Here is a 72,089-nt window from a genome sequence, read left to right on the forward strand (position 1 = left end):
GACAGTGGGAAGGAAAAACTCCCTTTTAACAGGAAGAAACCTCCGGCAGAACCAGGCTCAGGGAGGGGCGGGGCCATGTGATCGGTTGGGGTGAGAGAAGGAAGACAGGATAAAAGACATGCTGTGGAAAAGAGACAGAGGTTAATAACAGATATGATTCAATGCAGAGAGGTCTATTAACACATAGTGAGTGAGAAAGGTGACTGGAAAGGAAAAACTCAAAGCATCATGGGAATCCCCCGGCAGCCTTCGTCTATTGCAGCATAACTAAGGGAGGATTCAGGGTCTCCTGGTCCAGCCCTAACTATATGCTTTAGCAAAAAGGAAAGTTTTAAGCCTAATCTTAAAAGTAGAGACAGTGTCTGTCTCCTGAATCCAAACTGGAAGCTGGTTCCACAGACGAGGGGCCTGAAAACTGAAGGCTCTCCCTCCCATTCTACTTTTAAATACTCTAGGAACAACAAGTAGGCCTGCAGAGCGAGAGCGAAGTGCTCTAATAGAGTGATATGGTACTACAAGGTCATTAAGATAAGATGGGGCCTGATTATTTAAGACCTTGTATGTGAGGAGCAGGATTTTGAATTCAATTCTGGATTTAACAGGGAGCCAATGAAGGGAAGCCAAAACAGGAGAAATATGCTCTCTCTTTCTAGTCCCTGTCAGGACTCTTGCTGCAACATTTTGGATTAGCTGAAGGCTTTTGAGTGAGTTTTTTGGACATCCTGATAATAATGAATTACAGTAGTCCAGCCTGGAAGTAATAAAAGGAAGAACGCACTCTTACATATTTAATATGTGCGTTGAAGGACATATCCTGGTCAAAAATGACTCCAAGGTTCCTCACAGCGTTACTGGAGGCCAAGGTAATGTCATCCAGGGTAAGAATCTGGTTAGATACCATATTTCTAAGCTTTTCAGGGCCGAGTACAATAACCTCAGTTTTATCTGAATGAAGAAGCAGAAAGTTAGCGGCCATCCAGGTCTTTGTCTTTAAGACATTCCTGCAGTTTAACTAATTGGTGAGTGTTATCTGGCTTCATGGACAGATAGAGCTGGGTGTCATCTGCATATCAGTGAAAATGTATGCTATGTCTTCTAATGATGTTGCCTAAGGGAAGCATGTATAATGTAAACAGAATTGGTCCTAGCACTGAACCCTGTGGAACTCCATAATTAACCTCAGTGTGTGAAGAGGACTCTCCATTTACATGTACAAATTTGAGTCTATTAGATAGATATGATACAAACCACTGCAGTGCAGTACCTGTAATACCTACAGCATGTTCTAATCGCTCTAATAGGATATTATGGTCGACGGTATCGAACGCTGCACTGAGGTCTAGCAGGACAAGCACAGAGATGAGTCCACTGTCAGAGGTCATAAGAAGATCATTTGTAACCTTCACTAAAGCTGTTTCTGTGCTGTGATGAGCTCTGAAACCTGACTGAAACTCTTCAAATAAGCCATTCCTCTGCAGATGATCTGTTAGCTGTTTGACAACTACTCTTTCAAGGATTTTTGATATGAAAGGAAGGTTGGAGATTGGCCTATAATTAGCTAAGACAGCTGGGTCTAGAGATGCTTTTTGTTCTTATTTTCTTCAATCAGTGACGAATAGTAAGATGTTCTGGCTTTCCGGAGGGTTTTCTTATAGAGCAGCAAACTATTTATCCAGGCTAAATGATGATCCTCTAAATTTGTGACACGCCATTTCCTCTCCAGATTACGAGTCATCTGCTTTAGGGTACGTGTTTGAGAATTATACCACGGAGTCAGGTACTTCTGATTAGAGACCTTGGTTTTCACAGGAGCTACAGTATCCAGAGTCGTACGTAGTGAGGAGGTGAAATTATTAACAAGATAATCGACCTCTGTTGGGGTAGCGTTCAGATAGCTGCTCTGCTCAGTGTTGGTACAGGGCATTGAAGATAATAACAGTGGGTGGATTATATTCTTTTCTTTTGTTTTTTTTTTTTTTTGAAAATATTTTTATTGAAAAAAGAAAACAGTACTTGCAGTTACCGAAATACAATCAACCTTTCTTCATTTTCCTAAGTAAATAAACACATATATATATCTCTGCCTTTAACTCCAGGGACACTGATGCATGTAAAGCAGCCAGGTATGACCTCCGAAAGTCCATAAAAAAGGCCAGAAAGGACTACAGGGACAAAATGGAGTCCAGCTACCACAGCTTTGACACCAAGCGACTGCGTTACAGTCAGTGCGGGAGCAGCTTTTTGAGAGTAAAAGCGATACCCGCTTTCACATCAAAAAGTCGTCATAAATAAGTCTCCAATAACACCAGAAAAAGTCGCCAGATTTGTTGCTAGTCGCTTTTTAGAAAAAAAAAGTCTCCAAGGGAGTCTGAAAACTCGCTAAATATAGCAACAAAGTCACTAAGTTGGCAACACTGGGTCTGTCCTATGCAGAGGTAAGTAGTCAGTGATGTGAGCACCACACCCATAGATACACATACACAAATAGAAAGACAGAAGACAGAGGGGAGGAGCATAAACACCAAATACATGTTAATATAAGGAGGAGAGCTTGATGTACATAGCAGTCAGAACTTGACATCAGCAACAGAGACATCCTTTTTGTGCAGACTGAAGTTCATCACCATGGCCAAGGTAATTAACACACACTTAAACAGTAACATAAGTCATGATATTATGAAGCAGGTGCTGGGTTGGGGGGACTCATATAAGAATTATTTTTTAAATTTTATATTTTATTTGTTTTCATATTTCTATATTGTATATAGTTTTTTGTTCAAGATGAGTTTGCTAAAGCCTTTTAACTACACTTCAGTCGGATTAGTGACGGTTAATTTTCCACAAAAAACTCGATATATTGAAATATGTTTTTGTATTTGAGTTTTCTGTCCAAGTACCCCATTTTGTACTTGCTTCATTTTCCAAGAAAAGGAATCCAAAATATTTATGTGAATGGATATTTTTTGGACACCAAATGCGCTTAGGTGGATGAATTTGGTTATTTTCAGATCTGACCAATCAGACCACTGGATTTGGCAACAAGTTTGTTCGTAGCTCAAAACATGCAGTGGTACTGAATATACAATGATATGTAAATAGTAAAATAACTATTTACCTTGGAGACACAGCTAGATGCTGCTTCAGGTCATTTAGCTCATTAAATGTGGTCCCAATTTTGGCAACAAGAGCTCAAAGTGCCCTACTAACATCCTGAAATCCTGAATCATCAGCATTTGCATTTTCTGTTGTACAGTTCATTTGCTGTTATAGTGTTCTTTTTATGGATAAAAAGTGTCTTTTTTGTTTCAAAATAGCTGATAACTATTCGCTTATAGCTGCCAACATCTGCGAACAACTATAGTTCTATAAAGTTGTTCTATATAGTGTGTAACTGTTAATATAGAGCGTTATTAAATTTATTGCTAATGCAATCATATGTCACATTGACATCCCTGGAAATTTTAGATGGTACTTGTTGACCCCTGATTTAAACCGTTTTTAACTCTCAGTGATGCTGCAGTGTTCGTTTGACTTTGGGATATGAAGCCGGCGGTGTTTTGGACCCAGATTACAAGACATTTATACAGCCGTATTTCGCGCATGACTATGAAAGGCGGAAGAGGAAGTAGTTCCTTTGAATGAAGACAATCCGAATGTTATAGTTTCTTTCCACTGTGTTCCTATTAATGACAAACTACAAATTTACCCTAAATTACTAAAAATATCGATATTTTAATGTGAGAATCTATTCTAGAACATAAATGACTGGTATTGGAGGAATCGATATTTCAGGATCGAGCCACACATCACTAGTGTTTTGTACGTGTTTTGGAGTTTATACGTGCTTCTGAGTTTGTATGTGCTTCTGAGTTTTTACGTGTTTTGGAGTTTTTATGCATTTTGGTGTTTTTGCATGCTTCGGAGTTTGAATGTGCTTTGGAGTTTTTATGTGCTTTGTCTCTAGGGGCCACTGTAAATATACTTTTATTTATTTACTCCACATAAAATGTAATAAATAAATCTTATAATACAAAAAACAACTATTTACATTTCAACTTTTAACTATTTAAATTTTCAGCTTTTTCCTTTTAAACAAATTTAAACTGAAACAACACAAAACACTGCAAACCACTACACTGTCCATGTAAAATAAAATATCCTTTAAATTTCCTCTTGGGAAAATACCTTATTTTTATTTAAACAAGTTGCCATTGCCTTTTCAATTAACCGTGGTGAAATCAAAACGTCTGGTGCTTGAGAGCATTTGTGAACGTTACAATATTGTCCAATTAAAAAAAATTACATTTATTAATCATAAATTGGCCTGCACCTGTCATAGATGTCTACATGACATCCAAAAAAATTACCCATTCCAAAGTTGAAATGTTGAACGTCTTATTGACATCCAGGTTGGGGCGTGGTTGAATGCCCAAATTGTAGACCAAGTTTGGGCGTCATACAGATGTCCAGAATTGGTCATGGAATGACAAACCTAATATACAGTGGGGCAAAAAAGTATTTAGTCAGCCACCGATTGCGCAAGTTCCCCCACTTAAAATGATGACAGAGGTCAGTAATTTGCACCAGAGGTACACTTCAACTGTGAGAGACAGAATGTGAAAAAAAAAATCCATGAATTCACATGGTAGGATTTGTAAAGAATTTATTCGTAAATCAGGGTGGAAAATAAGTATAGGAATAGCAGAATCTGCCTGCAGCACTAAAGGACTCCATGAGAGCATCAGCTCTATCAAATATCAAAAATATTCAAAAGGACAAGGATAAAATATCAGTTAGATTTCCTCGTGGGAAAATACATTCTTTCATTTAAAATTTTCATTTGGGATGAAAGACACGAACGTCATTCAAAGTAAATCATTTGTTAATCGCAAGAAAAACCCTAAGAAATTAATTCCAATCTCCCACTCAAAGATGATAACACAGTATCACTTTCCATGCACTGTTTGTTCTTCTTTTATGCATCTCCATAAGACAACTTTGGCTGTCTAATATGTCATTTTTGTGCTGTTGTCCCTGGTGTGCCTGGTGTCCAAGTAGGGCTGAACGATATATCGCATTTGCGATAATATCGCGACATGATCAAGTGCAATTTTCTAACCGCAAAGGCTGCGATTATACTGCGATTATAAGGCTGTCGAAATTACTACCATATCCCAGAATTCATAGCGCGGCCCAGCCAAACTCCAGTTTCCAGCAATGGCGGCCGCTACTAAGTTTTAAAATTACTCATACTAATCTTTCTGGGTCACAAAATAAACTTTTAACATATTTTCAGGCGAGAAAGTAGTTGTGTAAACATCAAATATCTGCTCGGTTTATCAAGATATCCCATATTTGCAAAAGTGCTTCGACGTTTTCAGAGGCGTCTGCTACCCACCAGCTCGACAGCTAGCCGGGAGCTCGAGGGTTACTGATGCGGCCGAGAACGGCACAACTCCCGGCACATCATTTTCAGATCACCGCGGAGTTTCGCTGCTCGGGTTAAACGTAATATATAAGTCACTTAGACAACCTAAAAATGTTATTGTTGGGCTTTTTTCAGTGTTTTGTTTGTTCGTGAGTAAATCGGTTTGGCTGAGATTAAAGTTATTAGATTAGATAAAATAAAACTTTATTAATCCCCCGGGTGGGTTCCTCCTTGGTTTTCACACAGCTGACTAAACGTCAAACAGAAAACTTATTAAACAGAAGTATGAGACAGTCGAGAATTTACACCAGTGTCTGGTTATATTTTAGATAGCAAGAAGCAGACGGCCGAGTTTATTAAACTCCACCGAGACAGCGGTGACGCTAATCAGAACTAGACCGTCCAATTTCACGCCTTTAAACTTTAAAGGCGTGTTTGTGTGTGTGTTTATACAATTGCTATTATGTTTGCACTTTATGTGTAATGTTACTGACTGCAGAGATCAGTAAGATGTGTGTATTTTTTATTTATTAGTTTTATTTATTTAATATTATTTTTTAATTGAATGACTGTCTAGTAGTTCACAGATGTCGAAAAACTGAGTGTGGTAAAGCCACTGATTTTTTTTTAAGTATATTTCTGCAATCTGCACATTGCACTGACTTTCATTTTAATGTTTACACCAGGGTTCCTTGTCAGCACTTTATGCTCAGATGTTTGTAAGCTAAAAATAAACTATTGTGTATGTTCAAATATACTGTTGTGATTGAAGAAGTTAAATAAAAATGTCAGTCATCAATTCATGCATCACCTCATGTCATCATAACAGAGGTCTGTCTTCCAGGAAAGAACAGTTTAAAATTAATGTAATATAGTATTGGCCATACTATATGATGTATTGCTTGTCTTTGTTTAATAATACAGAAGACAAAGACCTTAAAAAATAATCGCATATCGCATCGCAATCGCAATATTGGGGCAAAAAAAAAATCGCAATTAGATTATTTTCCATAATCGTTCAGCCCTATGTCCAAGATGAATAAAGTCAACCAAAAGCCGTGCAAAACACCACCCTTTGAGGTACTACTTTATTTCATTGTAGTAGATATAGAGATTACTATGTAAAAAGTAATATGATAGAAGTTGCAATTAAACATTATATATATTGTATATATAACTCTGTCATTTTGGTTTTGTACCTGGTTGTTGTCTTGGTTTTACTAATCAACTTTGTGTAGATAAACCAACCTGACAAGGATGACGATGACACCAACCCTGGCACTTGCAAAATTGCAGTCCAGGAGAACAGCAAAGATTTAAGAAAGGTGATTTAACTTGACTCTTGGTGTTTATCTCACAATAACCGGTTAATTGAAAAAAAATATTCTTATAATCTGGTACAGTATTGAAAATATTCAAAAGGACTGTAACTGTCCATGTAAAATAAAATATCCTTTAAATTTCCTCTTGGGAAAATACCTTATTTTTATTTAAACAAGTTGCCATTGCCACAGTAAAAGGCATGATACTAGAAGATCCTTAGCCTAGCATCAGCCTCAATGCTTACATACCACTGTTTGAAAAACATTAAGTTATATATAAAAGGACTGAGACCTGCTACCTGTTCTTGGGTAAGAGCTGGAAATCGTTTAATTCTTTTTAGTCTTCTTTTGATTGTCGTCTTGTTCTTTTTCTTCACAAAGGTGTTTAATGATCCCATCCATGGCCACATTGAGTTACACCCAGTTCTTGTCAAAATTATAAACACCCCTGAGTTCCAGAGACTACGAAACATCAAGCAACTTGGTGGGGTGTATTTTGTTTATCCAGGAGCATCCCACAACCGCTTTGAACACTCAATTGGGTATGTCCATGGGTTTGCACACATGTAACAAAATTCCAAAACAAGGGACAGACTGGTTTATTGATTGATTGATTGACTGATAATATTTTATATAGCCCAAAGGAGATTTTTTTGATATACTTTAGATCTGATGTGTTTTCAAAGTATTACTTTTTTTTTTTTTTTTTTTTACTATTTTTAGCAGTGTAGCAATGTACCAACTGAAAACAATTAATCCAATGCACTAAAGAGTATGTGTATGTGTGTGTGTTCTACCTTTATTCTTTAAAGGGTGGCACATTTAGCAGGTGAGCTTGCAAAAGCTCTGAGGGTAAAGCAGTTGGAGCAGATCAAGGCACTGGAGGAGTTGAAGAAGTTGGAGCAGATCAAGGCACTGGAGGAGTTGAAGGGGTTGAAGGAGTTGGAGAAGTTGACGTCTGAGGAGTTGGAGAAGTTGACGTCTGAGGAGTTGGAGAAGTTGAAGGAGAGGTTAGATGAGTTGAATGAATCACTCATCAGTGAACAAGATGTCCTCTGTGTGCAGATTGCCGGTCTTTGTCATGACCTAGGTAAGTAATACAAATATTTTATGTATCACAAGTATTATGTTGCAGATGGTCATCATAAGGTGTGATTAAACATGAAACTAAAATGAAACTATCCCCATGTCAAGTATTATGTTGACCTTGACCACTGATGTGACTAGGAATAAAGTCTAAACAGGATGAACATTTAATAGGATAAAATATGATATACACTATACAACAGATGTTTCTCATCTTAATAAAATAAATGCTATCTACGTTTCAGTGTTATACAATATTTCCTTTTAACTAGAAGCTGTTCACTGCACTGCATTCCCATCTATACAAGTACCTGTCTATACTAGTCAGTGTGCAATGACTAATAATAAGTTATCACAAATCACCCTATTGTTCAAATAATTTATATATTTATTTTTTCATATAAAGGGCACGGGCCCTTTTCTCATCTTTTTGATCGGATGTTTATGCCTGAAGCAGACAAAAAAGACAATGGGAAATGGGAGGTAAGTAAATAATAATTGAAAAGGCATAAATAAATTAAACTACAGTAAAAAGTGATCCAAACTTTAGGGGCAATTGATTTTAAACTTTGTAGGAGTACCTGTTCCCCAGTCTTATGGTTCTTATGTTTCTGTTTGACCTGTTAGTTAATATAATGTCTGAGATTCTCTTTAGCTTTTACCTGCTACTCAGTGTTTAACCCTTTAAGACCTACCATCGAACCACGACTGCCAGAGCTTTTAGTCAAGTCAGTCAAGTCAAGTTTATTTATAAAGCACATTTAACAACAACCAAGGCTGACCAAAGTGCTGTACAATACACAAGTACATAAAACACCTCACTGATAAAACAATAAGTTAAAACAGTAAGTTAAACCTTGCTAAAAGCCAATGAGAAGAGGTGAGTTTTAAGAGCAGTTTTAAAAGTTCCTAGGCTTGTGGAGAATCTGATGTGAGGAGGTAAACTGTTCCACAGTCTGGGTGCAGCCACAGCAAAAGCCCTCTCTCCCCTAGTCTTTAATCTGTACCTGGGAACATCTAAAAGCATCAGGTCTGCTGACCTCAAAGATCTCCTGGGGCGATAAATGCTAAGAAGCTCTGCCAGGTAAGGAGGTGCAGTACCGTTAAGAACCTTAAAAACCAGCAGTAAAATTTTAAAATCAATCCTAAAAGCAACTGGGAGCCGGTGGAAAGAGCAGAGGACCGGAGTGATGTGGTCTCTCTTTTTGGAACCAGTCAGCATGTGAGCAGCAGCGTTCTGCACCAGTTGGAGGCGATGCAGACAGGAACGATCTAAACCAGCATAAAGGGAGTTACAGTAGTCCAGCCGTGATGTAATAAAAGCATGGACCACCCTTTCTAGATTGTTCCTGCACAGGTAGGACTTGACTTTAGCTAAAATCCGTAGATGATAAAAAGATCCCTTGACTACAGAGCTGATTTGTTTATCAAATTTAAAAGCACTGTCAAAAGTAACACCGAGGCTCTTAATGGAGGAAGTACATTTGGAAGTTAGGGGTCCCATAAAATCAAAGGAAAGGTTGGGGTCTTTAGGAAGCCCAAACACAATGACTTCAGTTTTACTTTCATTTAGATGTAGGAACTTAAGAGCCATCCAAGTCTTAATGTCAGACAGACAGAAGAATAACGGCTGCAGAGAGTCCTTACAGTCTAACCTCAGAGGGAGGTAGATCTGAATGTCATCAGCAAAGGTGTGGAAGGACACATTATGTTTGCGCAGCACATCGCCCAGAGGGAGCAAATACAGAGTAAACAGCAGGGGGCCTAGAATGGACCCCTGAGGTACACCACAAGTTAAAGGAGCTCTGGGAGATGACAGTTCACCGAGGTGAACAGAAAAACTCCTGTTATCCAGGTAGGACTAGAAAAACTTTAAGACAGTACCTTTCAAACCGACACAGTGTTATATATTATATTATATTTTTTACATACTGTAGTGCCATTTTTGGGAGCATTTCAAGTTGCTGTACACCAAAACAACCATTATAGCCCAAATTTTAATAATATGTATGCATTAAGTGCATAGTAATTACATAAATTGCAAAAAAGTGCAATAAACTACAAAAAAATTGAAAATCGTTTTGGTTTTTTTAACATATATTTCTAGTTAGAGAATTTTAAGAGGCTTATCCCTCAAAACTGTAAATACAAAAAAGTTGCACAAAATAGTTTCCCACCACAGGAAATTTATTTTGAGTGTCTTCATAGTTTTATTTTTGAAATTCACCAATTTTTATATACTGCAGGAAAAACGAAAATAAATATTAAAATGCAAATTTGCAAAAAGAAAATAGTATATGCATCAAAATAAACTATTTCCAGCAGTGGAATTTGACTTCTAAGCATCCCAGAAACGACACAGAAAGTCATAAAGTCAAACATAACTTTTAAAAACACCAGTATAGGCTCATGAGGCCCTGATGGTAAAAAAAAAAAAAACTACATTTCCGCAAAATGACATCACTTCCGGTTTCGGCCAGGTCATGGCGGATATGCGATAGTTCGCGCTGATGGACATAGGAAGTGTTACGAACAGCCGATCAGATCAGCAAAGCTTGTTTCTGTAATATTATGTTTTTGTTGCTGCAAGTGCTTTTTATGTAGTTTTTTCAAAGCTATATGTGGAAGGAAACCGTTACCTAGGACAAACTGATGGCATAAGATATAAGTAAAATTTCTCCGGTTTCATATACAAAAAAAATTATTGCTAGCTTACATGGTTGCAGTGCTACCGGGATTTAAAAATAGTTAAGCAAAACGCAGCGTGCCCGCTCTGACTGGCTTTAAAGGGTTAAGGCTTCGATTTTGGTTTTGGTTTTTTTATTGCATTCTTAGATTCTTGTTTGAAACCTTTATCACTTTACTATGGTAGAGTCTATTTTCTCATTATTATGGTGAGTTTCAGTTTTGTCTTCACTTTGTTATTCCTGCCTCCCCAGTGTTCTTCTTTTACCTTGTTAAGTGTGTGTCTTTTCTCTATTATTTCCTGTTTTACTATGATAGTTAGATAGATGGGTGATAGTATCTCTTGTGCGTTGCTTTGAGTTTAACTTCCCCTATGAGTGTCTTGATTGTCTGTTTTGCCAAGCTTTCTCTACTTCCCTAATCTCCCTTCTTCTATAAACTAAGAGATGATGCAGGGTCTCCTGATCAAACGCTAACTATATGCTCTACAGTCGTGGCCAAAAGTTTTGAGAATCACATAAATATTGGAAATTTGCACTGAAGCACCGCAGCAATTTCCTAATGTTGTAAACCTGCTCAACATTTGGCAATAAAACCCTTTCTGATTCTGATTCTGAATTGAAAAAGTTGCTTCTTAAGTTTTTATAATAGCAATTTGCATATACTCCAGAATGTTATGAAGAGTGATCAGATGAATTGCATAGTCCTTCTTTGCCATGAAAATTAACTTAATCCCAAAAATACCTTTCCATTGCATTTCATTGCTGTCATTCAAGGACCTGCTGAGATCATTCCAGTAATCGTCTTGTTAACTCAGGTGAGAATGTTGAGGAGCACAAGGCTGGAGATCATTATGTCAGACTGATTGGGTTAGAATGGCAGACTTGATATGTTAAAAGGAGGGTGATGCTTGAAATCATTGTTCTTCCATTGTTAAACATGGTGACCTGCAAAGAAAAGCGTGCAGCCATCGTTGCGTTGCATAAAAATGGCTTCACACGCAAGGATATTGTGGCTACTAGTGATGGCCCGCTTGAAGCTGACGCTACGGTGCGTGTGTCAAAAAAATTAACACACTGCTTTAGAAGCACTGTGTTGAAGCTTGATTCGTTTGGCCAGAGTCACGTGATCAGTGACGTCCGAAGCTTCATTTAGAGCCTAACTGCTTCGGCGTCTGATTCAATGGTTTATAAGGAAATGAATCATTCGTGGGATTTGTGGTGTTTTGATGGTGACAGATAGCGAACCACTGATCATTCCACTGAGAGATTTGAAGCCAGCGAGGAATAGACAGGGAAGAAGTCTCATCATGATGAGTAAAGTTTATCTTGCCTGGCTGGGCAGCTCTCTGAGTGCTCAGCACCCCCATATCTCTGATCCTAGAATTGCCCCTGCTGTAGCGTGAGCAATCATAATGAAGCAGTTGGTTTTATTTTGGGGATTCAAGCTGCTCTTCATATTTTTGGCCACCAGATGTCACCAGAGAGGACTGTGTTGAAAAGCTTTGAGTAATGAACCGTTTTTCAATACAAGCTTCAGTGCTTCAGAAAGCTTCATTTGGCCATCACTAGTGGCTACTAAGATTGCACCTAAATCAACAATTTATAGGATCATCAAGAACTTCAAGGAAAGAGGTTCAATTCTTGTTAAAAAGGCTTCAGGGCGTCCAAGAAAGTCCAGCAAGCGCCAGGATCATCTCCTAAAGAGGATTCAGCTGCGGGATCGGAGTGCCACCAGTGCAGAGCTTGCTCACAAATGGCAGCAGGCAGGTGTGAGCGCATCTGCATGCACAGTGAGGCGAAGACTTTTGGAAGATGGCCTCTTGTCAAGAAGGGCAGCAAAGAAGCCACTTCTCTCCCAAAAAAACATCAGGGACAGATTGATCTTCTGCAGAAAGTATGTTGAATGGACTGCTGAGGACTGGGGCAAAGTCATAGTCTCCAATGAAGCCTCTTTACGATTGTTTGGGGCATCTGGAAAAAGGCTTGTCCAGAGAAGAAAAGGTGAGCGCTACCATCAGTCCTGTGTCATGACAACAGTAAAGCATCCTGAGACCATTCATGTGTGGGGTTGCTTTTCATCCAAGGAAGTGGGCTCACTCACAATTTTGCCCCAAAAAACATCCATGAATAAAGAATGGTACCAAAGCACCCTCCAACAACAACTTCTTTCAACAATCCAACAACAGTTTGGTGAAGAACAATGCATTTTCCAGCACGATGGAGCACCGTGCCATGAGGCAAAGGTGATAACTAAGTGGCTCGGGGACCAAAACCAAAACGTTGAAATTTTTGGTCCATGTCCTGGAAACTTCCCAGATCTTAATCCCATTGAGAACTTGTGGTCAATCCTCAAGAGGCAGGTGGACAAACAAAAACCCATTACTTCTGACAAACTCCAAGAAGTGATTATGAAAGAATGGGTTGCGATCAGTTAGGATTTGGCCCAGAAGTTAATTGAGAGGTTGCCCAGTCAAATACAGAGGTCCTGAAAAAGAAGGGCCAACACTGCAAATACTGACTCTTTGCGTAAATGTCATGTAATTGTCGATAAAAGCCTTTGAAGTATGAAGTGCTTGTAATTATATTTCAGTACATCACAGAAACAACTGAAACAAAGATCTAAAAGCAGTTTAGCAGCAAACTTTGTGAAAACTAATATTTGTGTCATTCTCAAAACTTTTGGCCACGACTGTATAGTTAGGGCTGGATCAGGTGACCCTACACCCTCGCTGAATCTGGTACAATGCAGCTAGGCTAGTGGTGGCTTCCCATGATGCACTGAATGTTTCTTCTTCATTCACCTAATTCGCTATGTCTTTATACACCACTCTGCATTTAATCATTGCTATTAATCCCTGGCTCTCTTGCAAAGTGGATCTTTTGCCCTGTCTTCCTCCCCTCACCCCAAAACCGGTTGCAGCAGATGGCTGCCCTATCTGAGCCTGGTTCTGACAGAGATTTCTTCCTATTAATCCCTTAGAGCAGGGGTGTCAAACTCAATTGCACAGGGGGCCAAACCTCAAGGCACACTTTAGGTCGCGGGCCAAACAAGATAAACATTTATTGAACACACTAAAATGATTATTTTTAAACATAAATATGAATTAAAAATAGACAGGAATATTATTCCAGAATAAATAAACTTAAAAAAAATAAACTGTAAATATTTTGCTCTTCATAAATATATATCCTGTCAAAATTATGCTAGTTAGAAATATGAACATGCTGCCAAAAAAATGAAAATAAATGAAAGCATACACAAGTTTGGAGCTGCATGTAGACGGAGCTGGGCTTTGCTTCAGGAATGGAACTAATAAACTGTGCGGGCCATTCAGTGTCGTACTTTGCCTTGAGTGTCCCATTACAGTGCAGCTCCATCTGAATCTGCACAGGTGCAGTTTTCACGTAAATGGGTTGTGAAGCAGCGCGAAATTCTCTTTTTGTGCTTCAAAGTCACCAAAGCTCTGAGTAAAATCAGTGCGCTCAGTTTATCAGCAAAGTGCGCATTTGGGAACACTGTTGCGCTGACGTGGTTCAACATTACTTGGCAACAGGGAAAGAGAGGCAAGTTGCACTGGTGCATTTGTGACTGCTTCACTTGAAATGCCTTCACCACATCATACATGCCATGTTCATGAACTGACAGATTTCCCTGCTGAGCTCAAAAACTCAATTGAGAACTTTTCCCCAACTCAGCCAACGGACCTCTGTATGATAAGGAATGTCGGCATTCTCTGAATCTATTTCCTGCATAAAATACTGAAATTGACGGTGATTTAAACCTTTAGTTTGGATAAAATTTACGGTTTGCGTCACGGTGCATGCTCCATTTTTAGCATTTTAATTTTCTTCTATAACTTTTAATTTCTATTGTATTAGCTATATCCTTCTTGTTTTTAATTAATTAAAAATGTTTTCTTGGGAGAAAAAAATAAACTCAATTTAACTGAATTCAAGGAAGCCATGATACAGTGATGTCTCTCCTGTGAGTTGTGTGTTCTTTGCCCCATTTAATTTTTTTTGACTTTGTTTGTTGCACCTTTTGGTGCTTTTTTAAATCCACATTACACAGCAAATCCAGCATGTCCAAATTAACACTGTCGGATTTGATTTCAACACTATTAAAGTGTCTATATGGGTCCACACCAGAGAGTGTTAATTTAACTCTTTTTGGAGAGTTGGTATGTTAACTCTGATTTAGTGTTAAACACCAAATCTGTCTGGAGTTGATAATTTAACACTTTGTGTTAAGAGTTTATATATTAACTCTCAAAGAGTATTTTAGTTTAACTACGTAAGAGTTATCTTCTAATTCATACTAAAAAGTGGGAATTTTACTGTTCTGAACTTCTAGAAATTTATTTTGGAAATAAACATTTACTAAAAAGATGCAACGGTTTTTGAAAAACATTTATTCTGAACTGTGCACCACAATTTCAAAACATTTTCTGAAAGATGTAACAGTATACATGTTCTCACTTTCATTAGAATTTTGTTTATCAAAAGGTCTGACATAGATGAGCTGGTAAATGCAAATAACAGCATTCTCATCACTTATTTCTTCAATACAATATGCATGTCCTTCATTCATCCCTTTGTGGAACTTCAACGCACTTCTGCTCTCCCCCATAATCCATCTTCACAAGCATATCCTGTGCGGAGATTGAATAAAAATTAGTTGACACTAATTAATGGCACAAATAATCCAGTAAACAATTGGAGCACAGTAAAAAAAAAAAAAAAAAAAAAAAAGGAATCCTCTTTGAGCCATTACTTGTGTAAAGTATTTTCCCAAAAGACAAGGACACAGGCAACAGGTAATACTGAACTAAATGTAAAACCTCAAACTTTTTCATTTTTACTTAAACCGTGTGCACGAAACTCTGGAGGGATCTATGCTAACGTAGAATCCAGTCAGGACGTCTGCTACTGCTGTTTGCTCGTTTTTTGTTTTTTTTATGGGCGATCGTTTTCAGGCTTCAAGTAGCACCATTATACCAACATTTCACATTCTAGACATTGTTTTAGGTGTATTTGACCAAAGGTTTGACTGAAAATTCACATGCAAGCTTTTTTCAAGGCTGTGGTATTTGCCCACAAACAATACCTTTCAGCTAGCTAAAACAGAATATTATGCTATGACCAAGCAACATGGCTAATGCCTGATCTGATATCCTCGTGTTGGTGTTGTTCCCAGATCATCATACTAAATGTTGTCCCAGGATCAACATTGCAAGTGACCAATCAGAATGTCGTGACGTCATACTTTTGCGACTTCGGGAAAAACCGCCGTAAAACAAAAAACTGTACTTAAGCTGCGAGAAACCGCCTCTGTCCGCCGATCAACGGACCCTGACCCTAACCGTAACTCTTTAATAAACAGTAAGCAGAATTGATATTGTCCTTGCAACATTGGAATTGCACGAATGCACGAATGGCTTGGCTCGCAAAAGAATAACGTCACAACAATGTGATTGGTCACTTGCAATGTTGAACCTGGAACAACATTTTAATGATGATTTGGGAACAACACCAACACGAGGATATCAGATCATCCCTGTTGGTGTCATAGCCCCTCTAGGAGTTCAGAGTTAAGAGGTCAAGAGTTAATGTTTCCATTGTAACACCTCCAGATTTGACATAGAAACACTCATTTTTAACACTCGATTTTAACTACTATCATTTTACACCTCAGAGTTACATGAAAAGAATGTGACTCTACTTAGAGTAAAATTAACTCTACTTTTGCAAGAAGACTATTAACACCAAAACATTTAACACTTTTGAATTTGCTGTGTACCTTTATAATCAAAGGTACTGGTTTTATTTTGTGTCCAGTCTGTTTTTGGGTCGACTCTTAAACTAAAACATAAAACTCAAGTCCCAGGTCTTACTCTCAGGTTGTTTTATAATAACCCTTTGTCTGGACCCTGTGGTGTAAGGGTGCTTTTAATGCTATTTTGATGCTCTTAAGGGTGCAGGGTTGAGGTTGGGTTTAACACAAATCAAATCTTACCGTATCACTGAAAAAGTAATGGAAATGGACTACAATTTATATTGTGGCTTTTCTGACCCAACAGCACTTCACATTACAAGCTGTTTTTCTGTTCAGTGCAAAAACTCAAATAAGCCCAGGTAGAAATAAATACAGAGTAAATATACCTACAATATGAAATTATAGCTACACTGTAAACCCAAAGAAGTTTGCAGAATTTAAAGAAAATTAAGCCAACTGATTGCCTTAAATTTAAGTTGATGAATTTAAAAGTTGAAGGTTATCAGAACTCTAATATTTTGATTACATTTGAAATGTACCTTTTGACTAAAATGAAAGTAAAATATTTAATAACTATATTCAAAAATATTTAGTAACTAGAACTAAAGTTTTTATTTATTTCTCCAATGGGAACTAGCTGACATAACTTAAAAGGACTGAGTGCAACAGTCACTTTTTCAGTTCAGCAAAACTCAGTATTTATTGTTCACTTTTGTAATCCTATTCAATTAAAGAAAAGTCAAAGATCTGAATATTGAAAACTCAAAAACATGTTACACAAAACGTAAACAATTTGAGGCAACAGACTGCCTCAATCACATTGAGTACTGCTAATTTTAAAAGCTTAAGTACATTTCTCCAGTTCAGTATTTTCTTGACCTCCACCCAAAACACACTGCACTGTTAATATTTAAGAAATAAAATAAGATAAGACTTTATTGATCCCACAACGGGGAAATTTTTGCATCACCTCAGCTCAAGTACAGATATATGAAGGAAATACAAAAATTCAATTAAGTACAATCAATGAAAAAAAGTAAGATAATACACTATATACAATGGTAGCATACACAGTATGTGATTATGGATATAGTTGGAAATATGGAAGACATAAACTATTTAGCTTGGAAGGTCATGGAAGGTCCATTATGCATGAAGTGGTGACCGTGGATGTTCGCAGTGTCCAGTGACTTATGACATCGTGATTGAGGAGTTATAGATTCTAACTGCTGTTGGGATGAATGATCTGCGAAAGCGCTCCTTCCTGCAGCGAGGGTGTTTCAGTCTCTGACTAAAGGAGCTGCTCAGCCCACTCACATACTCATGCAGTGGGTGATGTGGGTTGTTCATGATGGATGTCAGCTTTACTAACATCCTCCCCTCCCCTCACCAACCACCTCCACAGACTCCAGGGGACATCCCAGCACGGAGCTAGACCTCCGCACCAGTTTGTCAATTCTGCTCCTGTCCCTGTCCGTGCATCCACTCCCCCAGCAGGCCACTGCATAGAAAAGGGCAGATGCTACCACAGTGTCATAGAATGTCCTTAACAGAGTCCTGCAGACTCTGAAGGACCTCAGTCTCCTCAGCAGGTGGAGTCGACTCTGGCCCTTCTTATACAGGACGTCTGTAATTGTAGTCTAGTCCAGTTTATTGTTGAGGTGAACACCCAGGTACTTATAAGAGTCCACTATCTCAATGTCTTTCCCTTGGATGTTCACCGGTGTTGTAGGGGGTGACTTCCTCCTGAAGTCTATGATCATCTCCTTTGTCTTGCCGGCGTTGATTTGGAGTACGTTGGTCTCACACCAGCCAACAAAGTCACTGATGACCCCCCTGTATTCCTGATCATTCCCGTCTGATACGCATCCAGTGATGGCTGTATCATCTGAGAACTTCTGTATATGGCAATCAGCCGAATTATAACAGAAGTCTGAAGTGTAAAGGCTGAACAGGAAAGGTGAGAGAACCGTGCCCTGTGGTGCCCCCGTGCTGCAGATTACCACCTCGGACACACAGTCATGGAGCCTCACATACTGTGGTCTGTTGGTAAGGTAGTCGATGGTCCATGCAGTCAGCTTTTTGCCTACTCCGGCTCCCTCCAGCTTCCCTCTCAGTAGTGCAGGTTGGATGGTGTTGAAAGCACTGGAGAAGTCAAAAAACATGATCCTCACAGTGCTCCCCGCCTGCTCTAAGTGAGAGAGGGATCGGTGTACCAGGTAGATGACAGCGTCATCCACCCCAATTCCAGAACGGTAGGCGAACTGCAGGGGGTCCAACACTGAGCCCACCAGTGGCTGAAGGTGGTGCAGGATGAGCCTTTCCATGGTCTTCATCAGATGAGAAGTCAAGGCAACAGGCCTGAAGTGGTTGGGCTCCCTGGAGTGTGCGATTTTTGGCACCGGAACCACACAGGAAGTCTTCCACAGTTCAGGAACCCTCTCCAGACTCAGGCTCAGGTTGAAGATGTACAGGGCCACCTGACAGAGCTGGTCTGCACAGTCCCTGAGCAGTCTGGAGCAGATTCCATCCGGACCTGCTGCCTTCCTTGCCTTCGTCCTCTTGAGCTGATTTCTCACCTGATCAGCTGTGAAGTAGATATGAGGCTGGGCTGGAGTGGGGGGTGGGGGTCGCTTTGTTGTGGATAGGGGTGAAGCAGGGTTGTGGTGAGAGGAGAGCTCAGGTGACAATGGCATTACTAAAATAAGTAATTTTAAAAAGAATATCAGATGCTAAGGACGACATGATGTGTACTTTTGAATGTCTCAATAGCAGATTTGATTAATTACACCATGAACTGTTAAACTCTTAAATGTTAAATTCTAAAATGTACATATACCACTGTCCTTCTTCTAGTCCAGTTATTTCAACAACAAACGAAAACAAATAACAAAAAACAAAACAGATACTGTGCTCTGATACAGTTTACCAGCACCCAGACTACTGTACTCTGAATAAACACAATGTTATGTGCCTTAGTAATAATTGTGATCAAAGGTGTAGTGAATAGATGACTACAAGCAGTATTACTTCTTGGGAGACCTCCAGACACTTTGAAGACATTTACAGGCTGATAATGAACTGGGTCATTCTCATGGATTACTATAACGAGGGCCACAGCATCATCTATGATCTGGTTTATCAGAATTGACGGCTGTCAATTTTGTCATGGACGCTACTGGACATGCTCTGTTTGAACCCCTTGGAGCTCTGAGTACACTTACATTGGAGAAGTAAAAAAATGAAATACAGCAAAACTACTCAGTTAAATTAATTTTGAAACTGACTATGATTAAGTAATTGTTATGGCTCTCTTCTATACAGTTATATTTGTTCCTCCATTTAAATGTAAGGGATACTTCAAGTTTTGTCCAGCCAGTATCTTTGCTCTGGTGAGAACAAGAATCTATGTTGCTCATTAAAGTGACTAAGGTGGCTAGCCCATTTGGATTCTGGTAATTAGACATTCTTGCAAAAGACAAACAAGGATTCTGACTTTGAAAAGGCAGATGTGCAGCAATATCCAAGTGACTTCTTGAGTCTCACCTGACTGCTGGTTTCCCCAACAACAGTACGTTATCATAATTACTGAAAATCGACAAACAATGGGCTGTGAGGACCGTTTCTTGATCATTAATATGGCCAATTGTCATGACTATTGATCAACAACCATGCACTGACAGTCACTGCCGTCTTAACAAAAGTACAGGTAACATTTAAAATCTTAAATACACTTTAGAAATGAAATTTATTCAACAGTGTTTCAAACCACTAACTTCATACTTCCACACCTTTATTAATTTTACTTGCCTGGAGGTGTCTCTCCCCCCCCAACCAAATGAAATATAATTTTATAATTAATTATAAATATAATAGTTGGTGTAATTAAAACATTTAACACTTGAAATAGTTAGATTTAGAATGATTGTCTTATCCACAATAATAGAATGCACTTTAGGATATGATGTTTGAAAGCTAACACTGCTGTATCACTCATACTTGCCAACCTTGAATTAGGGAGACATTCAAAAGTGAAGGGGGTAGGTATACATATACGTATACATACACATATACAAAAAAATTGAATTTTACAGTGTTTATTTATTTAAAATTATTTATTTAAAGTAATGGCCTGTAAATGGCCTGTATTTATATAGCGCTTTACTAGTCCCTAAGGACCCCAAAGCGCTTTACATATCCAGTCATCCACCCATTCACGCACCCATTCACACACTGGTGATGGCAAGCTACATTGTAGCCACAGCCACCCTAGGGCGCACTGACAGAGGCGAGGCTGCTGGACACTGGCGCCACCGGGCCCTCTGACCACCACCAGTAGGCAACGGGTGAAGTGTCCTGCCCAAGGACACAACGACCGAGACTGTCCAAGCCGGGGCTCGAACCGGCAACTTTCCAATTACAAGGTAAACTCCCAACTCTTGAGCCACAATCACCCCAAGTAAGTTAAATGTCACCGTTATTACTGTCCCCCAGCCACGGCTGTCCAAATTCAGAGGTTGCATCCACCTGAGGACCCGGCCTTCGTGGTCTAAGTGGGCCGGTTCCTCTGACAGCCGGGTAGGCCGGAAGTGAGCGACTGTGACGGTGTAGCCTTCAGAATTACGCCACGAGCTCTCTCGGTGGAGTGAAACTGCGTCTGCTCCATGCTATCTAAATATAACCGGATGCTGGCGTAAATTCTCGACCATCTCACACTTCTGTTTAATCACCGGTTGGGGTGAGAGAAGGAAGACAGGATAAAAGACATGCTGTGAAAGAGAGACAGAGGTTAATAACAGATATGATTCAATGCAGCGCGGTCTATTAACACAGTGAGTGAGAAAGGTGACTGGAAAGGAAAAACTAAATGCATCATGGGAATCCCCGGCAGCCTACATCTATTGCAGCATAACTAAGGGAGGATTCAGGGTCACCTGGTCCAGCCCTAACTATATGCTTTAGCAAAAAGGAAAGTTTTAAGCCTCATCTTGAAGGTAGAGATAGTGGCTGTCTCCCGAATCCAAACTGGAAGCTGGTTCCACAGAAGAGGGGCCTGAAAACTGAAGGCTCTCCCTCCCATTCTACTTTTAAATACTCTAGGAAAAACAAGTAAGCCTGCAGTGCGAGAGCGAAGTGCTCTAATAGGGTGACATGGTACTACAAGGTCATTAAGATAAGATGGGGCCTGATTATTTAAGACCTTGTATGTGAGGAGCAGGATTTTGAATTCAATTCTGGATTTAACAGGAAGCCAATGAAGGGAAGCCAAAACAGGAGAAAAATGCTCTCTCTTTCTAGTCCCTATCAGTACTCTTGCTGCAGCGTTTTGGATTAACTGAAGGCTTTTCAGTGAGTTTTTTGGACATCCTAATAATAATGAATTGCAGTAGTCCAGCCTGGAAGTAATAAATGCATGAACTAGTTTTTCAGCGTCACTCTGAGAGAGGATATTTCTAACTTTAGAGATGTTGCGCAAATGGAAGAAAGCAGTCTTACATATTTGTTTAATATGTGCGTTGAAGGACATGTCCTGGTCAAAAATGACTCCAAGGTTCTTCACAGCGTTACTGGAGGCCAAGGTAATGCCATCCAGGGTAAGAATCTGGTTAGATACCATATTTCTAAGATTTTCAGGGCCGAGTACAATAACCTCAGTTTTATCTGAATTAAGAAGCAGAAAGTTAGCGGCCATCCAGGTCTTTATGTCTTTAAGACATTCCTGCAGTTTAACTAGTCGGTGTGTGTTATCTGGCTTCATAGATAGATAGAGCTGGGTGTCATCAGCATAGCAGTGAAAATGTATGCTATGTCTTCTAATGATGCTGCCTAGGGGAAGCATGTATAGTGTAAACAGAATTGGTCCTAGCACCGAACCCTGTGGAACTCCATAATTAACCTCAGTGTGTGAAGAGGACTCTCCATTTACATGTACAAATTGGAGTATGATACAAACCACTGCAGCGCAGTACCTGTAATACCTACAGCATGTTCTAATTGCTGTAATAGGATGTTATGGTCAACAGTATCAAATGCTGCACTGAGGTCTAGCAGGACAAGTACAGAGATGAATCCACTGTCAGAGGCCATGAGAAGATCATTTGTAACCTTCACTAAAGCTGTTTCTGTGCTGTGATGAGCTCTGAAACCTGACTGAAACTCTTCAAATAAACAATTCCTCTGCAGATGATCTGTTAGCTGTTTGACAACTACTTTTTCAAGGATTTTTGATATGAAAGGAAGGATGGAGATTGGCCTATAATTAGATAAGACTGCTGGGTCTAGAGATGGCTTTTTGAGTAAAGGTTTAACTACAGCCAGCTTGAAGGCCTGTGGTACATAGCCGATTATTAGAGATAGGTTGATCATATTTAAGATCAAAGAATTAATTAATGGCAGGACTTTGCAGTTTTGTAGGAATGGGGTCTAAAAGACACGTTGATGGTTTGGAGGAAGTAATTTTTAAAGTTAACTCAGAAAGATCAATTGGTGAAAAAGAGTCTAACTTAACATCAATGGTACTAAAAGTAACTGTAGATAATATTACATCTGTGGGATGATTATTGGTAATTTTTTCTCTAATGATAAAAATTTTATTTGTGAAGAAGTTCATGAAGTCATTACTACTTAATGTTAAAGGGATGGTTGGCTCAATAGAGCTCTGACTTTTTGTCAGCCTGGCTACAGTGCTGAAGAGAAACCTGGGTTTTTTTTTTTATACATCTTTTACATTTTGAGAGAAGCCAATTGAGTCTAATAACAGATCAAATGCCATGTTGAGGCTGTCATTTTTAGCATCTACATGGATGTTAAAATCACCCACAATAATTATTTTATCTGAGCTGAGAACTAAATAAGATAAAAAGGCTGAGAAATCAGACAAACTCTGTGTAAGGCCCAAGTGGACGATAGATGATAACAAGTAAGACTGGTTTCTGAGTTTTACAGCTGGGGTGGACAAGGCTAAGCATCAGGATTTCAAATGAATTAAAAGTCTGTCTTGGTACTTTGTTAATTAATAGGCTGGTGTGAAAAATTGCTGCCACACCGCCCCCTCTGCCTGTGCTTCGAGATTTCTGGTAGTTAGAATGACTCGGGGGTGTTGATTCATTTAAACTAACATAATCATCCTGTTGCAACCAGGTTTCTGTAAGGCAGAGTAAATCGATTTGTTGATCAATTATTAAGTCATGTACTAACAGAGACTTGGAGGAGAGAGACCTAATATTTAATAATCCACATTTCACTGTTTTACTCTTTGGTTCAGATGTGGATACTGTATTGTTCTTTCTTTGTGATTGTTTATGTTTAAGTTGTTTATTGCTGGTTTTTAGTTTGTTTTTTGTCTTTTTGGGAGCTGACACAGTCTCTATGGAGATGGGTTTTTGGGGGGGTAGCAGGAGGAGAGAAGCTGCAGAGAGGCGTGTAAGACTGCAACTCTGCTTCCTGGTCCCAACTCTGGATAGTCATATTTTGGGGGGTTTAATAAATTTGTCCATATTTCCAGAAATGAGAGCTGCTCCATCCTGTCACGGTCCGCTGTGACAGACCGTGTGGAGAGTGCATGGAGGACTCAGGTGCAGACAAAAGTGACACGGGAGTGAACTTTAAACAAAAGCGAGCCTTTTATTGTGGCTGGTAACGCAAGAGAAACAAACCAGAATAAGGGCAGCACAAAAGCAATAACTAAACAGAAACCTAAACTGGGAATGAACTAAGGTAAGGCTATGATTTAGAATACAAAGGTCTGGGCATGGAAACACGGAGGGTGGGAACACAGACGACGCGACACAGACTGTATGAAACACAGAGACTAAATACACATGAGGGATGATCAGGGGAAGTGGATGCACACGGGGAACACAGGTGACACTGATAATCATAACAAGACACGGCAGGAGTGAACGTAACACTGATGGGAGATGGGCAAAGTAAAACAGGAAGTACACAGAGGTTCAAACAGGAGGAGAGAGAGCACGGGGAGAACGCAGACATAACGGGCTGGGGAAAACATAGAATAAAACACAAAGAGAGACGAGGGCTCATAAATACACAGAGGGGCACACAGGGGGTAAGAGTCACGAAGGGAAAACACATAAGGAACAACGTAACAGATCAACCCAGGAAGCATGGCCTAAATAAAGAACAAAATACAAAAATACATGAAAACTAAGAATACTGGGCCCACATGGCCCAGGACCATGACACCATCCAAAGTGGGATGGATGCCGTCTCTCCTAACAAGACCAGGTTTTCTCCAGAAGGTTTGCCAATTATCTATGAAGCCCACATCGTTTCTGGGACACCACTCAGACAGCCAGGAATTTAAGGAGAACATGCGGCTAAACATGTCACTCCTGGTCTGATTGGGGAGGGGACCAGAGAAAACTACAGAGTCCGACATTGTTTTGACAAAGTTGCACACCGATTCAATATTAATTTTAGTGACCTCCGTTTGGCGTAACCGGGTGTCATTACTGCCTACGTGAATTATGATTTTACTGAATTTACATTTACCCTTAGCCAGCAGTTTTGAATTTCCTTCAATGTCTCCTGCTCTGGCCCCTGGAAGACAATTGACTATGGTTGCCGGTGTCTCTAGCTTCACATGTCTGAGAACAGAATCACCAATTACCAGAGTTTGAACCCCGGCGGGTGTGTCGCCGAGTGGGGAAAAACAGTTGGACACATGAAAAGGTTGGTGGTGTACCTGGGGCTTCTGTTTAGGACTATGCTTCCTCCTCACCGTCACCCAGCCACCCTCTTTCCCCAGCTGCTTGGGGTCTGCCGGGGAACAGCTAGTGGGGCCTACGCTTTCTTTGGCTGCACCAGCTACAGGGGCCTGGCTAGCTACGGCTGAATGAAGGGTGCGAAGCCGAGTCTCCAATTCAGTAATCCTGGCCTCCAGAGCTGCAAATATGCTACATTTGTTACAGATATCATTACTGCTAAAGGAGGCCTAGGAGTAACTAAACATCTGACACAATGAGCAAGAAAGTGCAGGAGGGACAGGTGAAGTAGCCATGGTGCTAACGAGTCGGCTATGAGCTAAGCTAAGCTAGCGAAACAGTACAGAGACAGTGAGTGAATTCTTTGGCTATAAATTAGGTGGTGACTACACAGAAAGTGTGCTTCGGATGAAGCACGTGAAGATTGTATTTAATTTAATTAATTAAATTGCTAAGCAGATAAGCTACTCAGAAACACCACTGTGTTTGAGCAGGAACAGGAAGTAATACTCTACCACAGAGCGAGCGAATACCAAGTGACTGTAAACTATACAATACATATTATGCATTTCAGATTGCTCAAATTAAATCATGTACATTACAAATCTCGTTCCCCTGTTGACTGTAGCTAGAACTATTCGTCTTTGTACAATTTAACCATGTTTTTCTCTCCCTTTTCTCCGTTAGCAGTAGTTTACCGTTTTTTTTGCGTCTTTTTTGTACATCAAGCTAGTGGGATGTGAGATGTAGGGATATGGTTTTTTAATTTTGTTGTCTGGGTGGAAATTCAGGAGATTGGTGGCTCCGGGAGATTTTCGGGAGGGGCACTGAAATTCGGGATTCTCCAGGAAAAATCGGGAGGGTTGGCATGTATGGTATCACTTAAGCCATCTTATTTTGTATTGCTTTAAATTCAGCGTTTGTACATCAGCTTTGTAAAGCAAATTGGGACTTTTTTTTTAAATGTGCGATTAAAAACAACATTTGCATGCTTGCTTTTTTTCACTTTGATCCTGTCGCCACTAAAGCACCTGTCTGTGTATTCTTGTAGCATGAGGATGCCTCTATTAATATGCTTGATCGCCTACTGGAACAAGAAAATGGCCTGAAGAAAATGATGAAGGAGTATGGACTGAAAATAGAAGAAAAAAGTTATCCTGACCGGGTGTTCATTGAAGAACTGATTAAAGGACGTCCGAAGAAGGAATCAGATCAGGATGGAAAATCTCAGGAGAAGGAACCAGATCAGGATGAAAAATCTCAGGAAAAGAAACCAGATCAGGATGGAAAATCTCAGGAGAAGGAACCAGATCAGGATGAAAAATCTCAGGAAAAGAAACCAGATCAGGATGGAAAATCTCAGGAGAAGGAACCAGATCAGGATGGAAAATCTCAGGAGAAGGAACCAGATCAGGATGGAAAATCTCAGGAGAAGGAACCAGATCAGGATGGAAAATCTCAGGAGAAGGAACCAGATCAGGATGAAAAATCTCAGGAAAAGAAACCAGATCAGGATGGAAAATCTCAGGAGAAGGAACCAGATCAGGATGAAAAATCTCAGGAAAAGAAACCAGATCAGGATGGAAAATCTCAGGAGAAGGAACAAGATCAGGATGAAAAATCTCAGGAAAAGAAACCAGATCAGGATGGAAAATCTCAGGAGAAGGAACCAGATCAGGATGAAAAATCTCAGGAAAAGAAACCAGATCAGGATGGAAAATCTCAGGAGAAGGAACAAGATGAGGATACGGTACTGATCAGTTGTGTGAATTCACAATCATCGCTGCTGCAGAAGTGAGAATCTAATGCTTCTAGTCTGGCTTTATCTCCACAGTGGGAGTATAAAGGTCGAAAAAAGGAAAAATCCTTTCTCTATGAAATTGTGGCAAACAAGGAAACCGGGATTGATGTTGACAAGTTTGACTACTTTGCCAGGTGAAGCGTGCTTTACAAAAGAAAAATTCAATTTTTGTAGTAGACTTAGTGGTTCTTTGAAGAGTTTACCACAAGCTTTTTTTGTTGGTTTGTTAGTTTGCTTGCTTGTTTGATGTTTGTTTGTTTTTTTAATTCACATTTCCTCTCTCCCATCTCAGGGATTGCCACCACCTGGGCATCCGGAACAACTTTGACCATCAACGCTTCATTATGTTTGCCAGGGTGTGTGATGTGGAGGAGGAGGATGGGAGCAAAAAGAAAACAAAAATTAAGCACATTTGCTCTAGAGACAAGGTATTGACCTCTGCTTTTTTTTTTAAATCAATTTTTAAGGAAAACTATATTTCAGTTCAGTTCAGTTCATTTTTATTTCAAACATTTCAAACATGTGCCTTCACAATCATTACAAAATATCATTCCATTATTTGTTTGAAAAGGAGTAGGCTGAAGTATTTACTTATTTGTCCCTACCCCCTCAAGTTTTACCTCTCATTCATTTAATTTTTTTTTGTCTTAAATTAAACAAACAACATATGAAACATATAAACATATGAAGTAAAACAAAACATAACATACATAAATCAAAAACAAGAAATTAGCAAGCCCCACCACAGTATAGTTTCTTTCATATGAAAAATACAGAATGTGTATATTTGCAGATACACAAGTTACACAAGTTATATATGAGTAGCTATAACTAAACTATGCTGTCAACAGGAAGTGGCAAATCTGTATGACATATTCCAACAAAGGCACTCTATCCACAGAAGAGCCTGCAAGCACAAGATAGCGTTGGCTGTAGAAATTATGTGAGTGTACTCAAAATACTAGCACAAAATTTAGCTTGTTTGCAGTGTGCCACTAAAGTCATATGTTGGGTCATTATTTCCAGGATCAAAGATGCCCTCGTGCTAGCAAATGAGGTTCAAGAAATGCATATTGAAACTTCAAATGCTACGTTTTCTCTCTCTGAAGCCAAAGACAACATGGAGGCATACATGAAGCTGACAGGTAGTGGCTTTGATCTGTGTTGTGTATAAATTACAAATTGTCTTTACATGCATTTTTTTTTTTACCTATAAAAGTTTTTATTTATCTCATTCAGTTTATTTCAGATAAACTAAATACAGATATGAATTGGGAAAGATTATGGACAACACACAAATAGGACTATGTTCCTTTTGACTGACATTTTTGAAACAATTTAACTGTATATTTATTTAACCTCCTAGGACCTGGCGTCCACATATGTGGACATCACATTTTGGGTTATTTAGACCAAAATACTCAATTTTGCTCTAGAGGGGCCTGATATCCACTTACGAGGACATTATACTGCTACTGTTCTATTGAAATTTCAAACGAATATCCTCATATGTGGCTCTCATTTTTCTTAGAAACAAAAATCAGGTTAAAAAATAAATAAATCTGGTAATTCTTTGTTTTTACATTCATCAGGCCCCAATATGCCCAAATATCAAAGAGAAATTAAAACGCATGCCGTGGAAGAGTTCAGGTCTTACGGTGTGTTCACACCGAACGTGATAGACGCGACCAAAACGCGCCAGACGCGTGCAAATTTGCACCTCAACACGTGTGCAACGCGAATTAGACGCACGTCAAATGCGCCAGTCACGCTACTTTGACGCGTGTTTGACGCGTTTTCGCAACGCTAATCTGCTCCTGAATTTTCGCAGGACCCCCAGTCGCAGGTCATCACGCTTCTCCATTGACTTTACATGTAAACCTGACGCTCTGGTCGCGTCTATCACGTTCAGTGTGAACACACCGTTAGGAGGTTAAACTACTGTTCTCTGCAGAGGGGCTTTACTCTATTACACTATATTTAGTAATGTTTGCTATAATAATACAGTTGGTTTTTTGTGATATAAGTTTGTGTAAATAACTTTGTAAGATGAATTTTATTGTTTTATCTTGTTTGAACTGTCTTAACTTCCAATTTATTTCTGTTTACTCTGTAGATCATGTGATAGAAAAAATACTCAACTCTACTTCAGATAAGTTGAAGAAGGCAAGGAAGATTCTAAAGAGGGTCATGGATCGAGACCTGTACTACTGTGTGGGTCAGGCCACGGTAAGCAATTATGTTTTTATGTGCCTGTATTACAAGTCAAGTATTCACACTGAATGGGATCCATTGACAGAGAAAGGGAGGGAGGAAGCACAGAACCTGAGCTTAGAATGCATGCAATACTACTTTCAAAGAGTCAATTTTCCATGCATGTACTAAAATACCAAGCTGTTAATGTATATCTGAAGAAAGAATATATCTGAAGAAAGTTTTGGAACAGCTCATATTTGATGGGTGAGAAATATTGTGTTTGAAGCAGAGAAATTAAGAAACATAGATTCTTTAAACATTTGGTTTGATGTGATCATGCTTGCTGTGTTTTTTCAGTACTGACTAAATCCTTTTCTTCCCCCTCCCACTTTTTCAATACAAGAAAAAAGACCAATTGGACATATCAGAGGTAAGTATGAGAACAGCTTAAAAAAACAATATTAACAAAACAATAATAATAAGACACATGTTTTGACCTCCATCCTTCAGGAGAAGAAGAAAAGTTTAAAAGAACTGTTCAAGGACGTTCCTGGGGTCGATAAGAATGAGTTTGTGATTATTGTGAGTTTTATTAATTTGTGAACCTTTCTTAAAATATTAATTTTTGTTGTTGATTTTTTTAAGATGTTTCCAACCCCCACTGGGCAATTATTTCATGTGAATATGAACATAGTCCTCCCTGTAGCTTTTCATTTTAGGTTGTGCCTTTGGTTTGATGTTATCATGCTTGCTGTGCATTTTCAGTACTGAATAAATCTTTTTCTTCTCCCTCCCACTTCCCCCCTTTCTCAGCTCAAGGAAAAATACAACAAGGAAGGAAAAAAGGAAAAAATGAAGGTAAGAATGAGAGCAGCTCAAAAACAAGATTAACAAAACAATAATAAAAATGCACATTCTGTCCTATTATCTCCTTCATTGTTCAGGAGTTGAAGGCAAATTTGACAAAAGAACTGAATAAAAAGTGTCCTGGGGGAAATTTTGAAGTCATTGTGAGTTTTATTGATTAATAACTTTTCTTAAAATCTGGATTTTTTTCCCCGAATGTATTTAAAATATGTGTGCAACCTCCACTGGGCCAATATTTATATGTGGATATAAACACAGGCTTCTCTGTAAAATTTTATTTTAGCCTGTCACTTTTGACTATGGGATGAACACTGAGGACCCCATCAGTAAAGCATTTTTCTATCGCAAGGATAACCCTGACAAAGGAATCCCAATCTCCAAATCAAAGGTGAGAACTACAGCCTTTATTTCTATGTGCTGTGTTCTTTTTTTATGCATCTCCATAAGAAAACATTGGCTGTGTAATACGTAATTTATATGCTGCTGTGCCTGATGTCAGGTGTCGAAGCTTCTCCCAGAGCGCTTTTCTGACGAGACACTTAGGGTTTACTGGAAGAACCGTAAATCAGAATCAGACTCAGAATCAGAATCAGAAGACATAGAAAAGAAAGAAAACGATATCAAGAAAGCTTTCAAGGACTGGTGCAAGGACTATGGCTTTGAGGTACTACTTACTTTATTCTATTTAATTGCTTTGATCAGCATTACTACATAATAAGCAAAATGATGTGAGTGTAAGTAGGAAAACTGTCTATCTTGTCAGATCCCTGAGTTCAGATTACACTTCAAAACTCTAACATATTGGTGGTACTAATAAGCTTTATTTACAGGATGTGGAAGAGGAGGATAACACTGACCCCAACACTAGTTGAGCAACTCCAGGAAATGACCAGACGATCTGAACATGTGAAAGATTCATGTATCAAGTTTTTGTGTGACTGTAGGGATTTTAATATGGGTGTTTTGAATCTGGCAATTAATGTAGTTTGGAGATTTTAAATATTTTTGTTTGTTTTTTTTCTTATCTTAACCATCTGATTTATTCTAGATATGAAATTTTATCAAAATATTACATGCTGAATGACTTTCAATCTGTTTTTTGTGATTGATACAAACTGATACTAAGTACTTCCTGCAACAATTCCCTCAAAATGTATCAATATGAAACAAACTCTTGATAATCTAAAGTGAGTCATTTATTGTAATGTTTCGACTACTTATTGCACATTTTCACAAGAATCACACTAAATAGATTGTGTTGTTTCAAAACATGCAGTTTTGGGTAGCATTATGATTTGCTTCTTGTGTGAATATTCATTATTTTTCATGTCATCGCTAAATGAAAATCTACAAAGGTTACAATCTTTTAGCTGCTTTCCTATTCCAATTTGTTTACCGCTGATTTCAGGTAAATTCAAAATAAAGCTCTTTTTCCCTCATGTTTTGTGTCATCGTGAATGTGGCATGAATGACAAACCCAACCACATCATCACACTTTTCAGCAAACATTTTATTTCTGGTTGTTGTTTCCACAATACTCGCAGCTACAGCTTTTTAGCTTCCAGCCTCCCATAGACCAACAACAACTACCACAGACTTTTATACAGGGGAGGCACGATGAGCTGATTGAGCTTAGGTGTATCACCCTCTAACGCTACTAACCACGCCACAGTGAAGTTACAGCTATAACATTTATGCCACAACAATGTGCATCCCTCGGTTCTGCCAGAAAAAGGTAACCATAATGCTCCATGCACAATGGCACCCATGGAAAACTAACTTGAAACTTTAACCACTTAATACTTAATTATGAAAACTTTAAGCTTATCTTCTCTCATAAAATGAACCCGACACCATCTGTAAAGAATCCATCCACCCACAAAGCGAGCCAAGAACCTGAAAGAATGATAAAGCTGAGTAGAGCTTAAAGCTTAAGTGGAATTTCTGACTAGTAAGGACAACAGCTTCTTGAGAGCATCTGAAGAATCTTTTGCAGTTCTGGATGGGTTGGAGGTTCCACCCAAAGAGCTGATTGAGAAGGTGCCAAGTAGGCGCCAGCCAAGAGCCATCATATGCTTTGACATCATCAAGTTGCCTGACTACTGCCACAACTATCTGACACAGGGCTTTGTCTTGTTTTAATGCCAAAAAAAGGGGTTCTAAAGTTTTGAAGGATTTCCAACGTTTTTCCTGGAGTGTCTCTCTGAACAAGTTTAATTTAAGAGCAGTTTTAAAAAAACTTTGTTGTTTATGAACGTGTTTTTATTCCTTTCCTATGTAGCTCTGGAGCGCTATTCAAAGCTAATAAATCTTTACTTATTAATAGTAATATACAAAAAAAAATACAAAAAATATAAAGTGAAAAGCATAAAAGGAGAGTGGACATTCACTAAAAGGAAAATTAAACTGGGCAACACAAAAACCAACACAGAGAGAGATCCTGGAACATGGAGGGAGATGAACAGACAATCCAGCAAGGGACAAAAGGGAACTGACAAAATATGTACAAATAAGAGCGATTAGGGAATGTGGAGACACATGGGAATCAAGAGGGACAGATCAGACACAACAAAGTCAAAGAAACCTTTATTTTTCACATGCAAATATTACAGCCTGCAGTGAAATTGGACCCCCCCCGAACAAACATACATAGCACAGATGTCACATGGGAAAACAGGTCTGAGATAGAGAAAAAACTAGGAAATGTGCAATACAACGGGTAGGTGGAGGAGGGGAAAAAAGAGACCTCTACTCATACTCGGCTCCTGGTGGGAGGTCAGTATGAGAACAGAAAAACAAACAAAACTCCTCAGCACAGAGAGCACATAAATCTCCACATCAAAACACCATGAAAACAAATGGCAAGCAACAGGGGTGGTTAAGGGGTAAGGGGTAAGGGGGGGGGGGGTGAGCCGATGTAGACACAGCCATCCTGCCCTACTGCCATTCGTCTGGTGCGGGGGCAGAGCCGCTGTCTGACCTTAGCTGGAGATAAAATCTAGCTTCTTTCACCTCAGGCAGCTGGCAAAAATAAAGCCAATTCTTTCACGGCAGCACTTTGAGACAGTGATCCACGCCTTTGTTAGCACTCGGCTGGATTACTGTAATGCACTTTATATAGGGGTCAGTGCATTATATATTAGTCATCTACAGAGGGTGCAAAATGCCGCAGCTCGTCTTTTAACTGGCACTCGAAAGTTTGAGCACATTTCCCCTGTTTTAGCTTCACTTCACTGGCTGCCCATTTCTTTTAGGATTCATTTTAAAATTCTTTTATTTACTTTTAAAGCTCTCCATGGCCTAGCTCCATCTTATCTCTCTGAGCTGCTACAGCCTTATACACCCACCCGCTCTCTCAGGTCAGCTGATCAGCTGCTCCTGAAGATACCCAGGACTGGGCGTAAACTTAGAGGAGATCGTGCTTTTGCTGTAGCAGCTCCCAAACGGTGGAACGAGCTTCCTTTAGAGATTAGACAGGCCACTTCTTTATCTGTTTTTAAGTCACTCTTGAAAACCCACCTCTTTACCTTGGCCTTTGACACCACGTGAGATGTTGGTTTTTTATTTTTATTTTAGTTGTTTTTAGGTGATTCGATGCTGTTTTATCTTGTTTTTGCTTTAACATAGGGCTGTTTTAATTTTATGTCTTATGTGTTTTATTTATTTAATTTGCTGTTTTTTGTTATTCTATTGTTTTAACTTATTTTCTGTACAGCACTTTGTTCCTGTGCTGGGTATTTTAAAGTGCTTTATAAATAAAATTGGATTGGATTGGATTGGATAAGCATTTGGAGGTGTTTGGAATCCAGATGGGGACGAGGAGTCTAAACTGTTCTGTTATCAGGGAGAGAATTTGTTGTTGTTGATCAGCTTCAGCCTTGAGACCACAGCCAACGCCGATAAGGAATATCTAAATGAGTTGACAAATCCATTTGGAATTATTGCCATTTCTGAAACATGGATTTATGCTGAGAAAGGACTGGACTTTGGACTGATGGGATATGATGTGAATTGTGTAAATAGAAGGAACAAAAGTGGAGGGGGAGTAGCTGTGTATGTGGATAAAAACCTAAATTACAAGGTGGTGGAAAGTATGACAACTGCGATTGATAATGTATTAGAATGTGTAACAATTGAAATTTATAAAGAAAAAGAGAAAAATGTAATAATTAGCTGTATATATACAGTGGCTTGCAAAAGTATTCGGCCCCCTTGAACTTTCCCACATTTTGTCACATTACAGCCACAAACATGAATCAATTTTATTGGAATTCCACGTGAAAGACCAATACAAAGTGGTGTACACGTGAGAAGTGGAACGAAAATCATACATGATTCCAAACATTGTTCAAGCGATCATTCAGAAATGGAAGAAGTATGGCACAACTGTAAATCTACCAAGACAAGGCCGTCCACCTAAACTCACAGGCCGAACAAGGAGAGCGCTGATCAAAAATACAGCCAAGAGGCCCATGGTGACTCTGGACGAGCTGCAGAGATCTACAGCTCAGGTGGGGGAATCAGTCCATAGGACAACTATTAGTTGTGCACTGCACAAAGTTGGCCTTTATGGAAGAGTGGCAAGAAGAAAGCCATTGTTAACAGAAAACCATAAGAAGTCCCGTTTGCAGTTTGCCAGAAGCCATGTGGGGGACACAGCAAACATGTGGAAGAAGGTGCTCTGGTCAGATGAGACCAAAATGGAACTTTTGGCCAAAATGCAAAACGCTATGTGTGGCGGAAAACTAACACTGCACATCACTCTGAACACACCATCCCCACTGTCAAATATGGTGGTGGCAGCATCATGCTCTGGGGGTGCTTCTCTTCAGCAGGGACAGTGAAGCTGGTCAGAGTTGATGGGAAGATGGATGGAGCCAAATACAGGGCAATCTTGGAAGAAAACCTCTTGGAGTCTGCAAAAGAGTTGAGACTGGGGCGGAGGTTCACCTTCCAGGGCAACAATGGTGTCATGGCTGTGTGCAGGCAGGCAGAGAGGAAGGATCCTAAATGCAGGATTTGGAGGCAGACGTGAACTCAAAAACACTCAGCTTTATTGCTGGGCATTAACAGAACATAAACTTAACTAAACTGAGAATACAAAACTAACTAAGCGGACAGGCAGGCTAGCAGACAGAACACACAGTTAACGTGAGGGTACGACGCGACACTGAGCAAAGGCAAACACAGGGCTAATACACACAGGGAAGTAATCAGGGAATGGAAACCAGGAGGGAGACACAGCTGGGAGAGATTAGGACTAACGAGACAGGGGGGAGCGAAGCCGGACACACTGACATAAGACATAATCCTTTAAAATAAAACAGGAAACAATACACAAAGATGCAGACTAAGAAACACGGCCTTTACACGGGCAGAACTAAACCTAAATCAGATTAAGCTGGAACATACTAAATAATACTAATCATCACCATCATCATAATCTCCTGAAAACAGATCAAGAAAATAACCAAAAATACAAAATCAAACCAAAACATGAGAACTCAAAATGCTGGTCAATTTGACCCAGAACCGTGACAAATGGGATGGTTTAAAACAAAACATATCCATGTGTTAGAATGGCCCAGTCAAAGTCCTGATCTACATCCAATCGAGAATTTGTGGCAAGATCTGAAAACTGCTGTTCACAAACGCTGACCATCTAATCTGACTGAGCTGGAGCTGTTTTGCAAAGAAGAATGGGCAAGGATGTGCAAAGCTGGTAGAGACATACCCTAAAAGACTGGCAGCTGTAATTGCATCAAAAAGTGGTTCTACAAAGTATTTTTTTTTCTTTTTTTTTGCCTGTCCTGTTTGGCTCTTTTGCCATCAGAATTATTGTCTAAAGGCAAAGAAACATGCCCAACGGATTTACTTTACCAAATTGACCAACCCAGCCTTGCTGTATTGGTCTATTTGATTCGCCTTTTATTGTTTATTTTATTTTAACCTGCTAAATACGGGACAGACTTGACTGGGGAAAAGAAAGGGGAGAAAGAAAGAGGGAAAGAAAAACAGCGGGGAAGAGGAATGGTGATAAAGGGCAAAAAAACAAAAACCAACAAAATAAGCAGACAAAAAATATATATATCAATCACCTGGATCACCTGTTGAGAAAGAAAAAAGACCCACCAACGCACCGATGTCTGAGGGCGTCTGCCACTGGCAGGGGGAGGGGAGGGGTGGGGGGAGATAGGCCTCCATAACTTGGAGGGCCTGAGATTTCCCTAGAGAGGTGGCGTCTAATATCCAACCTGACGTATAAACACAGAAAAATAGGCACACACAGATACAAACATCCATTCCCACCCTCATGCTCTCATATGCAAATACTCAACACTCACCCAACGTGGAGACAGACATAAATAGACACTGTACACACAATCACACTCCCCAAGCGTACTCTAAGCCCCAGGTCTAGGTACCCTTGCCCCTGGAGGGGGAAACTGCACTCAGACCCAGGTAGTGTTACCCTTTTCCCTGGGGTGGAGTGAAGCAGACTGCCCTGGCCAGGCAGCAGCAGGGAGGCCCCACATTCCAGACCCCAACTGGACGGCCAACTCCTCCTCCTAGCCCCCCCGCTCCAACAGGCAGCAGAGAACGGGGGTGTGTGAAGACTCTAAACCTCACTCCGCCCGCTCATATGTAGTGTTGGTGTATGTGTGTTCTAAGGTGCATTTAAAACCCAGGAGGGCATGGAGCTACCTGCCAGAGAGCAGCAGGTAAGCGCATAGCCCCTAAACCCCCATGTATAAGCTTAAAAACACTACAAAAGACCAAGGATAAAGGAGGATTAGAACTACCTAACTTTCAGCACTACTTCTTAGTATTAAATTCCAGTTCTTTTGGATTCTTTAGGGCCAAGAAAGACACGGCTCAAAAGTGGTCCTTTTACTTTTAAAATTATCTTTATTTTACATATCCGGGATATGGAGACCTGAACACAAAACACACAACCCCAGGTCTGAAGCACAAACGGAAGCCTAGTTATTTATATACTTGCACTCTACGTCACACCACACTTTAAGTTTCCATCAAACGGCATAGTTGGTTTGACTTTCTACTGCAATTACCATGCTTCTGCAAAAGCATACAGTTTCCTGTCAGCACTTTTGGCACAGAGTGTACTCAGAGTTAGGCCTTTCTTATATAAAGCAATATAATCAGCATATAAGCATTTAAGATTATAAATTTAAACCTCAACAGTTCCCCCTCTTCATTTCTCACTTGAGAATGAGTCATGTTGGGGACTCTAATCAAAAGTATTAACCTAATTATGTGTATAAGTGTGTTAGCATCTATCCATCGGCACTCAAGGTCATCTCTACAATATATCAGTTCAGTCAGTCACGCTGAACAACGTTGACCGAGTGACAACTCCTATGAGCACAGTCGCAATTTGTGTATAAAAAATCATTTATATATATATATATATATATATATATATATATATATATATAATCTTCAATTTTATTCATTTGGGTAAGCAACACGTTTAACAACCTTTAACCCCCTTTAAGAAACTATCTTCTTCTCTTATCTGATCATCTCAAGCACGTCCTGTACTCAACTTACTTCCTGTTTTTAGTCACACGTACATTTACAAGCTCTACCACATTTGCCCTATATGGTTGTCTCAGTCTCCAGATGTTTTCCTGATGACCTATTCAGAGCAGGCCTATTTTCACACCTTCTGCATTACTTCTTGCTAAGCAAAGACAAAGCAAACTGTTTTTCACCTTTACCCCAGAAACCAATCTACGTCATGTCTGTGTCTGTAAGCGTGCATTAAAAAAAAACTGTTGCAAGTGCAAAAGTTTCCACGCAAAATGTGTCTTAACTCTCACCTACAAATGAACCTTCATGTTATCTATGTCTAGAAGCATTTTGTTTTTACATTGACCCCCTACATATTCTACTAAAAAATCAAAGGAAAAACAAAACAAGCATTTTCATTCAATTAAGTTTAAGCATAGAAGCAATTACTTATCTGTAAGTTTTATCATAGCTAAATCATCAAGCTCCCTTGATAAAGCCCCTTATTTCAAAGGCAGCCAAAAGATTAAGTCTGCAAAGCATCCCCTTTCTCTCCCCAACAGAGTCAATTGTTTGTCCCCCTTTATTCATGGTAGCCTTGGTCCAGTTGTCAGTCCAGTCACAGTCCAGTCATTCACACATTCACTCAAAAGAAAAACACTTGTCTATCATTTTGGTCTGGATTGACACGCCGCAATCCTTTTAGACAGGAACTCCAGATTCCCACAGGTGGCCTTCTCCTCAGCCAGCTATAATCTGGAAAAGGTCACCTTATATTTGCTCTCCCAAAAAAATTTTTTTAGCGCTGTTAATTCAATCTTGCAGGCCTGCTTACAACAAAAATGAGAAAAAGACAGCTGATTATTAGCTCATCAAAACACAAAACATAATCACCTGACAGGTTTTCTCTAAGTGCACTGTTACAATTTTAAAGGGCCCAATTCTAGACATGTCCATGTTTAATAAAACTCCCTCTATTAAAATAAGAAAACAACCCAAACCTAACTGACAGAATCCACCCATCACTCAAACAACAACCCCAAAGATCTTAAACACAAAAAAATTTCTTATTAATCTATCGATATGTTGTGGGGATTAGAACTTCAGGGCCACAAAGGTTTTGCCCTACTCTTGGTTTAACTAATACTTACATAGTCTGAAATCACACTTAAAATCACTCCCTCTGTTCATTTTCCCCACATCATATCTTAGTGGTTGGCCTCAGATTCCACAGCGTCCCAAGAGTCCGAGGTCAACTGACATAATTTCACCTGCTAAATACACAAAAAATCTTGTTAAAAGCCACACAATTTGCACACAATAATGTTCCCCTTTAAGCACTTTAACATACTTAGATTTAGCATAAGATATAAACCCGTTATAACAATGTGTCATCACTAAATTATAAATTTCTTGTCCAACTCTGTACTTCTAAACAGACCTGACCACGTTAATTAATTATCCTGTTACTTTACCATTATATATTTCACCAACTAAATCTTCTCAGTCTCTGCTATGTTTCCTCCATTCAAAGCCTCTGACACCCAGCCACACAGGAAGCTTCTTTCTCACCACTCGCATGTGCAGGGGTTTTCATCTTCTTCTGTTCGTTTAATGGCAGTTTACTCCCCAGTGTACGAGGATACTGCCACCTGCTGACCGAGCGAATGAACCCTATTGTAAACTGAATTAGCGTCATTACAAACATGTGTTAAATTTGATTTAGTGATAGTCGAGTGTGTTTATGCTTGTCTCTGTGGAGAGGATTGATTGGAATAGTGATGATGATGCCCGCTATCACTGTCAATTGTCAGTAAACACTTCATCTGGCTGATGAATCTTCACGTGACATATTACAAAGTCTGTATTATTAACTCTGTAATTAGGCGCCATTCTTCTTATTTTATGGCGCTGTTGTTCAACACTCTCTGTTGAGGAGAAAAGCATGAATTTGTTTGTATACGGATTATCCATTGTTTAAATGTCCCAGTAGTCAAAAAAGAGGCAGAGCTGTTGAGAAATGCTAGGAGCTAACTGGGCGCTAACTGTATCATTCAAATATATTGAATGTCACAATGTTGGCAAAGAGAGGAAGTGACGTAAGATTTGCTCATGCGGGGTACCGATTGGATTTCCGGTACGGATCGGGTAGCAACAGACAGCGTCCTCCTTTTCCCCGAATTTGAAAGAGGGGTCGGGTGTGTCCTTCGTGGCCCACCATATCCCAGAATTCATAGCGCAGCCCAGCCAAACTCCAGTTTCCGGCAATGGCGGCTGCTACCAAGTTTTAAAATTACTCTTATTAATCTTTCTGAATCACAAAATAAACTTTTAACATATTTTCAGGCGAGAATGTGGGTGTGTAAACTTCAAATATGTGCTTGGTTTACCAAGATATCGCATATTTGCAAAAGTGCTTCAACGTTTTCAGAGACGTCTGTTACCTACCAGCTCGATAGCTAACCGAGAGCTTGGTCACTAGAGCCGCCGAGAACGGCACAACTCCCGGCACATCATTTTCAGATCACCACCGTCTTTCGCTACTCAGGTTAAACATAAGTTTAAGGTCAGCCTACCCGACCTTCTGAGGACCCGTAGCCCGCGAAGGCCGGATCCTCAGGAGGATTCAGCCCATGAAGTTGGACACGACCTCAGTGTTCCGATTACCTTTACTTCACTTTAAAAAAAATAAAATAAAAAAATAAAATAAAATAAAAACTGGGGGCAGGGATAGCTCAGTAGGTAAAGTGGTGGCCCCATGATCGGAAGGTCGGGGGTTCGACTCCACTAAACGGCTACCCTGAGGTACCCCTGAGCAAGGTACCGTCCCTACACACTGCTCCCCGGGCGCTGCACTGGTGGCTGCCCACTGCTTCACTGGGTGAATGGGTTAAATGCAGAGGAACTATTTCCCTATGGGGACTAACACGCACACTTTACTTTACACACTTTACCAGTCCGGGACTGGTTTTGCATGCTGACTGATAAAAAGCGCACCATGAACACATTTCATTGCAACTTACTGGCAGTTGTCTAGACTGTTAACAGACAGCAACAGATTCCAAGTTTCATTTCAAGTAATGGTGCATTACACAGACGCAAGCAATACAAGTGAAGTGTAATAGCTCATCACTTCAAAAATTACCATTTGCATGCACTATTATATATTATTCACCCTGTGTAAATAGCTTACCGTCACTTCTGTGGTTTGATCGGGTTCGATGGAATCCGGAGAAAGGACCCAGAATTTGCTTGCTGTCCCGCTCAGTCGAAAAGCGCGGTCCGGCGCATGCGCAATTGGGAACATAAGACTCATGGTTTGGGGGTATATTTTACTGCATTTTTTAATGTAATGTTGTTAGTCTTAAGAAAAGGGTATAATTAACCCATTACTTTATAATTCCTTGGCTGAGTGCAATAATAGAGTAAAATTTATATGATTTCCTTAGATTATATAGACCTCTCTCCAAAATAGCTTTTATCAGTGTATTCTTAGTGTAACAATCCCACACCCACTGCTGCTCCACTGCTCTCTTAAGTAGGGCCTCTTGATTAGGCACATCGGCAACAGGTGAGTGATTAATCCCAGGTGTGGCTGGCTCAAAGGCGGGAGACGCTCCAGGCCTGGTGTGGCAGCAAAACCAACATACCATGGCACACACACACACACTCACTCCAACTCGTACACAGGGAAGCGAGGGACCAGGGGCAGATCACACCAAACCATCATAAGCATTCCAGAAGACAAATGAAATGAATAAATATTTATCAAACCCAAAAATAACACTTGATCACTGGGTCACAGACCCAGGCCCATGACAGCCTTAGTGGAAAGTTTTAAATGTTTTGGTTTCTGTCATTTTCACAGTTGTTTCGTTTTCTATTATTTCTGATTTTGAAATACTCATAGATCTTTTTCTTTCATCCGGATAGTGGTTCTGACACTCCTTAGTCTTTTGTTTCACTTAACGTAGTCTCAAGGTGTTGGATTTGGGCTAAAACCTTCCATGCATGGTAAGGAGCTTTCTTGGCTTAATGTCAGTGGATTCTATCCCCTCTGTGGAGATTAGAATATTATTTTACTGTTACTATTCATAACCATTATCATTACTGTTGCATTACTTATCATTTATCATTATCATTTCATCAAACCAATTACTGAAGCTGTTGATGTTACATTAAAGTCTGTATTTCAGGTGTTAGCATAATCACATAATAATCTTTCATTGCAGGTGAAACTGTAATCATGTTATACACATTGCATTTTTGTTCTAATTATAGAGTTGAAGCTCGGTCAAGTTAATTAATGGTCTGAAGCTTCGGGCGACGCGGTGTTCGGCCGATCTATTGAGTAAAGTGACCCAAAGCTATGGAAGAATTGCATACATGCTTACAATACAATACACCACATATAATACAGGCCTGTGTGTTCAGCAGCCTGCTGCATTGGAGTTTGCCTGGTAACAGATGACTCAGAGTAGGTCATGCACTGAGGTCAAGACACACATAAGGCTGCCTGCACACATACACAGTATATAGACTTGTTTTGCTTGTAAATGGCATGCTCATGTTCTATTCTGAAGTGCAGTAAGTGAAATAACAGGAAGCATCTGGCGGTGGCGGAGGAACAGAGGAAGGAACTGTTCTTTTTTGAATGTGTTCAATGTCGGAATTACTGGAAGTGATGCATGTTAGTTATCTGCTTTGACGCATGATGCTCGTCATCAACTATGTTATATATATGACTGCTCGTTTATTGTTCTGGGGAGATCGAGGCTGATGTTTTGCAGAGCTCATCTCCACCACACGCGTGTGTAAATAAAATCATTGTTTTGATGCACAATGGACCTCCAGTCGTTTGTCTCTCACCTCAAATACGAAATCAGGACAGTTTTAGTGCCGAAAACCCAGTTTGAGGAGGGACTTGGGTTGGCTGAGGTCCGGCAGGTGCGGTCAAAGACGGTTTGGACCAGCAGGTCGACTGAGTGACGGGCCCTTAATAGAAAGGTAAGCACCACCTCTTGATTAAAGTAATATCCAAAGGTGCTAAATTGGAAATTAAGCTAAATTAAATGTTCACTCAGTAGTTTCTGGGGAAATGTCTGTGGTGATTTTGGGTAATTAGTGATAAAAAGTTTGGGGAATATTTGACTGACAAAATTTATTGCTGTTAATTCTGGGGTGAATTTTAAGTTAATAGGTTGTGTGTTTAAGTTAATATATTACGTGTTTAAGTTGATGTGTTATAATTGTTGACTGTGACGCCAGCCAAGCAAGGCTTAGGTTAGGGTATTTGGCTAAGGGATTTTATTCCCAGATCAGCAGAATTGGATTCAGGCATCACATAAGTGATGCTTTTAAAAGTATTTAAATTACTTTAAGACCGGAGTTGGACTCCGTAGAGCGCGGTTTGTTCAGCGTTTTGCAGCGACGGGTAACCGTGGACGCACGGTTATTTCTGACGACGTCCAGATCAGCTCGGGTGGTTCCCGCGGGATTTCGGACACCCGTTAAAAACCAGTTGGTCAGGGACCACATTTTTACTGCGCTGTTTGGGTGAAGAGTTGGACTCGGCCGTGACCATTCATCGTGACTGACAGGTGAGCTTTAAGTAAAGCTGAAGGCGCAAGTGGGATACTTAGACGCTGGATGTGGAGCTTCCTGTCGAGCTGCGGGAAGCGGTTATAAATTAATTATGGCTTAAAAATTTGACCGCTGTCGGCGAGGGTGTTCCCGAAGCGGGTTGATTGACCAGCAAGGTTGGACCTGGGCTTAGAGGCTTTTAAATTAGTCAAAAAGTTAGGTGTACTGGTACAGAGGTTCTGAAGGAGTGATAAGGAACTGTTGAATAACTTGTTTTGGCATCTGGTGTCTTTTGTCATGTTTATACACATCTGAGTATATAAAATAAAGTGTAAATTGGTTGTGTGAATTGTTAATATTGATTATGACTGGGTGTGCTGTGAAAGTGATTTGATACGGAAGCTGAGTGTATGAGGATTAAACAAAATAGTGTGTGTTTGTGGTGTGTAGAAATCGCGGCAGGAGGCCATGTCACGAGTTGTTGCAAACTGTGAAGTCAATTGGGGGGTTGAGTTTGGTTTTATATTTTTTAAAGGAAGAGAAACTGCGGTATCGAGTCCGTGGCGCAGTTTGAAAATTTGTGAGGTGCACAAGAGCGGATGGCACCCGCTCTGTGTGCCGTCTAGGGCGTTGTCCAGAATAAGCAGAGAAAGAAGTGTCTCGCAGAAAGTTTGAATGGGACTGCAGGGCTCGCAAAATCGCTAGCCCGACGTCCCGGGGCTAGTGATATTTCCAGTCGGGCTACCAAAATCTATCTCAGCCCTGCCCGTCGGGCTATCATAGGAAGTAAACTTTCTTTCGCAAATGTAGCTAAGTAATTAGCTGAGTCCTCATCAAAGAACAGTGCTCTTTAATGAATGCAGCACATAACTTTACATCGTAGAGGTAACAGGGAGACATATCGAGTTATCAGATAGCCGTCTTAACTATATTCTAACTCTACAATTTCCCGACTGCACTTTCCTCTTATTTCACGACACCACCCTCTAGTGGTGCAATATGGTATAGTCAGACAGGACACAACATCACTCACTAGCTTACTCTTCAAACGTGACACGTGAAATCTCCCGCAGCAAGCTTAAACGTGCTAGAGGTTGACTGCGCAGAGAATTTAAAAAAAAACTCTGGCATGTGTAAAGACAGATGGATTTACGCAGGTATTTTAGTTCTGCTGAGCCAAAAAAGACAGGTAAGGATGAAGAAGGGACAGGCAAAGAAAGACCTACCACAAAGCGGAAAAGTTATCATAAATCAGATTACGAGGCAAAAAGAAAGCGCAGTTTTTTGGATTCATGGACAAAAGAATTTCTGTGGCTGGAATATGACAAGGTAAATAACATGATGTTCTGCCGGGTGTGTCGTGAGTTTCCCTCTATTGCTGAGTCGACAAGCGCCTTTGTTACTGGGACCAGTAATTTTAGGAAAGACCCCATCAGAACTCATGAGAAATCTCTGCATCACAAGAAATGCATTGGTGCTCAGTCTGCAGCATCTGTCCCAGAACAAACACCAATTGCAAAAACCATACTAAAAATAAACCAAGCACAACAAGAAGTCCTGAAAAAGCTGTTTAGAACTGCGTACTATGTTGCAAAGAGTGAACTACCACTGGCAAAATTTAGCAGTCTTTGCAAACTTCAGAAAGCAAATGGCCTAGATCTTGGTTCCACTTACCTCAATGACCATGCTTGCAGAGAGTTTATTGGAGCAATAGCACAAACTTCAAGAGACCAGATTGAAAAGGAAATTCAAGAAAGCAGGTTCTTATCCATTCTTGCAGATGGCAGTACAGACACTGGTATAATAGAACAGGAGTTGGTTCACGTCAGGTATGTGAGGGATAATGGTGACATAGCCACATACATGATCAAATGTCAGCCAGTCAAGAGTGCAAATGCTGCAGGTATTTTAGAGGCTATTGATGAAGCAGTGAACACCATGGGTATCAGAGAGGACACATGGAAAAAGAAAGTAGTGTGTGCAAATTTTGATGGTGCTGCAGTGATGATGGGTGAGAAAACAGGAGTAGCTGGGAGACTGAAACAGAGGATACCCCACATCATAACAATCCACTGTGTGGCACACAAACTAGAGCTAGCCGTGCTGGATAGCGTGAAAGTCTGTGAGTACCTGGTGAAATTTGAAGATACACTGAAAACCATCTTTAAGATGTACTACTATTCCCCAAAGAAGCGAAGAGAGCTGACAGAAATAAGTGAACTGCTAAATGAGAGGCTGGCACATTTCAGTGGGCTGAAGAGCACACGGTGGCTTCCAAGCCGGCTGAGATGTCTAAAGGCTGTGGAAAAAAATTACACTCCCACTGTTGTTCATATGGAGAACATGGCAGAAGGAAGTGATGTCAAAGCCGAGGATGCAGCCAAGGCTAAGGGGGTGGTGCAGGAGATGAAGACTGAGAAATTTGTTCGCTTCCTGCATTTCATGTTGGACTACAGTACCATCTTATCCAAGTGCTCTACTGATTTTCAGCATGATAACCTAAACATCACACGAACAAATCAGTTAGTTGAGAGCACAACATCACGCTTACTCAGCCTAAAAACAAAACCAGGAGAATATCAGAAAACCTTGGACACAAAGTTCACAGCGAACCAGGATGGTAGCATTTGCTACTGTGGAACTCGGCTAACAAAAAGTCAGCGACCTGCTAGAAGAGGTGAGGGAACAGACAAAGACACCTTTGGTGCAGAGATCCAGAAGATTATTGACAACACAGTCAAGTACATGGACAACAGATTTAAAAATCTCCACGAAAAGCCTCTCTCTTGTTTCAAGGTTTTTGACCCTTCCACTCTTCCCTACCCCAGAGAAGAACTAGCAAATTATGGGGATGAAGAGGTGGATTATCTTGTCACACATTTTGCCTGTTTGCTAGATGCAGAAGAGAAAGAGAAAATTCCACAAGAATGGATGGATCTAAAAGTGTGGCTTGCAGAACGCCGGGGTCGCAAAGTAGATTGCTTGTACAGAGATCTCCTCTCTGAGAATCCAGAACATCTCTCTCATATCTTGTTGCTGGTGAAATTAATGCTGACACTTAGTCCATCGACAGCCATCTGTGAGAGAGGATTTTCTTGCATGAACCGAGTGAAGACAACACATCGTACCTCTCTACACCCTAAAACACTGAATGACTGCATGCAACTCTCCATTAATGGGGAAACAGTTGAATCTTTTTGCCCTGACAAGTCGATTCGTTTCTGGATGTTTTCTGGAAAAGGTTCAAGACACCTGGATCATAAAACCCCGACAAGAACAAAGAGCAGTGAAATGGAGGGCAATGCACAGGAAGAGAAAGCTGATGAAGGAGATGCTATGCCCTCAACGTCGAGTGGCATTTTCTCATCCGAGACTTCAGTGGAAATTTCAGATTCAGGATCTGACACAGACTAATTCATGTTCTACACAGTTCTAACAAGTTCACAGAAAATTCTGTTTAATTAGAACCAGATATTTGAGTTGATTGTAATGTTTACACAGTTGTTGTAATTTGTGTTTTAACAATTTTTTGATTGATGTTTTGTTTCCTTTACAATATTATACAATAAAAATAATCTTTTTTTATTCGGGCTACTCAAATTTATTTCGGGCTACCAAAAACTAAAGAGTGCCTGCCCGAAGGGCTACCAGGGATTTTAAAATTTTGCGAGCCCTGGACTGCGAGAAGCATGAAGTCTGTGTGAGCCAGCCTCGAGGGGCGGGTTCACAGGCGGAACGAACGAGGAGTAAAATGTGTGCGTGTGTCTGTGAGAGAGAAAGAAAAGGTGGGGGCGAGTGACCAGCCTGTGCATGTGTGTGTGAATTCCTGGATGACAAAAGAGGGAGGAGAAGTAGCACTTCTGTTAATTCTGAGTCTGTAGCAGAGGCTTCTTCAACCTCTCTTGTTGTGAGTGCTTTTGGAGTAGCATTAACTGCAACAAAGCTCACATATTCTTCAGATTCATGCTTATGTATCTCTTTTGACGTGGTGTCAGACAGCAGTCTTGACAGTGAATCCGCAATGTTTTGTTTTCCCGCGATGTGCACTACTTTAAAGTCATATGGTTGCAGTCTGAGAACCCATCTTTCTATGTGTGCACAAGGTTTAGATTTCTGGCTGTATATGACCTCTAATGGCTTGTGGTCTGTGATGAGGTCAAACTTCCTGCCATACACATATGATGTAGTCTCTCACATGCCCACACCAGTGCTAGGGCTTCTCTTTGTGTTTGAGAATATCTTCGCTCACAGTCTGTTAAACTCCGACTTACGTAGCACACTGGTACCTCTTCTCCATTCTGTATTTGTATTAGCACTGCGCCCAAGCCTACAGGGCTTGCATCTGCTATGACTCTGGTTGGGGCTTCTTTGTCAAAATAGGCTAGGGTACCTGCTCTGGCTAACTCAGTCTTTAGTCTTTCAAATGCTTGCTTTTGTTCTGGCCCAAATGTAAACATAGTTTCTTCTCGAGTTAAACGTCTTAGTGGTTCAGAGAGTGTAGCAAACTGTGGTATGAACCTGCTACTGAAGCCTACCAGTCCAAGAAAGCTTCTCACCTCAGTAGCATTCTTCGGTTCTCGGGCTTCCACCACAGCTCTCACTCTTTCTTCAGTTGGGCCGATGCCTTTCTGTGTCAGCAGTATTCCCATGAACACGAGTCTGTCCATGTTGAACTGACACTTCTCTGAGTTTAGTGTCAGGCCACAGTCAGAGAGTCTCTTCATCAGAGCATGCAGGCGCTTATCATGGGTTTCCTGGTCTGACGCGTGTATGATTACATCATCTGAAATGTTCTCAACTCCTTCAATGCCAGCTAGTGCATTGGCAATCTCATGCTGATATTGCTCACTAGCTGATGAGACTCCAAATATTAGCCTTTTGTACCGGTATACTCCGTTGTGCACTGCAAATGTAGTTATCTGTCTTGACTCCGGGGTAAGCTCTAGCTGATGGTATCCCCACTTGAAATCGAGTTTGGTGAAGATTGCAGAGCCGTTTAGTCCTTGCAAGATTTCATCCACAGTGGATATGAGGTATCTTTCCCTGATTATTGCCTCATTTGCTTTTCTCATGTCTAAGCACATTCTGATATCTTTGTCACATTTCTTTGGAGTACCACTACAGGATTTACCCAAGGTGTAGGTCCTTCTACACGTTCTATAATGTCCATGTCGATTAGTTCATTGATCTTTTTCTCCAATGCATCCCTCAAATGATAAGGTATGCGCCTCAGTGGCTGTGCTACTGGTTTCACATTTGGATCAATGTACAGGCTGATCTGTTTGGTGTTTAGCTTTCCTACTCCTTTGAACACTTTTGGATACTTTTCTTTAAGAGTGTGCTTTAAATCTGTGACAGCGTGACATTGACATTGTGACATTTTCACCTATTTTCAACACTCCTAACTTTATGGCAGTCTTTTTCCCCAGGAGTGGTTCACCATTACCTCTAATCACAATAAATTCAGCCTCTTCAGTCCTGTCACCAATCTTGATTTCACATCTGAATGCACATTTAACCGTGAGTGCCTGTTCTGAGGAATATGCATATAAATTCCTCTGCTCTTTGGGTACATATGAGTGACATTTTATCTTTTCAGCTTTTAGCTTTTCCGATATGTTTTCTCCCATCACATTACTTGTAGCTCCAGAGTCAACTAACATTTTCAACTCTATTCCCCCAACAGAAAAGGTATGTTTCTCAGGTACATTATCATCATTCACAGTAAATGCATAATCATCTTGTTCAACAGCATTCACATTTTGTTTCTTCTGTCTTTTTGTACGACACATTTTTGAAAAGTGGTCCTTACCATTACACTTGTGACATGTTTGTCCTCGTGCTGGGCATTTGGGATCTTTGCCCATGTGGTCAGTATAACCACACCTGTAACCTGTCTGTCTGTTTTATTATCATCTTTCATTTTTCCTTTTAGTCTGTTGTTCTTCTCTTTCTTTGCTGTAAAAATCCGGCTGATGAAGGATACAAAAAAAAACAACAACAGCAATAGAATAATATTAAACACAAAGTGAACCCGTCTTCCTTCATTAAATAGGTTCTTTTAGATGTTAAGGAGGAATTGACTTAACCAGGCTGGCGGAGAATGAAGACAACCGGACACCTGCGGCAGATGGGGAATCAGTGAACTTTTATTGAGACAGAGACAACCTCTCAATACAGCTCACATCAGGAGATTCCTCAGATTTGCTGTGAGGATGGGTATATATTCTCTAAAACTTACAGGAGGGGGTTGTGAGGAAAGTGCTGCATTAGCAGAAAAAACAACTCCATAAAAGGAAATCGGCCTTGGGTGTTCTAGTCTCTTCGCTTGCAGATATCTTGCACCTGCAGGATGAGGCGATCGCTTCTTATCGCTCTCAAGGCCAAAGTCGTGAGCACATTTTTATTACACAGTTGCACAGTAACTTTAAAGCTGAACAATATTTAAAGCTGAATAATGTTTGATCAGATTATATTTTCTTCAAATCCCCCTTTTGACCCATCTTAAATGGGTCAACACACAAAAATAAGTAACATTCAAAGGAACACAGAGACGTGTCGAAGCCTGGCTCGAAAAACTCCTCGGGTCTTATCATTTGTCTTTATCTGTCATTGCAGATGAGGAGAAAAGAGTCCAGGCACCACCCTGCCCAGGGGTCGGCTGCAAGCAGTCTCGGTTCCCGACGAAAGCAGTAACAGCTGTCCTGCACCCAAGGATACAACGAGTCAGTGCAACCAGGGTAGTGACACAAAATTAACAGTTCCTGTAACCCAGCAACCAAAAAGCATAAGTAATGATAAAAATGTGGAGAGTACAGAGTATACTATAATAATGAGAGATATAAACGTGAAAATGTGAAAGAATAAATCAACCGTAAAATAAACCCAGAACGGTAACTGCTAAGGACATTCAAAAGTGAATATGGTAAAACGTGAGGAAGGGGTGTGGAAAAAAAACAATTTATATCCAGTGGTGGGAGTACACATTCGCTCAGGCTTAAGTCCGGAGACCCTGAGAACATCGCTTAACCCTCACAACCCGACCAGACACAGTTCAACCAGATATATCCTTCAAGAGGAAGTGGGTGAGGGAAACAATTAATAACAAGCCTAATACAAAACACCACAGAGAAACAACCATTCTAGAAGCATTTAAACAAGAGAAAGACGATAATGTTCGTCACCCTCACGATCAGAGTTTTCATCATCCGTTGGCGAGGAGGTGGGAAGTTGACTAGCCAATAAAGGCATCTGCCGGGCGAGATCCTTATCCTCAGGAGTGAGAGCTGTAACAATCAGTCTCTGGAAGAGGGATCGAATGCATGGAATACAACAGCAACCGCAGGTGACTAGGACAGCAACAAAAACTGAGATGGAAACTAGGATGGAAGCTACAAGGGCCTTATATTTGCCAAACATGTTAAGCCAAGAGTCCCACATGGCAGTATCAACGCCCGAGTGTTCCTTCATTTTAACAGTAAGAGCTGTGAGACCAGTAATAGCTTTAGTGAGGGAACCATCAGGAGCTGTGTTATTGGGGATATAGGTACAGCACTCCTGACCAAAAAGGCTGCAGACTCCGCCTCTTTCTGCGAGGAGAAAATCCGTTGCGACCCTGTTTTGGAAAGCCATTAGGGAAGTGGCAGATAACTGTGCATGCACAGCTTCAAAACCATCTCGAGTGTAATTAGCCAACAGTTGCACATTAAAGTGAATGTAGTTAATTCTGTCTACATTCGCATTTATTTCAACCATCCAAAGTATCGAGGCCCATCCTGCTTTAACCTGGTCTCGCAGTTTATATTCATCGGGGACCCCACGGGGTATACCTACAGCATCAATATAGGTTGGATTATGAGCTGAACCTGGGATTAGAGAACGTTTAGAGCGGCGTTCAGAGGAGGATGGGAGGCCAACTTCGTGTAATGAGACCCAGGGCCAGGAAGCAAACAAAGACGCAACATCTTTGCCTGCCTGTCATTTCAGGGGGAAAGGGCCAAGACATGTTTACTTAGCTTGGATGTCTTCTAATAGAGGATGATGGGGCACAGAAAGGTGGTCCAGTTCCCCCCACCTCGCCAAGGGCGTGTTCTAGGAGTTAAAGAGCAACAAAAAGTATCAGTGACACAACTTTAAATGAGCTTTCAGCGGTTAAAACTATTGCAATGTAAAATGTAAATCTTAAAAACTCAAGCCAATATAAAAGCAAAGTCATAAAAGATGTTAAAAATAGAAAAATAAAAATGTTTAGTTCAGTATGAAGAACACCCCCTTTTGTAACCAGCCGGCTTGTAGGTTGAGTTTTGGCTCCCTCAAGTGGTTGGTGATGCTGTTGCAGCTCCTTCTGACAGGTCCTTCTGCACCTCTCTCAAGGTTCTTCCTGGTTCGGTGGCAGCAGCGCACTGTGTGTAATGAAACCAGGTGTCACCTTTCCCTTCGAGCCTGACAGCGTGGGAGGTCCGCTCTGTTATGCGGTAAGGGCCTGTCCAGCGAGGCTCAGCCCACTTTCTCTTTGTGACTTTCAGGAGGACGTAGTCCATTCCAGGTGTAGCCGCCTCTTTCAGCTCTTGCTGGTTTCTTTCAGCGACCTGTGAGGAATACTGGGCAACAAAACTGCGGAGCATGTTATAATATGTCCTCGGATCGAGGTCTGAATCAGCTTCATCCGACATTAACAAGCGAGAGGAGGGGCCAGGAAAAGGCCTGCCATGCTCCAACTCAAATGGAGTGTAACCAGAGGTTTGATTTACTGAGCATCTTATGGACATTAATGCAAGAGGCAATGCCTTAACCCAATCTAATTTGGTCTGTGCACAGATTTTAGCCAATTTAGTTTTTAGAGTTTGATTCATCCTTTCCACTTTCCCCTGGGATTGGGGGTGGTAAACTGAGCCAAACTTATGTTTCAAACCTAATGCGGCTTCAACCCTCTGCAGATCGTGGTTCCTGAAATGTGAACCATTGTCCGACCTTATGACCTCGGGAAACCCATGCTGTGGTATATAATGATTAATCAGACACTTCACCACAGTTCTACTGTTTTCACTTGCTGTCGGCCAGGCTTCTGGCCAACCTGAAAATGCATCCACAGCCACCAGCAGGTACCTGTAACTACCTACTCTGTCCACCATGTCTGTGTAATCAATGATTATTTCTTTCCCTGGGCAAAGTGGGATGGGGAAGTACCCTGCTATTGGCTTGAAGGCGGGCTTGATTCCAAATTGGTTGCACTCCTTACAGGTTTTAACCATGTATTTTGTCATGTCTTTTAGATAAGGGTGCCACCAGGCGGCTAAGTTCCTCATCATTTGTGCAGGTCCCACATGCCCCACTCCATGTGCCTCTTCCATTGCTGTCTGTCTGACCCCTGGCGGTAGAATGGGCCTTCCATCTGGGCCACGCCAAACATCTGTGTTTGTGGCCCCTCTTGTTACCCATAATGATTTTTCCTGGGGGCTGGCTTTGTCCTGTAACTCTCTGATTGTGGCTAGGCCTAGTTGTATGGGTGGTCTTTCTGGAGGGGGTGTGGCTTCTGGGTCCATTACCATAATCAGGGAGGGTAAGTAACCAGCTGTCTGCTTAGCTACTAAGTCGGCCTGTTTGTTACCTAATGCCACTAAGTCCAATCCGGCACTGTGTCCTTTGCATTTTACCACTGCCACCTTAACAGGTAACAACAGTGCTTCCGCTAATTCCCTCATTTCTATCTCATGTTTAATAGGCTTTCCGCTGGCTGTCAAAAAACCAGCTCTTAGCCACTGCTTGAGCTCCACATGCACTGCTCCCACAGCATAAGCTGAATCACTGTATATATTCACTTTCTGTCCCTTTCCCATCCTTAAGGCTTCAATCACCGCTCTCAGTTCAGCTCTCTGTGCAGACTGTTGTCCTGTCAACTGCTCTGCTTTCACTGTTTTCCATCTCATGTCTGTCTGTTCCACTATTGCCCATGCAGCCTTCAACGTTCCACTTTCAGTTCTGAAACAACATCCATCTGTGAACCAATCTTTTTCTGCATCCATTAGAGGTTCTGCCTGCAAATCTGGCCTGATTTTCTCCTGTACCTGCACAACCTCTTCACACATATGTGGTTCCCCTGATCCCATGTGATCAGCCATGTTTATGCCTTCATGTGAGTAGGTGATGTGTGGTGCTTCCAAAATGGTACTGAGGCGTCTCTGCCTGAGTGAAGTGAGTGTGAAGGCCTGTGAGGAGACGTAGGCCACCACACTGTGTGATGTCAAAATTTTTAGTGGGTGGTTCATCACTATGTGTGCTGTTTTCTGAATGATTTTTGCAAGTCCAGAAACGTGTTGTGTGCACGGTGGGTGGCGTTTTTCAGTGTTGTCAAGCATTACGCTTACATATGTCAACACTTTTCTCTCTCCCCCTTTTTTCTGGAACAGGATACCATTGATATGGGTTCCAGTTCCAGAAACATCAAGATGAAAAGGCAAAGCATAATCTGGCACAGCAAGGTCAGAGGCGACAGAAAGCTGTTGTTTTAACTTTATAAACGCCTGTTCTGTTTCTGTAGTCCATGAGAGGGGAGCAGAGAGGTTTCTCATGCCTTGTTCATTTACCAAAACGCGCAAAGGGGAAGTAAGGCCAACATAGTCTGGGACATAGGTCCTGCTGTAACCAGTCAGGCCCAAAAATGACAACATGTCTTTTACAGTTAGAGGTTTTGGATGGTGCAAAATGGAGTTCCTGTGTTCTGGGGACAAGGAAATACCGGACTGTGAGACCATGCGGCCTAGAAAAGAAACCTGTTTTCTTGCAATCTGTAGTTTGCTTTTGCTCACTTTAAAACCTGTGTTGGCCAGGTGGTGAAGTACCACTCTGGTGGCCTCCAAACAGATGTCAGCCGTGGGGGCAGACAGCAAAAGGTCATCCACATATTGTATTAACATACAGTCAGATGGTAGTGGGCTGGTTTGTAAAAGTTCTTTCAAACACTGATTAAACAGTCCTGGGGAGAGGGCAAATCCCTGTGGTAAGCGAGTGTAACGCCATTGTCGGCCTCTAAATGTAAATGAGAAAATGTCACGCAGTGACTCACGAAGTGGGAGGCAGAAAAAGGCATTAGCCAAGTCAATGCAGGTGAACCAGGCATGAGATGGTGGGAGGTTGGTCAAGGCAACATAAGGATTAGGCACAGGCAAAGTAGGAGTGCCAAGTAAGGCATTAATCCTTCTCAAATCATGTGCCATTCTGAACTTCCCCGTGCCTTTTTTCTCAACGGGTAGGATGGGCGTGTTCCACTTAGAGCAGGAGGGCTCCAAGACACCGGCAGTGACTAAACCAGAAATTGTTTCTGCAATCCCAGCCTCAGCCTCCGGTCTGTGTGGGTACTGAGGCTGCCACAAAGGGGTAGCAGATGACAGTTGAAAAGAGACTGGCTCCACATCAACTAAACCTACATCTGTGGGTCCAAGGGACCACAAACAATCTGGAAGAGAGTCGAGTAAAGGCGCAGCATCACAGTGGTCTGTGTGTTCTCTTCCATGTGACCCGCTGACCACTCCATGTTGCAGTGTTGAGGAATTAAAGCAATCATTTAAAATTTGGTATGTCTTGGTAGATGGAGAAAACAAAACCTGTGGGAGTTTTGTAGGTGTCCAGTCAGTGGCCGCAAGGGAACGTTTAACCATTCCACCCAGCTCCTTAGCCTGGTGTCCAGGATGTAAGGCCAGTGACACATGGGGAGCTGCCTCATCAGACATCATGTACCACTGTAATTGATCTGTTGTAAAAGTAACCGCTGCTGCCACTCCCTCCGGTGCCGCAAAAATGCACGACATGTTCAGAGACCAAGCCCGCCCCTCACACTGCTTTTGGAACATGTGCTGGTACCAGGTGGTGTCATGCCTGTCATAAAACAGTGTAACATGAGGTGGGTCAGGGGGAGGGACATAAGGATGTAGGAGTGAGAGCCACGGCCGCCATTGCTGAAAAGCAGTCCAAACTCCTGGTTCAGCAGGTGTTTCAACTTCCAATAATGCCCAGTAGATGTCAGCAGAGTCCGCCAAACAGGAGGAGGGTTGCAGCAGAAACTGACCACCTCCCTCTGGCCCATCAGAGCAGGGAAGTACAACCCCAGTAGGGAGAGTCACAGTTAGGCCTTGTGAAGAGCAGAGTATTGTGGCTCCTAATTTAATCAACAAGTCTCTTCCCAGTAAATTCACAGGCGCCTGTTTTGAACAAACATAGCTGTGTAACAAGGTCTGATCTCCAACCGTTGTGGGGAGGGGCACGGTGTAAGGCAGAGTTTTAGGTTCCCCAGATATGCCCACCACTGTAATCACTCTGTCAGTAAGTCTTTCACGAGCAACATCCTTAATGGTGGAGTACGTAGCTCCAGTGTCCACTAAAAAGCTGCTTCTTCTTCTATCTACAGTTATGGACAGCATAGGGTCCGCCGTTGTCCCTTCACCGTCCTGGGCAGTCTGTGGGGTGTCCTATAGCTGGGGACCACCCTCGTAGTACTCCCACCCCATCACAGGCATCTGTGGGGCCGGGGGCACTCCAACTAAAGCACCACGAGGTCCACCTCTGTGGCCAGGATGCTGATAGGGCCCACCACGGGCTCCCCTGCCTCTTCCAGCAGCCGGGTTCAAAGGGCACGCTTTAGCCCAGTGTCCAGGTTGTCCACACCGGAAACAAACATACATCTGGCCTCCCCTACCACCTCCCATCTGACCCCTTCCCCTGAAACCACCTCTGTTTCCTCCAAATGGGGAACCTCTCTGCCCATAAGGGGCCGGGGAGTGATAAGCACCATACTGGGGGGGCTGTGGATCAGTTGGCCATGGGTTCGGATACAAATCAGGGGCAACTGGACCAGGAGGGGGAGCCGCAGCGGCCACAAGCTGCTTTTTAGGCTTGTCACCTTTTCCACCCAGGTCGTTTTTAGCTTTCTGCAGCTGAACCTTCAACAGTTGCAACTGTAAATCTTCGACGCTCTCCGCTTTATCATCAGACTTAATCTGCACTTTATTAAGATTAAAAATCAAATGTTTCTTCCAGATTGCAAAGTCACAGTCCTGCAAATCAGGATTATCCTCCATTTTCTGGCTTACTGACTCCGGAATGCCCCTCAGCACCGCCCTTCTAAACCACATGCTCTGTGAACAAGTCCTACTGGGGTGATGACCTGTATGGTTCACCCAGTCTTCAACAGCCTGATTTAGATAATGGGTGGGATTTTGCTTTCCCTCCCATTTAAATTTCTGTAAGGTGCCTTGATTTTTGGGTGGGAATTGTTTGCGCAGGGCCGGTCCAATAAACCTCAAGGCCTGCATTAGTGGCACCTCGTTCTCATGCATGGTAGTACCCGCATTTTGTTCCAGGTCCGCTGCCTGAGATCGGGATGTGCACCTAGTTATAATAGCTCTAAAATCTCCCAGTGCGAGGTCCTGTCCAGCTGTGTATTTATCCAAACCAGCCAACCAGGCATTCCCTCCCTCCGTTATGTCAGGGAGTTTGTCCACTAGGGCCTGGACATCTCCGAATGAATAAGGTTGATACACTGGTCTACGTTGCGCTTTAGTCTGGACCAGGGGAAATATGCCTGGAGGCTGAGGCACAGGGCCCTTGGATCTAGTCTGATATCCTAAACTGGGAGGGGTAGAGGGGGGTGTATTGTTAAGGTCACTGAGTTCATCATCAGTATCCTCAGTTTCTTCCCCGCCTGGTGGGGTAGCAGTGTCAGCAAAAACGTGGGCTAAACTCATCTGTGTTTCCGGATCCTGACGGCCCACCAAAGACATGGTAACTGTGACATTTGGTGAAGTGCCAGGCTCAGTTTTTGCAGTAGCGGTCAGATCTCCTTTAACAGCGACAGGAGTGCTGGCAAAGGGGTTGGACCGGGAAAGAGGGGCTGACGCAACACGATTATTCACCTGGACCACTGACCTATGTTCATTTAAGCAGCTGCGTAATGCTGCTTCTTGATCAGTTAATTGCTGTTCAGTGGGTTCCTGTCTGTTCATTCGAACCGCAAATGGTGCGCTCGCAGGGGGGTCAGTTAGGCCCTCAGATCCGGTTCCAAAACAATGGGACATAGAAGAGGGGGCTCTACTACTAGCTGAGGATGTCGCCGACAGAGAGGAGCTTCCTGGGCAAAAATGCTTGGTATCTATGGGAGTTGGAGCTACGGGCGGTTCTTCTCCAATAGTCATTATTCCACCAGAGATATTAAGTACCGGATATATGCCTGCTGAGGGAGGAGTTGAGGCAGAATAGGGAGGTGGCTGAGACCTATTTTTCTTCATGTGTGGTTTTGCAGTTTCCCATAAACACACCCAGTGATTAAATTTAGCTTTGCGGCCTGCGTGCTTATCTGCTTCCTTTCTGTGTCTCACCCCGCTCATCACACCTGCACCTGCTGCTGCTGAGTTGGCTTCTTCCTCTTTCTCTTTTGCCTGCATAGCCTTATTCTGCCAAATTATTCCCCAGTTACCACTACTCCCCTCGTCCTTTCCCTTTTCTTTCATTAACCTTTCAGCTGTTTTCCTCAATGACTCTTTCTGCTTTTTTGCTTCTTTAGGCTGGTGTGTGGAGTTGATGACTGTCTCAACACATGTTAATTGTTCTCCCAATGTGCTAAGAATAACACCGGGACCCCAACCATCATCATTAGTTTCTCGATCTAATTCTCCATCCATTTTACTGTCAATGGAGGAGTGTTCTTTTATTGATTTTAAAGGAGAATTTGGGCCAGCTGGGTTTCTGCCTCTGTTAGGCACTAACAGCTGGGGCGCTGCTTTAAAGGTGAGTCAGCACTGAAATATCCCTTCAGGTGTTACCAAGCTTCTACCAAACCGGAGTCTGGCGGGTAACCTTGCCTAGAGCTTCCTGATAGGGGTGCTAGTTGGTTGTCACCTTGTTCACACGTCTCATTCACACTTCATACATTACCTGCAGTCACTCATTACCCTCCTTATGTATGTAATAAATGTGTAAAAAAAAAATTCTATGTGTGGTGTATTATTTTAACCAAAAGAGGAACCTAGTTCCTTTAATTGTGTAATCTGTGAACAACGGAGAACCAAACTGTCCTGCCCAGTGTTCCACAGCAAGCATTCAGCGTGTATTTATGTGTGTCCAATATCAAACAGAACATCAAAACATTTAAAACACTAAAATCATCGGGGTTTTAAGAAGAGATCCGTTTTCTCCTATTGATCAAAGGGACCCCTCCTTTGGACTCCAACCAGTACTTCTCCTTTTTAAGTTTTAGAGGATCTTTTCTAATAAAGTCCTCTGGGCCTTCCTAACCCTTCTGTAGTTTAGAGAATATTACTAAAAAATATTCTCAAGGCCTTTAACCTTTTAATTTGTTTAGAAAGGCGTTACTAATAAACCCTTTCAAGGTCCCAGACCTGCACTGAGGTATGTATCCGACACCGGAGAGCAACCCGTCGGCTGCAACCGTGGTCAGACCTCAGTTCACTCTTATCTTTATTCACTTATTCACTTATTTCTTATTCACTTATCTCTTATTCACTTATTTCTTATTCACTTGTCTGATTCTCAACAAGCCTTAAGTAAGCCAGACAATTTTGGTTATGAATTACTAGGAGTTTGGACACTAAGTATTTTTATAATGTTCAATATAGCAGAAATAAAAGGTCTGCTTACCTTGTTTTTGTGTGCACACAGCTTTTGTCCAAACTCCGTTCACTCAGACCACGGCCGAAGTCCTCCCATCCGTTCCAGTTGACCTGGAGCGGATCCTGTTCGTGACGCCAATTGAAGGATACAAAAAAAAACAACAACAGCAATAGAATAATATTAAACACAAAGTGAACCCGTCTTCCTTCATTAAATAGGTTCTTTTAGATGTTAAGGAGGAATTGACTTAACCAGGCTGGCGGAGAATGAAGACAACCGGACACCTGCGGCAGATGGGGAATCAGTGAACTTTTATTGAGACAGAGACAACCTCTCAATACAGCTCACATCAGGAGATTCCTCAGATTTGCTGTGAGGATGGGTATATATTCTCTAAAACTTACAGGAGGGGGTTGTGAGGAAAGTGCTGCATTAGCAGAAAAAACAACTCCATAAAAGGAAATCGGCCTTGGGTGTTCTAGTCTCTTCGCTTGCAGATATCTTGCACCTGCAGGATGAGGCGATCGCTTCTTATCGCTCTCAAGGCCAAAGTCGTGAGCACATTTTTATTACACAGTTGCACAGTAACTTTAAAGCTGAACAATATTTAAAGCTGAATAATGTTTGATCAGATTATATTTTCTTCACTGACCGTGTCCTCTCCTTTCTTTTCCCCGGCGATGCTCATCGCCGCCATCTGCTCCTCCACGCGTTCACAGTGTGAAGCCACCTCCAACGTGCGCGTTACGGTTAAGCCTTTACCCTCCTCAAGCAGCTTTCTCCGTACATATTAAGAAGTGCATTTACTCAGGATAGCGTCCCGTATCTGGTTATCATTGTCACCTTGAAAGTCACAGTCTTTTGCAGCTCGCCTTAAACGTGTACAAAATTGTTGCACAGTCTCACCTGGTGTTTGGGACAATTTGTGGAAAGTTTGGCGTGCGTATGCTGCATTCACTTGAGGAACAAAATAAGTGTTGAGTGCACTCACCGCAGCGGTGTAATCCTTCGCCTCTCCCGTCTGTGGTAGAGTGGAGAAGACGTCCTGCACGTTCTGTCCGGCCAAGTGCAGTAGAAGAGCGCGTCTCTGCTGTCTGATCGCGTCTATAGCATTAGCCGTCAAAATATAGACCTTTCCCATCAGCAAACAACTCGAAGGATGTTAACCACCGCGTCCATCTCAGTCCGAGCGTAGCTGGATCAGTGTAGCAGGCGAGCGAATACCCGACTTTTCCATGTTAGCCCACAAGTTTTTCGGTTTGGTGTGATCTGCCCCTGGTCCCTCGCTGGGTCTACTTCTAACAAAAACAAATCCAGGTCCGTCTCATCCTCGTCGCCATTGTTGTGTGCCCACCTTATTACTAAATTAGGCAGAGCACTCTGAATTGAATCAGGACATAAAGCACGGTCTTTGTCTTGCTTTATTGAATACTGTCCATCTTACAACTAGCCACTTAACGGGGCTTCCTTCGGACAACAACATCCGGTTCAAAGGTCATCACATTAAGACATAGCCATATCAATACATGACACAAAGTATTTTTGAAACTGTTCAGAAAACACACATAGTGTCTCACTTAGATGCAAAAGTACTGGGAATTATTCTGGCTGGACTTTGCTGTGACCATAAGAGCACTCACATTAATGGTAAGAAATATATGAAAGCTATGAGGACACTGACAAAGTGGAGAGAATATGTCCATGTCTTGCACAGATTTATGTGTGCGAAAGGATAAATTGCCTAAGAAGTGGAGGAAGTATTCAGATTCTTAACTTTCCAAAGAAGTACTAATATCACACTGTGAAAGCTTTCAGTTGTTTTGCATCCTGTATTTCTAGCATTACAATTGTGTGACACCAATGCATCTCTACAAATTAAAGAGAAAACAACAGCCTTTAGAATGATCAAAAAGAAATTAATTATTACATTTGGACAATTTTTATTTTCAGTTCACAGAAAGGATATTATGAAATGTTAAACTGAAAAACAATAACTAAATCTTTCATATGTGTTGAGTGTAACTGTACACTAATGTTTTGTTTGTAATCCATCTAAATTACAAATAGTGTACCAGAAGCTAAAAATATCCATAAAAATGACAATTTGCATTTTAGTACAGTACTTAAGTAAATGTATTTATCATGTTCTACCTCTGGTGTTAAACATAAAAAGCATGAAGTAATCCCCAACCTGATATTAATGGTTTTGGTATTGTTTCTTTCAATAATTATATTTTCCAGTGGGAAAATCTGGGATGAACCGTGGGAGCCGGCCAGTGAATTTCAACACCACTTTGCCATGCCAGATGTGCCACCTCCTTCAGCCAATGAGGAAGTCTTTTTATGATGTTGTAATGTTTGTTTTTCCATGTTACAAACAAGTAACATATAATGTCTGAAAACTGCAGTTGTGTACTGTCTACAAGGAACAGTTTCAGAAATATGTGGAACCGAAGGTCCATACATCCAGATGTCACATGATCTTCTCTGTTCACAGACAGGATGTGTTCATTTTCAGGAGTTTGATTGTTTAGAAATGTTAGACAGATATTTATACTGCAAATGCATTGTGTTACGTAAAAAAAATACTTTATCTTACTTGCCACTGGTCCACCCACACTGTTATATAACTCCATTCTCTATGCAAATATTATTTTTTCTGTTTTGTACATATAATGTATACATAGAACACAAAAAATGTTTAATTTCACTACCAGTAATTATTTCAAGTTTGATGTCCCCACAAATAATAAGCATGTTAGATTATGTACACATATTTTCAAATTAAAATCAACATTGAATGTGGCTTTGTCCCATTACCATTGACAACATTGTTTTGAGTATTTTAACTACATTGATTATTAGAGGGTTAAGTCAACCCTCTGAGCTGTAACAGCACTTAACCCTGTATTTTGGCAATATGTCATTTTTGGCTTTATAAGATTACTAACCAATACTGGCCGTCACAGGACAAAGGGAATTAAGCTGTTTCTGTGGAGAGATACGACCTGAACTAAAATTTAGGGTTAGGGGCCAGTACAACAGCAAAACTGCTTAAAGAGATTGGAGCCTGAGGACAGGTGCTGTGGCAGGCTATAAGAAAATTAGTTAACACTGCTGAGTGGGCCAACCACTGGCTGTGGTTAAAGAGGGCTGAGATCACTTGGGCAGTCAGCTAGCCGCGACACACATGCCCAGAACTGATCAAACCATGGTGGAGTAAGCAGAGGGCATCAAAAGGGTAGAAAACCTAACACTATAATTTGAACTGTGATAAACCAGAAGACTTGTTGACTGATACAGCTGTCTTAGGGCCTCCTTGGGCTGTGCAGTTAACCTCATGGTAGTGAAACATAAGGGAGGAATGTAAAAACGTTCTGCTCTTCCCCCCTCACCTCTTTTTCCTGTTTGTGAGAGGCAGTGGAGAGGTAGAGGGTACAGCCCGATCCGGGCAGGGAGGTATGGGATGCCAGATCAGATGCCCCACTTCCGGCTCTCCTCTCTCCTATCTTATCTCTTTTCTCTTACTTTTCTCTTTCACCTTTTCTATCTCTTTAAGAAGTAAGGCTCTTTAAGTACTAAAGAGATAAATATTACTTCTCGTTTTGCAGTGAATTGATAGGAGAAAATAAATTGTAGAAAACTAAACAGAAAAAAGTAGAAGAGAAATAACAATTTCACATCAACCAGTGACACACCCCTGGACCTGATCAACCCTGGCAGGGCCTCCATTTATGAGGGTGTCTACTGGTAAGGGCCAAAACACCCAATGAATCCAAGGCCCACTACTGATGATGTATCACAATATTTTAATATTATAATCTGGATTTGGTCTTTAATCCCTAAACCTAACCAAGAACTTTAAAAGAAACTAAAAAATGGCAAATAGCTTTTGATAAAAGACCAAAAGACACTGTGAAGTTCATGCACACAACAATTTGTCCTCCTGATGAATTTTCCAGACTGCCTTTCCTCATATTGGCCATCCATCTAGTCCTTTTGTGGAATAAATTTATGTGCTGTATGTGTCACAAATAGCTAAATTTGATCTGGTGTGGGCTGTAGTGTTGAAAGGGTTGCATAATAAGAAGTTGTTTTTAAAAAAAAAATAGATTTCTACATTCTTTTTCACAAATTACTTACATAATTTGCATTTTCAGTTGTTACATATCAAGTCTACAGTCATAACTATATTAAACAGAAATGTGATTTATGTCTTTGTCATGGAAACATAAATGTCGCTAAATTTTAACTGTGGTGACAAAATGATCCATTGAAACTGCATGAAAACTGACAGTTATTTTTCAGCTTTATTTGATTGTGTTCATTGGTAATCTAAAAAAAAGAAAAAGAAAATACAGTGATACAGACAATTTCAGGAAATTCGGTGGGGATAAAATGACAATGATGTTGGTCCACCCCAACACACTGAGGCCTAGTAACCACTGGATCAATTAAGACAGTGGTCGTGTCCAAATTCATGGGCTGCATTCTCCTGAGGACCCGGCCTTCGCGGTCTACGTGGGCCGGGTCCTCAGAAGATCGGATAGGCCGGAAGTAAACGGCCGTGAAATTGGACGGTCTAGCCTTCTAATTAGCGTTACCGCTGTCTCGGTGAAGTTTAATAAACTCAGCCATCTGATCCTTGCTATCTAAAGTATAACAGGACACTGGTGTAAATTCTCAACTGTCTCATACTTCTGTTTAATCAGTTTTCTGTTTGACGTTTAGTCAGCTGTGTAAAAATCAAGGAGGAACCCACCCGGGGGATTAATAAAGTTTTATTTTATCTAATCTAATAACTTTAATCTCAGCCAAACCGATTTACTCACGAACAAACAAAACACTGAAAAAAGCCCAACAATAACATTTTTATGTTGTCTAAGTGACTTATATATTACGTTTAACCTGAGCAGCGAAAGTCCGCGGTGATCTGAAAATAATGTGCCGGGAGTTGTGCTGTTCTCGGCCGCATCAGTAACCCTCGAGCTCCCGGCTAGCTATCGAGCTGGTGGGTAGCAGACATCTCCGAAAACGTCGAAGCACTTTTGCAAATATGCGATATCTTGATAAACCGAGCAGATATTTGATGTTTACACAGCTACTTTCTCGCCTGAAAATATGTTAAAAGTTTTTTTTGTGACCCAGAAAGATTAGTATGAGTAATTTTAAAACTTAGTAGCGGCCGCCATTGTTGGAAACTGGAGTTTGGCTGGGCCGCGCTATGAATTCTGGGATATGGTAGGCCACGAAGGACACACCCGACCCATCCTTCAAATTCGGGGAAAAGGAGGACGCATTTGTCGGCTGCATTCGGAGGAGTCTACGAATTTGGACAGCCTTCGGCGCGTCGCTGTGACGTAATCGGTCTACAAATCCGGCCTCAGGAGGATGCAGCCCATGAATTTGGACACGACAAGTAAATTTGAAAAAATATGGTTGAGCACATCGCTGTACAACTGGAACTAAACAAAAAAAGTTATATATCCAAAAGTTATTTTGTGGATCAGGGCTGTTGTGACATAATCAGCTGAACTGCCTACTGTACTGTAGCATGATTATTTTAAAAATAAGCACAAGTACTAATGCACTCTAACATTATTAATACTGTTGATACTAATGATATACCATGAAAATATACTTAACATGTACATCAAAATACTCAAGAATGAAAAATATCACCTGTGAAATTTGCTTACAAAGTTCTATCAATCACATTTCAATATGTCTTGTAAATTCTGTGAGCCAAAAATATATTACAGTAACTTAACATGACAAAAATGTAAAAAGTACATTTCTCTCCCTCTGATACATACAGTGGGGCAAAAAAGTATTTAGTCAGCCACCGATTGTGCAAGTTCCCCCACCTAAAATGATGACAGAGGTCAGTAATTTGCACCAGAGGTACACGTCAACTGTGAGAGACAGAATGTGAAAAAAAAATCCATGAATTCACATGGTAGGATTTGTAAAGAATTTATTCGTAAATTAGGGTCGAAAATAAGTATTTGGTCACCTCAAACAAGGAAAATCTCTGGCTCTCACAGACCTGTAACGTCTTCTGTAAGAAGCTTTTCTGTCCCCCACTCGTTACCTGTATGAATGGCACCTGTTTGAACTCATCATCTGTGTAAAAGACACCTGTCCACAGCCTCAAACAGTCAGACTCCAAACTCCGCCATGGCCAAGACCAAAGAGCTTTCGAAGGACACCAGGAAAAGTATTGTAGACCTGCACCAGACTGGGAAGAGTGAATCTACAATAGGCAAGCAGCTTGGTGTGAAAAAATCAACTGTGGGAGCAATCATCAGAAAATGGAAGACATAGAAGACCACTGATAATCTCCCCCAATCTGGGGCTCCACGCAAGATCTCATCCTGTGGGGTCACAATGATCATGAGAACGGTGAGCAAAGATCCCAGAACCACACGGGGGGACCTGGTGAATGACCTGCAGAGAGCTGGGACCAAAGTAACAAAGGTCACCATCAGTAACACACTACAACAGCAGGGAATCAAATCCCGCAGTGCCAGATGTGTTCCGCTGCTGAAGCCAGTGCATGTCCAGGCCTGTCTGAAGTTTGCCAGAGAGCACATGGATGATACAGCAAAGGATTGGGAGAATGTCATGTGGTCAGATGAAACCAAAGTAGAACTTTTTGGTATAAACTCAACTCGTCGTGTTTGGAGGAAGGAGAATACTGAGTTGCATCCCAAGAACACCATACCTACTGTGAAGCATGGGGGTGGAAACATCATGCTATGGGGCTGTTTTTCTGCCAAGGGGACAGGACGACTGATCCGTGTTAAGGACAGAATGAATGGGGCCATGTATCGTGAGATTTTGAGCCAAAACCTCCTTCCATCAGTGAGAACTTTGAAGATGAAACGAGGCTGGGTCTTCCAACATGACAATGATCCAAAACACACCGCCCGGGCAACAAAGGAGTGGCTCCGTAAGAAGAATTTGAAAGTCCTGGAGTGGCCTAGCCAGTCTCCAGACCTCAACCCCATAGAAAATCTGTGGCGGGAGTTGAAAGTCCGTGTTGCTCGGCGACAGCCGCAAAACATCACTGCTCTCGAGAAGATCTGCATGGAGGAATGGGCCAAAATACCAGCTACTGTGTGTGCAAACCTGGTAAAGACCTATAGTAAACGTTTGACCTCTGTTATTGCCAACAAAAGTTATGTTACAAAGTATTGAGTTGTATTTTTGTTATTGACCAAATACTTATTATCCACCCTGATTTACGAATAAATTCTTTACAAATCCTACCATGAAATCCCAGTCTTCAATTAATTCAATACAAAATATTACATAGAGTGCACTATACAGGTCATCGGATGTTCAAGATGGGCTTTACGTCTACCAACAACTGCTCACACTGCCAAACCAATTCACCGGACAATTATATCCACGCTCTTTGGTTCTGTCCACCAGTTCAGAAGTTTTGGCGCAAGATATGTGAAGACTTATCAAAGTGTCTGAAATGTAACATTCCAACTTCCCCCTTAGTGTGTTTGTTGGGCAGCTTCGATAATGTCACTTCAGAAAAGAATATAGCCCATATGGTTTTCACTGCCCTATGCATAGCCAAGAAAACAGTCCTCATGAACTGGAAAAATAAAAATAATCTTAATTCTAACCAATATAGAAATTATCTATTAGATTACATTAGTCTTGATACAGCCTCTGCCACCACATCAGATCAATTGCTCTGGGCTCCTTTGATCAGCTCTATCACCTAGTGGGGGTGGGGGGGGTCATAGTTTGGTCCCGCCTTCACTGTTGTGATTGGTGTGGGGGTAGGGACAGGCCTGGGGCGTCGGGGGGTTCCCCGGAGGCATCTTCCTTGGGGGGCTCAACCCGGGGTAGCGGTCATGTCCGGTTAGGGGCTCTGTTGGCTCTCAGGTGACTGTTTACTCGTGGCTGCGTGCAGCGGGGCTAGGGGAGGGTCTGTGCTGACGGACGTGGGTTACTGACCTGGTAGCCTGGCTGCCCCTGGGTGGGTCCGGGATGGGCGTGAGGTTCTGGGGGCGCTCCGTCTCTGGGCTGGGGCCCTGGCCGGGCCTCGGGGGCTTGGGTCCTGGTTGGTGTGTTGCCGGGGTTGTGGGCGGGCGGGTGCATGGGGGCCCAGCCCTGGCGCGGGGTGCCGCCGGTGCATCGAGCCACCTGGGGGGCTCTTCAACTGGTGGGAGAGATTGTCACATTTTGCAGGAGCTTTCCTCTCTTCAGGAACTCTCTCTGCAGGAAGGGGAGATACAGGAGAGGTGGAGGAAGATCTCAGCCTGGGCGTCTATTGTCTTATGTAGTCTGGAAGATGAGTGGATGGTGGGGTAGGTGCAGTTTTCTCTGTGGTGGGGTTGGGTGGACTGTCCCGGGCTCTGTGGGGCCGGGAGGCGCTGCTGCACTGGTCCCCGGTCTGGATGGGCCTGGGCCCCCTTTCCCTGGCGGGTCGCGGAGTATGGGGGTGCCTACTGGGGTCAGCGGGGGAGCTGGCCCCAGGGAGGGGTCACTTGCCCCTCCCTTCCTTCCCTCCCCATCTCCAGCTGCCTCCCTCTTCCCGCTACATCACAACCACCCATACATGCAGGGCCTTGGAGTAGGGGTATGTCACCAGGGTGCAGAGGAGGCTACCCCCCCCCCTGTCCCCTTCTGGCTGCCTCTGCCTCAATTTTATCCCACAACTTAGACATTCACATTACTCACACTCTCATTACACATACATATAGGATCTTGGGGGTGGGCACGATACACGGAATCCAAGTTACCATCAGGGTGTACACCTCACCCCTGGCGTCGTTGCCCACCTCTCAATTTTAAATACACGTAGACATTGAGGGCTAGCAGGTGGGACTATGCGCTTACCTGCTGCTCTCTGGCAGATAGCTCCATGTCCTCCTGGGTTTTAAATGCACCTTAGAACACACATGCATCAACACTACAATGAGCGGGTGGAGGGAGGTTTGGAGTCTTCTCTCACCCCCGTTCTCTGCAACCTGCTGGAGCGGGGGGGCTAGGAGGAGGAGTTGGCCGTCCGACTGCGGTCTGGAGTGTGGGGCCTCCCTGCTGCTGCGGAGTCGGGGCGGTCTGCCTCTCCCCACCGCAGGGAAAAGGGTAACACCACCTGGGTCTGAGTGCAGTTCCCCCCTCCAGGGGCAAGGGTACCTAGACCCGGTTCGTAGAGTACGCTTGGGGAGTGTGATCGTGTGTACAGCGTCTCTTTATGTCTGTCTCCACGTTGGTTGAGTGTGGAGTAAGTGCATATGAGAGCATGATGGTGGGAATGGATGTTTGTATCTGTGTGTGCCTGTATGTCTGTGTCTATATGTCAGGTTGGGTATCAGACGCCACCTCTCTGGGGACATCTCAGGCCCTCCAAGGTTTGGAGGCCTATCTCTCCCCACCACCACTTCCCCTGGCGGCCAGTGGCGGACTCCCTCAGACATCGGTGCGTTGGAGGTTCTTTGTGTCTGGGGATGGGCGTCCAGGTACACGCCGGCTCACTCCTTGGCGGCCGCTTATCGGGGCCTGGAGCCCGGGGCTCGCTCGGGCCACTTCGGAGGTGGGGTTCCCCCGGCCTCTCGACCTGGGGCTCGGTCACTCAGGCACAGCTGGCTGCCGGCGGAGCACACGGGCACGTCACTGCAACTCCCCCTGGCTTCTGCTCCGCGGCTGCTGGGTGAACCCTCATCTGGGATTCTCCTCAGCTCTTTCTGGGACAGTGGCGCAGCTGCCCCTCTGTTAGTCTTCCTTGGTCTCTTGTGTTCTGGGGGCCTCTGGATGTCTGGAGTTTTGATCTCCTCCATACCTGCTTCATGCCCTGGAGGACGGGGCTGAGGCCCCCCCACACCCTCTAGCAGATCATTACATGAAGGAACCTTTTAAAAAAAAACAAGCGCGTCCATGCTCACAGGTGTACACACGGGTGATCACACCCACAAACTACACCCCTTTTGGCTCCTACCTCAAAGCACACTGTGTTCTGTTGATCTTATATGCTGCACAATAATGTTTAATATTTAGTATTTACTGTCATTTACTGTCATATTCCCATATATCATTGTGATGTTGTTTATTCTATTACTCTTGTTCTCTTCTGCTTGTTTTCTTTTTTCTTTCTCAACAGGTGATCGATATATGCATTTTTTTTTCCTTTTTTTGTTTTTTTTATTTTTTATTTTTTTTTCCTGCCCATTCTGTTGGTTTTTGTTTTTTGCCCTTCTCCCCCGTCCCTCTTCTCAGCTGTTTCTCTTTCCCTCTTTCTTTCTCTCCTTCTTTCTCCAGTCAAGTCTGTCCCGTATACAGCAAGTGAAAATAAAATAAACAATAAAAGGTGAATCAAATGGACCATTATGGCAAGGCTGGGATGGTCAATTTGGTAAAGTAAATCCATTGGGCATCTTTCTTTGCCTTTAGACAATAATTCTGATGGCAAAAGAGCCAAACGGGACAGGCAAAAAAATCCTACCATGTGAATTCATTGATTTTTTTTTCACATTCTGTCTCTCACAGTTGACGTGTACCTCTGGTGCAAATTACTGACCTCTGTCATCATTTTAGGTGGGGGGACTTGCACAATCGGTGGCTGACTAAATACTTTTTTGCCCCACTGTACCAGTCTACTGTTCTGTATTACTAAAATGCATGTTTAAAGACAGTGTAACAGGCTCTACGAATGACATTAAATAAAAATGTGCCAGCAGTCTTTGTAAAAAACTATATGCATTGATGTGATGAAGTCTTGGGAATGCACTGTATATGACTGGTCTATGGCAGACATGAAAAAATTTGGGTCCCCAGCAATAAACCTACTAGATAGGAAGTTGATATAAGTTTGAAGACAAACTGATATATTACAGATATTTATTATCGACTTTAATCAGAAAATTCAGAGTCACTGTAAAAGTAATCACCGGAAGTATGATCAAGGTTAATGTTCTCTGCTCCTGACAAAACTTGCATATAACACTGTCTTGCGTGCAGCTTGTTTTGTTTCACATTATGTCGTTTGCTGAGGATGATGCTCTGTTGACCTCTCAAACCCTCCTCACTTAGGCCACAATGCGAACCTTAAAAATAGAACATATAATTTAGTCTGCTTTACTGCATTCAGAAACAGTCAGTGTTTTGTATGCATTACTTAAATACATACATTTAAATATCTCACTGGAAAACAGCTCTTTCAGGGTATCATCATATTTTGAAAGAGATTTCCAGTGATAGTCCATCTTTCTAACAAGAATCTTCTTTTCCTCCTCGAGTCTTCTTATTGCCATGATGATATCGAATGCCCTTCTCTTTGTTGTAAGGCTGACAGAGTCTGAAATGAATTTATAACAAAGTTATAAATCAATTCAAAAAGAATGTCTGAAGTCGTAAATGATTTTAGGTTAACACCTGAAGTTTAGGGTTTCATTATATGTCAGATATGCTGAAAGTAGACAACATATTTGTACCGCTGTGTGCTCGCTTCCACGGCCAAGCTGTGTCACCAGACAGAATTTCTTCCAAGCACAGAGTTTCTTTGTCTGGAACCATTCTGTTGTATTTTTCCACAGCAGAAGTCAAGATTCCTTTCTCTTCTCTGATCTTGCGATGAATCTTGGAACGGGCTTTGTTTCCATCTGTGTCTTTATAAAGACGCTGGGATCGTCTCTTTATGCTTGCTACGAGCACTTCAATTCTGCTCACTAAAGGATCAACATTGCTTGTCCTTGTTGTTGCTGCTTAGAAGAAATAAGACAGCTGCACTTACATAAAGTCATTGTGCAATTGCATCACATTTTTGAATCAGTTTTTGCTCACCTTCTGCCCACTCCTTTACATCACTGACCCATTCATCCAGTTGACTGTCAGTCACTGCTAATTGGACTTTTAAGGACTCCAGGTTCTGAAGCTGGGTTAGAAGAGCTTTTGTGGCCTACATTGTCAATTTGAGATTAAAAAACAAACAAACAAAAAACACTAAATACATGTTTACTCCAAATAATTAGAACACAGAGGAGTAAGCATCTAAAAATAAAGTACCAATATCATTACCTTCTGATATCGATGGGTCAGAGAGGTGGCCAACTGGTCTAGCGTTTGTTGATTCCAGCGCATGGCCATAAAAGTTAGCATGTCCCTCCGTCCTGCACACACAGAAAACGCAATGTTACCACTTTCATCATAATTAGACACTTAAATATAACTAGTGCAGCATTTGCCTTCTCACCTGCTTTGGACATGTGTTTTGTGGTAACCACAATCCTTGACAAAAAGGCATTACTCTGCTCCACCTCCTCCCCTAGAGTCAAACCAGCCCCATCTTGATATGCTCCACTCCATTTCACCTGGAAAAAACACACACACACAGATGCACATACACATTACACAAAATGTTGATGTGCAAGTGTTCAGATAAAGTGATTAAAGTCAGAATTTCATACCTCACATTTGAAATCGTGGGCTTTAGCATGAAAGACTGAAAGAAATGGCTTCATTCTAAGAAGGTGCTGGAGCTCTGGACAGCTATTTGTTACTCATTCAAGATATGGCCAATACTTGCAGGTAACATCCATACAAAAAAAAGTGATATGTCTATTGGCCAGCTTTTGTTGCAGGTACAAGGGATAAGCAAAAATTTCACCCCTGTACATATTTAGAGCACTGAGCAGCACTCCATGCCTACACACTGCAAGTTCCAGTCCCTCCTCATCCACTTTGCTGCTGGATCTATGTGAGGTCTCTCTGGCTGCTGACCACTCCCCTCCACAAACACCTCGTCCAGAGACCTAAAATGCATTAAATAGGTGTTGACAGTGTCTTTTCACAATCTCTTCACTCCCACTCAAAAAAACTTTTCTGAAAGCCATCTGCAGAGATCTTTCCCGTCTGGTTTAAAATGAAAGACATAAACAGAAAACAACTATGCCACAAGTGACTTTTAAATCCAGAAGAACCATACTGTAAAGGATGCATAAACTAAAATGCTCACACAACCAAAATGGAGAGTTCGTTGACAAGCATTTTTTTTTCAGTATTTTATTTTAATTTTTTCAGCATAGAAAACTCCATCAACAAACAAATACAGCACAGGCGCTGAGATGACAGGACAAGAAATAGCATAATGATAATAGTCAATGAGGAAAGACAAAAGAAAAAAGAAAGAAAACATTAAAATTAGAAACTACCAGTATCCATAATGAATCAAATGTCATGAACATGTAATAAACAGGGAAATTGCGGTGCCATGGTACATGTTTATACAACATGAGTTTTCTCAAGTTGAGAACAAAACGGAGTCCAGGATTTTGAGAAAACATTTGCTGTAGGTGTCTGCAGGTATCGAACTTTTTCCAGCTGAATGACTGATAACATGTCATTGAGCCAGACATTGAAGGAGGGAGGAGCAGCGGACTTCCATTCCTTTAGAATAAGTCTTTTCGCAACCAGCATTCCGAGGTCGATTGGCACCCGCA

The 72,089-nt window shown here is 41.6% G+C and overlaps 2 protein-coding genes, 2 long non-coding RNA genes and 1 pseudogene across 4 annotated transcripts; 2 read left to right on the forward strand and 3 right to left on the reverse strand.

Moving 5' to 3' along the window:
* Nucleotides 1-2,480: 2,480 nt before the first annotated feature.
* Nucleotides 2,481-30,496, forward strand: LOC146684871 (deoxynucleoside triphosphate triphosphohydrolase SAMHD1-like; the record flags this gene model as incomplete). The annotated part of the gene is made up of 18 exons (XM_085444661.1): nucleotides 2,481-2,634; nucleotides 6,464-6,508; nucleotides 6,667-6,753; nucleotides 7,132-7,292; nucleotides 7,563-7,840; nucleotides 8,243-8,319; nucleotides 26,077-26,775; nucleotides 26,860-26,960; nucleotides 27,119-27,254; nucleotides 27,678-27,769; nucleotides 27,853-27,971; nucleotides 28,943-29,055; nucleotides 29,426-29,452; nucleotides 29,533-29,604; nucleotides 29,836-29,880; nucleotides 29,967-30,032; nucleotides 30,173-30,277; nucleotides 30,389-30,496. Coding segments are annotated over exons 1-18 (2,340 nt in total), but the record flags the coding sequence as incomplete, so codon positions are not given.
* LOC146684872 (uncharacterized) lies at nucleotides 30,497-31,328 on the forward strand. The gene is made up of 2 exons (XR_014917193.1): nucleotides 30,497-30,553; nucleotides 30,720-31,328. It is a non-coding gene; the product is annotated as an uncharacterized LOC146684872 (long non-coding RNA).
* A 17,695-nt stretch (nucleotides 31,329-49,023) lies between these two features.
* LOC146684873 (uncharacterized) lies at nucleotides 49,024-59,267 on the reverse strand. Its single transcript, XR_014917120.1, has 3 exons — nucleotides 58,879-59,267; nucleotides 58,654-58,748; nucleotides 49,024-49,712 (listed from the first exon to the last, which is right to left on the reverse strand). It is a non-coding gene; the product is annotated as an uncharacterized LOC146684873 (long non-coding RNA).
* LOC146684874 (uncharacterized) lies at nucleotides 55,219-58,647 on the reverse strand. Its single transcript, XM_085443515.1, has one exon. It carries the CDS (start codon nucleotides 57,675-57,677, stop codon nucleotides 55,470-55,472), a length of 2,208 nt encoding a protein of 735 aa, XP_085299641.1. The 5' UTR covers nucleotides 57,678-58,647; the 3' UTR covers nucleotides 55,219-55,469.
* Nucleotides 59,268-69,495: 10,228 nt separating the features above from the next.
* Nucleotides 69,496-71,189, reverse strand: LOC146684875 (uncharacterized; annotated as a pseudogene).
* Nucleotides 71,190-72,089: the final 900 nt, after the last annotated feature.

Source organism: Copadichromis virginalis, linkage group LG20 (genome assembly GCF_057382275.1).
Source record: "Copadichromis virginalis isolate Kocher_CV1m ecotype Utaka linkage group LG20, C_Virginalis_male_GT1.1, whole genome shotgun sequence".
In the NCBI taxonomy this organism is placed as follows: domain Eukaryota; kingdom Metazoa; phylum Chordata; class Actinopteri; order Cichliformes; family Cichlidae; genus Copadichromis; species Copadichromis virginalis.

What these genes read in the sequence shown, in the direction of transcription:
- LOC146684874 (XM_085443515.1), bottom strand. Translation starts at nt 57,677, where the DNA reads ATGGATGGAGAATTAGATCGAGAAACTAATGATGATGGTTGGGGTCCC.